Source organism: Marmota monax, unplaced genomic scaffold (assembly GCF_021218885.2).
Source record: "Marmota monax isolate L192 unplaced genomic scaffold, Marmota_monax_Labrador192_F-V1.1 WCK01_AAM20220418_F8-fsc00076, whole genome shotgun sequence".
Classification (NCBI taxonomy): Eukaryota; Metazoa; Chordata; class Mammalia; order Rodentia; family Sciuridae; genus Marmota; species Marmota monax.
The window spans coordinates 5,302,966-5,360,243 of record NW_026692843.1 but is presented as its reverse complement, the minus strand read 5'-3'; the positions used below and the strand labels follow the sequence as shown (position 1 = coordinate 5,360,243).

General features: G+C 49.3%; 2 long non-coding RNA genes across 2 annotated transcripts; both read left to right on the top strand.

Annotated features, from left to right (window-relative positions):
• Positions 1–15,419: 15,419 nt before the first annotated feature.
• Positions 15,420–38,502, top strand: LOC124095648 (uncharacterized). The gene is made up of 4 exons (XR_006852551.2): positions 15,420–15,813; positions 33,056–33,154; positions 34,172–34,571; positions 37,213–38,502. It is a non-coding gene; the product is annotated as an uncharacterized LOC124095648 (long non-coding RNA).
• Positions 38,503–40,085: 1,583 nt separating this feature from the next.
• On the top strand, positions 40,086–42,618 carry LOC124095646 (uncharacterized). Its single transcript, XR_006852550.2, has 2 exons — positions 40,086–40,803; positions 41,712–42,618. It is a non-coding gene; the product is annotated as an uncharacterized LOC124095646 (long non-coding RNA).
• The last annotated feature ends 14,660 nt before the right edge of the window (positions 42,619–57,278 follow it).

The following is a 57,278-nucleotide window of genomic DNA, read 5'->3' as shown; positions in this document are numbered from 1 at the left end:
GGGCAAGGGCTACTCCTCCAGAGCCTGGGGACCATGTGGGCCACCCGCAACACAGTCATCACAGGACAGGTGGCTTCTTGGGACAGCAAGTGGACAGGATCTCAGAATTTCCAAGAGGCCCAGAAATACCATCTCTCCCTGTCTCAGAAAATGGCCAAGCTGCCAAGGCCAGAGCAGGAGGCTCTGTGCTCGGAGATCCTTGGCCAAGCTGGAGCCTGAGAGGAGGAGGGGCTTCCACACCGACACCCATCCTCAGCTCAGGGTGGGTGCTGTCCCCCTACAGGCCATTCTGCCCCTCTGGCCTTTCTCAGGGTGGGGCTGTTGCAAATCAGGCCTGGGTGACCTGCAGCAGTGACTGCAAAATATCACTTAGAGGGTCCGGGTTTGCTCAGAAACGTCTTAATGAAGTACTAAGCATTTATCGAACTTCACTTACTTTAACTGCAGCCGGTAAAAGTCTCCAAGGACAAGGAGGAAACCAAAATTTCCAGGGAATGTAAATTCCAGCTTGGGCTAATTTTGAGGACGATGATTTCTCTCCTTTACGAGGTGCATAATGAGGCAGCCCACGCCTCAGGAGCGGACAGGGGAGGGCTGCTCCATCCCCAGGGCGGGGAGCAAGCCGGGAAGAGGCAGCTTCACACTAGACAAATGGCTCTTTTGTTTTACTTCATTTTTAATTAGCCTCCTTTTTAATGACCTGAGTTAATAAGTGTCAAAAGGTGCAAAACACAGCTTGGCTTTATTTTTAAAGTAGGAATTTGCCTTTAATCTTGGAGGCAAAGCCGGGCCCTGGGCAAGTCTCGCCTTCAAGGGCGCGCGGCAGTTCTCACTGCTCTGGCGTTTCTGGCCAGCAGTGCCCGGACACCCCCGCACAGAGCCCCAAGGGGTCGCTCTGATGGACTGGGGTCCCCAGGGCCTCCAGCAGCTGCCCAGCTTCACTGTGCAATTCCACACAAGACCCTCTGGGCCGCGCTTCCGGCCAGCTCTCTCCATTTTTCCGTGGCCCCATCCTGGAAGCAGCCCATACAGTCCTGGAAGATGGGGAGAGGGATTGAGGAGGTGGCAGGGGCTGATGCCCCACCAGGCGGCCGGGTGATAGGCACAGTCTCTCCATGCCCTGGGCAGCTCAGGTGATTTTCCTCCCCTTTGCTGCATGGCTCAGGTGACGTTCCTCCTTGTCCTTCCATCTATCCAGCCTCAGCATGCAGGAGGGACCCAGAACCACGTGAATGGCAGGAGGTGAGGTAAGGGCACACTCGGGCTCCAAGGCACTTCTAGGACGAGCCTGCTGCCGCACGCGCTCCCAGCCCGGCTTCTGCGGGGCCAGAAGACAGGCTCTACTTTGCTTGCAGCCGAGCCCCACTCCATCAGGCTTCGGTAACATGCAGCTACCGCAAGAGTGGACAACATCTCCCCCCAGAGCCAGGTGCCACCGGTGTGGGGGAGACCAGGGCTGTTCCAGGCTGCCCAGAGCATCTCGGACTGGATGCCACTCCAGGAGAGCAATAGTATTAATTTTGTGGCATTTTATAGCCTGGATAAATATCCCCCAAGGCCAGGCTGCAACCACAGCACTCACATTTGTTTATGATCAAATAGACTAAATAAGCAGGATCGGTCAGAGGTGAGGCTGGCACAGAGATCTAAACCACTGGGCTGCTGGGCCCAAGAGCTCCATCCATCCGTGAGTCCACGCTCAATGCCGCTGTCCTCAGCACAACCAGAATGCTCGTGGGTGCGACTCCGTGCTACACGGCCACCCCATCTGCCAAAGAGGTTCCTGTGAAGACCTTAAGTCCACGGAGGCCAGAGTGACGGGTCTGCTCTGGCAAACTCTGGAATTATTTAGAAGCACTCAAATCCATACTGCTTTATGCTTAAAAAATCAAGATGGTGCACAAGGCCCTGGGTTCAATCCCCACCACCAACAACAAAAAGAAAAAAAAAAATCAAAATCAAGATGTGCAGAAGTTGTGAATGGCCTGTGTGGTCACCCTGAGTGTTCCTAGGTAGGTTTATTAAAATTCATTTCAAAATACATACATACGTAATAAACAGCAGACTTGTGGCTTAGGTCTGTTGGTGCAGGTAATTTCCATAAAAATTAATATTCCTGACTTTACTGGAACTAAATAATTAAGGAAGAAAGTATATTACAATAATAAAATTATCAACAGACTTTTGACAAGCAGTCATGTGCTTGTAAATGAAATTTATTTAGGTGCCACTCAAAACATTGTAATTAAGAGGTACAGAATGCATTACCAGATGGTTCTTGCTCACTGTCTACTTCCTTTAGAGAACAAGGAGATCAGAGTGAGCGCTAACTAGCACCGAGTACCCAATCACCCCACGACCCCAACAGCACTCCATCATGGTCCTGTGCCCAAAGTGTCCATGCTGTGCAGACTGGGGCAGACCCACTTGATGTCAGCCTAGGCCATCACCAGCTGGAAATGAAAGAATGGGCAGCGATACCTGGAGTGGGAGCACCAGGGTTTTAGAACTAGATGTGGACGGACGTGTGTTAATGAGAGCTCACGGCTGTGCCGCCTTGCTGCACTCTTCCACTGCTGGGAGTCACCCTGCAACTCAGCTTAGGGACGCATGCGGCACAGTCACGGGCTCTGGGTGCCTTTGGTCTGAGGTCAGCCACTCTCTCATTTCCCTGGGATCATTATTAGAAAGGGGCTTCAGGCCTGGGGTGTGCTCTGGGTAGAGCCCTGCTGTAGCGTGTGCACAGCCTGGGTTGGAAAGGATGTCATGTGCCGTGTGGGATGGCCCTGCAGAGACCTAAGGTGGGATAGTCAGAAGGACCTGGATGCCTTGCTGAATAGACAAAGCTTCTGGGCTCGGAGGTGTGGAGTGGGGGGTCAGGTTCACACCATGGTGGGAAGGTGTGTGAGCTAGCTCAGGCGGCCATGGCCAAGTACCTCAGGAGGCGACTTGAGCGACCTATGTCCTTCCTGGGGTTTGAGAGGCTTGGTTCCCAAGGTCAGGCTGTGCGCTTGGCTGAGTTCCCCTGAGGCCTCCCTGTGTGCATGCAGCTGGCCACGTCCTGGGTCCTCACACTGTCTCCCTGGGCGTGTGTCACTGTCCTCCTCTCCTTTTCCTCTAAGGACACCAGTCACATTGGCCAGGACCACCTAATGACCTCCTGGAACCACAGTGAGCTCTCCGAGGCCTCTCCAAATACAGTCACCTCCTGAGGGCCCACAACCAGGCCCTGGGGACACTCACCCTGTGTTTTGTTGCCTGTTCTTCACAGATGCCCAGAAGGACCCCAACTCACAAGCCTTCTCTGTCCAAAATAGTGGCTCTAATCTGGAGGAAGCTGGTAAGCTCAGGTGACTTCAGGATCGAGCCCCAGGTGACACTTGCCCTATGTTGTGATGGGTGGGGACAGGAGGGAGTGACTGGAGACTGTGGTCACACAGGGATTTAGTGCTGCTGGTGAGAGGGCACAGGCACCAGGAAGCCCATCTGAACTGCTCTTCATGGGGCGCTCCAAAGCCCTTGTGCAGACTCAGCCCTGTTCTGCCTTTGACCAAGAGTGAGATGGCACAACCCTTGTACTGTCAGCAAAGCTCATCATGGACAAGAAATATTTATTGAGTGTGCTCTGTGATTAACTGATTTAGTGAGTCAACCACTGAGTGAGGGAAATAGTATCATTGTTCCCATTTCACAAATGAAGAAATGGTAGCACAGAGAAGTGAAGTGACTTGCCCAGAGTCACACAGCTGTAAGCAGCAGGGCTTTGAAGCTAGAGGACTGGGCTCCAAGGCAAGCTCTTCATTCCTTGACACTCTTCCCTATCACTAAAGTTAAGGAATTAGGATAATTTTAGCCACATGCACTTAAAGACTTATTCGTCTTGGTATTTAGTGTCTAAGATGCTGCTAATGATGTATTTGCAAGTGAACCCATGAAGACACAAAAGCAGGCCCAGAGCACGGTGACCTAGAACCTGAGCCAACAGCAGTAACACGGCACCTGTGGGCACATTCCTGCAGTCCACCTTCTCCCTAACCCCCTTCCTCTGCTCTCCTCCTTTCTCCCTCCCTCCCTTCCAGCTGTCCTTTCCTCCTGGGGTGAAGTGGCAGGTCAGCTGGGCCCGTCCAGGAGGGCGTCCCATGGTGCAGCAGCACAGCCAGGCCAGAGCATTGCTGCCATGGAGAGAGGACACGCCACAGGACGGGAGCCGGGCTTCCCCTGTAAACAGGGAGGGATGAGGGACCGGTGGAAGCTGGAGTGACCTGGAGGCAGGTTGCAAAGGGGTAGGGGGAGCACTGACCTCACAGATGGTTCACAGACACCCCCACAGGCTGGTGTCCCGCGGGTCCCCCTCTGGCTGCCCACCTGGTCTGCGGAGACCCAGCTGCAGCAGCACCCAGGTGGACCGCACAGCCACAGCAGGAGCTTGGTTTCCAACACCATTCGCTCCTGAGCGGAACCGCTCTCCTTGGAGAGCTGTCTGGTCGGGAAGAGAGCGAAGTGGTCCTGGGGTCTGTTAGTGCTGGAGAGCAAGGGAGGACTCGGGAGCGAGGAGGACTGTCCAGAGGTCACAGGCCAGCTCAGGCACAATCTGAGCAGCAAAAGGAACAACAAAAGTAATGGATTATAATCTATGAGGGAACATAGGGACTCAGGATTAGGAGTCAAGGAATGAAATAGGGACACTGACATGAACAAGTAGGGAGCATAGAAAACTGATATATCACCAGAGATGATGGGTGTGGGCGTTCGCCATTTGGCAAACTTGATGCTAGTAATTACACATGCCAGAAAGTCAGTGAGTGCTGGAACCAGTGGGTGGAAAGTGGCCCAGGACAGGTGTCTCACACAGCCCCAGAGTATGGCCTGCCACCATGCTTATCCAGGATAAGGAAGAGACCTGGCAGCAAGAGAGACCTGGCCCCGGCCCAAGGGAACCCACCGGAGATGGTCCACTCACATTGTGCCCCAGGGACACCCCACCACCTCCGGGATGTTCAGAAATACAGAACACGGGTCTCTAAGCAAATGCTGAAGGACACGGAGTCCCTGCCACCTGGACTGTCGGTGACATCGAAGACCAAGAACTTGCTTAAGGCCGATGGAGCCTCCACAGGCCTGACCCCAGGTCCTGGTGTCGCGAAGGGCCCACAGAAGGAGCAGCTGGACTGGGGTGTCTGGGGGAAGGTAGGGGAGTTCTGAGAGCTCTTCTTACATGTTTTCTACGTTTGAAGTTGTTTTAAAATAAAAACCAAAAAAAAAAAAATTGTGAAATGTTTGGCATCTAGGTGATGAAAGTAGACTGTTAGCTAACCCCTCAAAAATAGGCAAAACACACTGCCCTCCCAGACACAGAGGGCCAGGGCACGGCTCAGGCAGGAGAGACCAGGGCAGAGGCTTTCTTCCAGCACCCGTGGGACTGGGGCTGTGACGGCACCCTTTCTCAGAAGCCCTTTGGCAGGATACATCTTGAGACTTAGAATAGTTTTTTTTCCCCCTTTTGACCCTATAATTCCATTTCTGGGAAACTGTCCTATGGAAATAAGCTGAAATCCAGAAAAAGGACCATGTCCAAATATATTCCTAGCAGAGTTATTAATAAAAGCGAAAGTTCGGAATCAGCCTAACTGGTCGAATATGGGAAATGAACTCATAAATTCAGTGTATCTACTCAGTGGAATGATAGGAAGCCACCAAAGACCAACGTTTACAAAGAGTTTATGATGTGAGAAAATTCTAATGCTTGTTTAAAAAGAAAATTACAACCTTAGATTTTAAAACTTACTAAATTCATACTGTATATAAAATTTTATCTGGGTTTCTTTAATTTAGCCTTTAAAGAATAAGGAAAACATGTTCTCATCTGTCAGTCAAAATCGTAGTGATTTTTCTATATTTCCTGAAAACATATTTTACCCCTGCAATGAGAAAATAAGACAAAATCCCTTTTCATAAAGGAATTAAGCTACTGGATTTTTTTTTTTAATGTCAGGAAGCACAAAAAGCAAAAGGGGCACAGGGAGGCAGAGGTGGCAAGGCCTCTGCCCACTGCATGAGCAGCCGCACTGTGCCAGGGCCTCCGGGAGGCTCCCGCGGAACGGTGGCTGGACAGCTCTGTGTGAGCAGCTCTGAGGGGCCGGGGCGCACTCGGAAAGACTCGGAATCACCCAGCACAGGAGGAGGCTCTGACATTCGGGGTCAAGCCTGAGGAGGTTCATGGATGAGGGGAGCACATGAGAGATAGAGGGAAGGACAGTGCCCTTCAAGGGACAGTGGGGACTTTAGATGGAGGGCCATGCCCATGCAGCAAAGATGAGAAGCCAGACAGGGAGAAGAGAGAAGAACGCTTCCCTGTTGCCCAGGTCTCCAGCAGCCTGACCCTTCCTTCCTCAAACCCTGCAGAGGCCCCCTGCCTGGCAAGTAAAGCAGGGATGCAGATCTAGAGAGCCTTCACCCAAAAGGTCACCCTTCGCACAGGTGGCAGGAGAAGCAGGTGTGACAGGACAGGGGTGCAGGCCTGGGTGTAGACAGAGAGGGATGCCCGAGGAGGCAGAGCGGGAGGAGCTCAGGGCCGCAGGAGACGGCCGCAGGAACGGGTGCCCTTGGCACCAAGAGGAGCCAACAGGAAGGAGAACAAGACTCCCAGAGAGGAGGAGGGAGGACAGTGCCCACAAGTGAGGACAGGGCGCTCTCCAACGTCACAGCGGCAAACGTCACATCAAGCGGAGGGAGTCCGAGGGGCCGTGAACCCGGCAGTTTTCTGAGGTTTTTGGTCTTTCAGGAGTTGGGGTGCATGGTTTTTGTAGCACCAGGTTTGCAAATTGTAAGACGGAACCTGCACCTCGCCCACTGCAATGAGGGGCCGAGTACAGCTTCGTCTGTTGATCTTTCTCTTATTTCAAAAAGAGGGTCCCAGTTGAGTCCACCAAATTTCCAGTGGAAAGAGGTAACTGGAAACTACTGCAATCCCAGAGTCGAGGCCACTGCTGCTAAATGTGCCCCTAATGTCCCATGATCCGCAAGCTCACGGCACTGGATGCTTCCTTGAAAGCAGCCACCACTTTCTCTAGAGGAGGGCGCCAGAGCAGGGGGTCCACTCTTACCTAGAGGATGGGGCCAGAGCAGAGGGTCTGTTTACCCACACCTGCTGATCAAGGGCAGGACCAGGGAAGGGGGCTATGGGGGACACTGAGAGCCTGAGAAGCCTGCAGGCAGTCCTGTTCCGACTGGGTCACCGGGCGTTGGGAGATGCCAGGGACAGGACACAGCACTGCTGCACGTCCAGGTAGCTTTTGAGAAGCTCCCAGGCTCCTGTCAGGTGAAATTGTTAGTAAGTTGTCTCTCTGCTCTTCAGCTTTAACTGCAAGAAATTTGCACCTTTTCAGATTTGCAAACAGCTCTTAGATGTGCGGCTCACACACCCTGAAGGTTTTATGTGACATGGGTCCTTCTGTGCACTCACTCTGCCCAGACCCTCACAGAGCACGGCCTTCGATGGCACTTTGGAACATGCGTGGATTCTCTGCCTTCCTTAGGTAACTGGCTCAGGGAATGCCCTCTGCGGGGCACCTCGGGGTCTCCCACTGCTGGGAGCTGGGCAGCTGTGATCCTTAGGCAAGCCCAGGACACCCAGGTGTGGCCCCCAGGCCCACCCAGCCCAGCAGCTTCCCGTCCTTGCCACCCCTACCCCCCACCCGTGCATGTCTAAAGCTTGGAATGTTTTTGGAAACACTTTGTTGTCACTGCTAAAGTGCCAGCAAATTCCAATTTGTTGTCCTCATTCCATCAGCTGCTATGGAGCCCCAGTCTGTGGGCTGGGTCGGAGCTTCCTCCTCCGTGCGCTTAACCTAATTTTCTCACAGCTTCATTGAGACCAATTACTCACATATTAATTTTTCACCACGAAGAACATAGCAATCCCGGGCAGCCCCGAGGCCTCCCGTGGAAGTCTTTGCAAAGGTGTCCTGGAGCACAAACCCGCAGTGACCAGAGCTGCCGCACAACCCCTCACACCACTCTTAGATTGGCCTTCCCTGGGTTTTGAGGGTGGAGGGAGCACCCACAGTGTGCCTGTGGGAAGCCGTAGCCTCCAGGGAGGCCGAGAGGCCCTGGGAGCCAACATGCACGGAGAGATCTAATCTGGGGTTCTCTGGGGAGGGCACCTGACACCAGCCCACCTAGCACCTCAGCAAGGTGGCTCCTACTCCAGGCAACTCCCCACAGGTTTCAGGGACCCCGACTCTGTAGTGGCCAGTCCACATCCTATAAGTCCTGGCCATCCCCACAGACACCCCTGCTCCTGGTAACTGAGCAGCCCAGCCCGTGATGCCTCATTTTGGTAAACAAATGAGGAGAGATTTTTCCAGAAGCTGCCGGAGAACTCCTTTCTGGAGATGGACTGTGAGCTTCAGGCCTCTGGATTCGCCTGCCTCTCGCTTTGAAGCCGCCGCGCACTGGGATGAGGGAGGTCAGAGAGCACCAGTTGTGCATGAAAGATGTGAAAATTTACTGCAAATGAGACAAGAGCAGTAAATTCATTTTTATTCAAATTACTGTCATCATACATTACCACGTCTCCTGTAAACACTGGGCTTCAGACGGGGTGACAGCATATTATTATTTGTGAGATTATATTATTATTAAGCTATTAACATGTCACCCCTGCCTGAAACTATGACTCAGCTTGGTTCTGCATAATAGGACGAGTGAGGGGGACAGGCAGAGGTGACAGGAAGGTTGGTTTTAAGACTCAGGCCGGGCAGAGAATGACAGCTGGCACTTCAGGCCCACGTAATGAGGCGCCTTTGCAATTTTATTTGGGGACTTTGTCACCACGTCATTGCACCTAGGACTGTGTGTTTCCTTCAGGAGCACATCACCCAGACTGCACTGATTAGTCTCAGCACTGCAGGAGGAAGCTGGCATAGCTGCCCAGTCCTGGTGCTGTGTCCTTCTGCTGCAAGATCTGTGATGGTCAGAAATGGAGGGGTGTACAGACCTCTGAGCTCTGGCCACCTAACTGCACAAAATGAAGGACAGGCCCCTCCCTGCATCCCACTGCTGCAGGAGATGGTTCCACTTGCTCAGAGCTCTTGAGGGACTGAAAGGTGAGCCTCCACTGGCTTCAAAGGTCTCTGCTGGTGTGTCACTGTCCCCCATTCCTGGGAGGCACTGAGCATGTCCCACCTATGGGGCTTTCTCTGTGTCCACTGCAGCTGAGCAGCCCACCCTGATCCCCTGCAGCCTGATGCCTGTGCTTGATGTCTAGGAGTCACCACCATCCAGCTGACAGGACAGCACTCTGGGAGGAGGAGGACAGGAGAGTTGCCCATAGGGCACCAGAGCAACTGCTCCTGGCTTGGGCAGCTGCCCCTGGTGATGCCTGGTCCGGGCTCAGCCCCTCTCCACCAGGAGCCCCCACTTAGTGATGCTCTCAGGGGTGCCTGAATCAGCCAGAAAGGCAGGCATGGAAGCTGGATTGGCTTCGCTCTCCCATTCAGTGTTTGAAAGCCTTTTGGACAAAAGTGAGATCTTAAGAAATCAAGTAAAGAAAAATCTTTGGGGCAGTTTTTCCTGAGGAGTTGGGAAGGAGTCCTGTGAGGGAGAGCAAGTTCAGAGCACCTCAGTGCACTATGGAGCACCAGATCTCAGGCTTGACGGGGAAGTTAAAGATCAAGTTGCAGGTGAAGGGCCTTTTTGGAGTAGGGAATCTGAGGTGGCAGGAGCATAACTTCGACATCTTAACCCTGAGCTGCATTACTATTTTGTCAAATTGTCCGTACCAGCTCAGGAGTTGTGCAATTGGTGGATGTGAACCCTCAGTGGGTTTGGGCTCCATCTTCACCCACTTGTGAAGCTGGTCTTATTCTCCGTGCTTCCCATGGACCCGAGAGCAAAGGCACCCCTGTGGCTGGGGTGGCTCTCTGCCTTGCTGACCTCTTCCCACCCATCTTTCTTTCCTCGAAGAGGAAAGGTAACCACGGCTGAGGTCACCTCAGTTTGGGGCCCACTCTTCCTAATGGTCTCCTCTGGTTAACATGGTTCTGAAGGAACCTCTGGCCAGGCAGTCCAGGCCCCTCCAGCATCCTCCAGCAGGGCACAGGAGCCCCTGCCACCTGCCAAGCTCGCGACCACACCTTCTCTTTCATGACCAGTAACTGCTCCCCTTCTCTCCAGGGCACAAATCCTCAACAGTCCAGATTCTCCTCCTCAAGATTTGCTCTCAACTTACCCTGGCATCCGTGGGACCCTTTAAGAGAGAGACCAAATACACAGTTTTTCTTCCATGGGAATGATAACCATGATTTTAAGAGGAGAAAGTTGAATGAGTTCACTAGATTTGATTAAGGGAGGGTCTGGCAGGTATTGCACATGTAGAATCACAGCTAGAAAAGTGTCCCCAAACCTTTGGGGACAATCCCCTGCCTACCTCTAAACAGATGGCATTTTCTGTGTTTGGGGAGATATGACTGAGGCTCAGGGAGATGAGGTGTGGTCAGTTCATTTCTCTGTTGCTCAGGAGGCGCCAGGCCCACATTTGTCAGCTGATGATGGCAGAGTATGAAGTAAGCCAGGGGGAAGGGCCAGCTTCGTGCCCTTGGTCCTTTGCACCTTGGGGCAAAAGGCAGCACGGCTTCAAGGACAGCCTGGAAGAAACACCACTTTTATTATTTGAAGAAGATGAGCCAATTTCATTGTCCATCATTAATACAAAAAAATCATAATAACAGACGGGTAGAAAAGTCACAGATAGTAAATGACAGCATGACTGTTCCGCACAGTCTAGGTGTTTTCTAGGACCAGAGTGGAAACCATTTTAAAGTGCATGAGCCTGGCCTTCAGGGTAAAGCTCATTCACCAACCAGGCTCTGCTGCTGGGCGAAGGAGGAGTGCTGCTGCCCGGGCTCTGCTGAGCTCCACCAGCCTACCCATGAGCAAATCCCTGGTGATTAAGAAGGGGAGGGCTATCGTGAGACAGCACTCCAGACCATCCCTCACAGCGTCACCAGGATCCTTACCTGTCACTTGTCCTTATTGCCTGCACACCCTGTCACCCTGCATTGAAGAGCCCCATCCACCCACCTCAGCAGTTCTGTCCTGGGTGGACAGTCAGAGTGGATGCCTCTTCCCAGCTGACCCACCCCTGAGTCAGGGAAGTCTGGCCACAGTTCCAAGACATGCCACACCCAATCTAAGCAGAAGGTCTAGGAGAAGTCAGGTCTTCCCAGAACCAGAGGTGGTACTGCGGACTGGATAGCAATGTTCTGTGATGACTCAGCAGAGCACGTGTTGAGGTGGTCTCAGGTGAGCTCTGAAGTCACAACACTAGTTTTGAGCCTGAGCTCAGCCACATGTGACCTGAGTCAGGAAATGTGACTCTGCCTCCGTGTCTACTTCTGACTCTAGGTTTACTCCAGCGTCTGCTGCATGAAATCAGGCCTGGATGACCATATCTAGTGCAACCCAGCAGAGACAGGTCTCCAGATCCCCACTCTATGCCCATTTCTGGGTGTGAGTGGATCTCCTGAGCTGTTCAGAGCAAGGAGCCAGCTCTGAGGACACACCTTCCATCTTGGGCCAAGTAGCTGGTTCTCAGTCTCCACAGGAAGAAGAGAGCCAGTGGGTGCTGCCTGGGGCGTGGCAGTGCTCAGCCCTCATTAGCTGGCGAGGGTGGCTCCAAGATGCAGAGGCTTGGCGGAGTGGGGGGCAGACTCCAGAGTCATCTGAAAAACTGGATCCAGGGCTTCATGCCCTCAGTTTGGGGTAATTTCAACCCTTCTGACTGTGTTTCCTCCACCAAGAGAATTGGGAGAAACCAGACCAGGGCCTTAGGGAGCTGGGCTGTGGTGGGGGAGAGGCTGAGGGGATGTGGAGGAGTAAGCCATGCTGGGTTTGCCGAAGGACCCTCCAGGGTTCTAGAGCAAACGGAGAAGCCCTGGAGCCCATGTGGTGGGCGAGCAGGGGCGGCCGTCTGCCAAAGCCACAGGGACAGGAGCCCAGGCCCCGGCACAGTGATGGCTGGAGGTTCAGGGAGAGCTGTGAAACCCACTGATCACGATGAAGATTGACCCAGTGTGCCAGGTAAGAAGCTGGGCGAGCAGGTATCAGACTTGGACTTCTGCAGCTGGTTTCCCAGTACCTACAGGCACCTGGTGGTGGGTGTGCAGTGAAGATGTGCTGTTGAATGAACAAGCAGACATGCATCTCCCCTCCTCTACAGGCTCTGAGCCCCTCGTGACCGGGCATTGTCCAATTCCATGTCCTCAAAGACTAGCACCCACTCAGTGCACGACACTGATGCAGCGGGCAACTCTTGCAAGAATGGACTCGTGCAGGCTGCCTGGGGCTGAGAGGGAAATGGGCAGGTTCTGGCCACCTTCGTGCCAGTGCTATTGCCTGAGCCGCCCTCTCAGACCTGCCCTTGAGCCAGCCCTGAGTTGCCGTCAGTTTTCCTGCCCCGCAGTCCTCCACTCCCCATCTGGAGGACCACTGCCTCCAGTGTGAAGCCAGATCCTTTGGTGGTCTCCCATCTCAGCATTTCTCTTCCTCTGAGGCCCCTCGCTTTGCATTCTCCACAGGGATCAGTTTATGAACACACCAAAGAACCAAATTCCCCTGGCTTTGCATAAGCCATTCCTTCAACCCCGACCTCCTTACCACCTCCTTCCTCCTAGAAGGACTCACATGCTTATCACAGCTCCTTACCCAGACTGTGGCTGTGTACAGGTGTTAAAAGTGTTATACAGGGTGGGGTGCCCCCCTTGTCCCGGTAACCTTCAGCACACCCCACACCATAGCCACTGCCAAAACCAGGTGTGGTCCCTGGAAGTCATACTTGCCACCATACTGTCCACCCAGAGTCCCCAGCTTCTGTCAAATCAAACTGCTGCTTCTGAGCCCTCTCTGGGACTCTGGGCTGCCCCCTGTGGCAGCCCTGTCTCATGGCAGGCTCTCCCCTGAGGATAGGACAGCATGTTGTCATCTGTTACCCTCAGTGTAGGCTTCCCTGAACATTGACCTTCTCTCGTTGTGTTTGCTTAAAAATAAAGCAACCACAACCAGTTCACTGAAACCTCTGGGCTGGAGATGTGTGCAATGACTCTTCAGGACGTAGCAAGCTTCCCTTGGTGCCTGCCCGTCCACCCTGAAGGCACAGGGCTTGCTCTATTAAGGACATTTTCAAAGAACAAACAAAATATGTGATAGCTGTTAGGCAGATTATACTCTGAGAATGACCTGAAAATTATCAGCTATATCAATTCCTTCTTTAAACACGGCTTTTTCCTTCATTGTATGCATGACAAGCAGGGTCAAAAAGGACTTAAATGAGATCCTGCAAAGAGCTTGGCTTAGCTCCTTGAATGGCAGTGACATTATTGTATCACTAGTAATATCATCAGTAGTAACAAGACTCTCTGCTTTCACAATGGTGCTTATGAGAGTGGATTGAGGAAGATAAAAAGTGAAAATGTTTAAGATCAATGGGACCCTGGTCTCTGGGGACAATTAAAATCCCCCGGCAGCAGGATTTATGCTGGCCAGAACTAGGAGAGGATCACTGGCAAAAGAGCTTGCAGATTTCTGTCGAGGGGTGGGGATAATAGCAGCGAGAGCTTACTGAACCAGGGCCCAGCAAACAGCAGCCTACTGGCCAACTCCAACCCACTGCCTGCTTTTGTAAATAAAGTTTTATTGAAACACAGCTATAAACCTTCATTTGCCTATTGTCTGTGGCTACCGTGGCAGAGGTGAGTAGTTGCAGCAGAGACAAATGGAGCGCAAAGATGAAAACACTCACCACCAGCCCTCTAAGGAGAGACTGCTGACACTGGCGAGGAGTGACAAACCAGGAGCAGCATTCACACGGCCACCAGCCACGATCTGAGTGAGTCCTCTGCACATCTTGGCTCAGTCCATCTTTCTAGTAACCCTTCAGGGTCCTTGTCCACATCCTACACGGGATACTGAGGTTCTGAGAAAAGGCATGACTTGCCCAGGTTCCACTGGGGAGTGGGCAACAGAGCAGGAGAGGGACCAGGCCGAGTGCTTCCCCAGTCCTGCCTGTGCAGCTGGAGGCAGCTTCAGCTGGCCATGCTGAGGATAGGAGCCCTCCTCCTGCAGGGCCCCTCAGCTTAGCCGCTCCTGCAGCGGGAAGCTCCCATGCTCCTCCAGCTGGCCTCCACCAAGCCACCCTCCAGGATCAAGTATGATGGCTGGACCTCGCAGTCCCATACTCCATAGAGGAACTACACTGGAGGCTCGAGGAGACAACAGCAAGACAGAAAGCGTCACTCCTGACACCCAGAAAATCCATGCTGTGTGTAGGCAGTACATTGTGGGCCTCTGCTGATTCGCACACCATTTGCTGAACACAGGTTGGCTGGCGAGGTGCTGTGACCCCTGCCTTGAAGGAGCTCCCAGTGAAGTGGGGGAGGAACTTACTGCAGTTAACAGAAGTGGGGGTGGGGGGTGCTGTCCCTGAAAGGCCTCTCACATGGCAAGGGTGGAGGGCCAGAGCAGACTGGGCTGGCCTTGCTCCTTGAAGGGTGGTATTTCAGAAGTGCAGTCTGTGAAACATTGCAGAAGTCCCCCACACTCAGGGACCCTCACTAGCGAGGGCCATGATGGGAGGCGAGGGGAGGTACCCAGGGCCCATCATCTAATTACAACCCTCTCTGCTCTGCCGGCAGATGGACAAGCAGCTCGCAGGGCGTTTCTGCCTGAAGAAGTAGGTTGAGTTCAAATAAAGCATTTCCTGCCTTTCCTACTAAAAGAAAATATGAAACTTTTAAAAATTAACCATAAGACTGTATTGAAAATTCTCATAAAAAATAATAGTCTGAGACAGGGCTGTGGCTTCAGAACAAACAAATCCAAACTACTTGGAAAAAAAAAAAAAAAAAACTTTGATAAAGAGCTAAATTCCTCTTCCCTCCTTTTGTTCGGCCCTCCCTCCTGCTCTCCTGCCCTCTTGCCCTCCTGCCCTCCTGCCCTCCTGCCCTCCTGCCCTCCTGCCCAGGTTAAGAAGTTGGCAGTAAGACAGATCATATGCTGTACAGAGTGGAGACCCCTCTTTGCCTGGGAGAAGTACTGGCCTCAGGTGATCCAGCAATAAGGAGGGTAATAAAATGGAGAGTGTAGGGGACCTGGACACTCAGCCCGTGACTCTGCCAGGCTCAGACTGCTTCTCAAATTAGTGCTTTTTCCTCTGGCACAGAGGCCGGGTGGCTGCCCGAGGGCTGACTATTAGAAGGGGTCAGATGGGGAATTAATAGTGTCTTCACTTATCATTTACCAAGTGTCTGGTCTGCTCATAGACAGTCCCCTTTGTTGACACAGAGATGACGCACAGTATGGCCTCAGGCCAGGGGTCAATGTCCATTTCAAAACCCAAGCCTGCAACCTGGGTTGTCCTCTTGCAGCAAGGACATTGAGGCCCCATTGAGGTGGCGCCAGGCACACGCTCCTTCTTGGCCACCTGCTTACCCCTGGGGGACATGAATGGCCCTCAGAGAACTCGCCTCCCTCCTGGACCTCTTCTCAGACTTGCTCCCTGGCTGGTGTGAGGTGCTGGGAAAGGCCTCTTGTGCCTGGAACCTGCTGGTTGGGGGTGGCCTATCAGCCAGTTCTGGAAAGGCCTGTGCACTGGAGCTGCCTGTTGTGAGCCAGTCCTTGTAAAGCTGCCTGTCACACATCGTTTCTCCTTCAGTGAAAGGAACACTTTCCTTCATTGCAGACACTGCCCTCATTGAGCTGGAGTGCGAGGCTCCTGAGATCTTGGTTCCCTAGGTGTCAACTTGAGATAAGACCCAGGTACGTGGAGTTTTGGTACAGTGCATGGGTGGGCCAGGTGACCTGCAGCGACTGACAGAAGTGGCTGGGAACCAAGGGACGACACCCACTTCTTGGTAGCGAGTGCACCTCAATGTGGGAGTCCTGGGCATCCATCCTGCAGGGCCTGTGCGTAGGGTGTGTGGCCCATGTCAGGCAGCGTCCACTCACGGGTTAGAGAGTGGGGATAGGGCTCTGCAGGCCGCAGGACAGGCAGAGTGAGGAGGAAGACGGGAGCTCGTGCTGGAGCTGCCCTTGAAATGCACACAGGAGAGCAGGCTGCTTCCAGGGCTGACCGCCCTGAACACCAGCGGCTCCCTCCCAGAGCATGGGCAGTACCATCCAGCTGGTGACCTAGGGAACACCTCCAACTCCACACAGAGCCAACACAAAGCCACCACTTGAGCCCACAAGGACGCCCCACCAGGCACCCGGCTATGCTCAGACTTGCTCAGGAAACCAGCTTCCCACAGTTTCCCCACAGTGAAGAAACCACCTCCCCTGATTGCCCTAGAGGGCTTCCGGGCGAGTCGGGGCCTCCTGTGTCACAGACGTGTGGCCTCAGCTTTTGCCTCTTGCCACCATCCTGCCCCCGGGGTTCCTAGGGCCCCTGGTACTTGTTAAAGCTTCAAATTCACCAAATTTACTCCAGCCCGAGTGGATGTGGGATCTCAAGTGTTCGCCACTGATTAGGCAACATTATTTCTATTATCCTACTGGGCTTCACACTAGGAGTGGAGGCACTTGCCTTGATTTGAAACTAGCAGACACCAGGAGAATTTGCTGATTGCTAATGAGAACGCTAAGGTTCTGTTGATACCATCTGGGACCCTCTTGCTGTGGGCTGAGATTAGGACAAGGAGCTTGACATAATACACCATATTGAGCAAGCAGTGACTTGGTTACAGGCTCGGTATAACTTTTCATGTCTGCTGCACGCAAACGCTTAGCCCAAAACACCTTTTTCCAGAATATGAAACATAATATCTCCATGCTCATTGCATTATTTAAAAAGGGGCAATGTGGTTCATAACTTTACATTTATTGCATACTTTTAAGCCACTTGACCCATATAAATATTGCTATAGAGTTGCCCTCAGTTATTAAATTCTTATTGCTTATAAAAGGGGCAACAGGAAGTATATAAGCTACAGTCCAAGGTGTGGGAAGGCTGTGGAGGACCTGGGACCCCGGGAAGGGGTGTGTCGGGGGTGTGGGGAGCAAATCCGTTTCAATCATGCTCTCTGCTTTCAAGCTGGGATTTTATTATTTTTTCCTTGTTGTAGGAAGCAGACTGTTTTACTTTAGCTCAAAGAATTATGTATTGACATGGCAAGTGACATTTTTGCCTTTCTACTAATTAAAATGGAACCCCACTCTTAAAAGAAATTGGTTGAAAGAATTTTTTATTGCAGCAGCACAGCTGAGACCAGATAAAAACAGGCATCAACATTTATCAGGGTTCAAAGTCACATCTCCTCACTGTGAACGGGAAGCACACTGCGTCCTCGTCGTCTGCTCATATCCTTATTAATGCTGCCTCCCTTGTTCTCCATGTCCTCCTAGGACATGTGAGGTTCTCGAGGCGACAAGCACACCTGCCCCATCCGGAGGCGTGTGCCACTCGCGTGTGCCTAGGAGTTTGTGTCCTGGTGTGCATATTTTGGAAACGACAAAATGACCACGAGCACTTCAGGACACCTCAAAGCCATTCTACAGAGAAGGTTTCCTGAAAGCAAGTTCCCTTGAATGTCAGCATATGACCCTTTTGGGCTTACTCCCCCCACGGGGACGACACAGCATAGAGAGGGCATTACCACCCCAGCACCAAGTACAGGTGGAGATACACGGGGACCCAGGCTGTTATGAAGCATGTTTTTTCTCAATCATAATAAGACTCCCTCCTGTCCTGGTTCACAGTGGAACCCCAGGGTTGGGTGGGCATGCTTGGCACCCCCGTCCCTTGCATATTGGAGACAACCCGGCAATGTATTAACATGGACGATTTTCCTTGCTGGTGCTTAGGGCAGAGCCTTTAAACTTAGAGGTTACTGCTGTCAACACAGGACCTTTTTCCTCCTGTCACTTTTTTCAGAGATGAAGGGAAAGATTTCCCTTAGCCTACAGCATTTAGCGTGCAAACCCTCCTCCACTGCACTGTGCAGCCACAGAAATCATGAAGCCAGACTGCGACCTTCCAGTTCAGTGACAGGACAGGGATCCCAGGAGCAGTGGACGCCTCCTCTGATATTTGGAAAAGTGTCATGTTTTCTTTACAGAGAAAACTGTCAGGTTGTTGTTGGCATAAAATACACCACTTCCTGGATTGCGATTTCCTTGTTTGCTACAAAATGTCACCTGGGCACATGACATGTTTTCATTTTGCTCACAGCCCCTCTCTACTTAAGATATTCAAATGCTGCTCAGAGTCCAGCTGCCCCCGTGCCCTGCTCTTTCCCTTCACAAGTACAGATCTTGAACATTCTGGGGAAGGAGAAGTGTTTGCAGACCAAGAGGGCTTCTCCGGTTGTGTGACTTACCTGTGTAGACTGGAAGAAAAACACTCAGCAAATTCATGCTCACCCTGTTGATGTGCTCTTTAGAAAACCTTTGGAACAAAGACATGCAATCACTGACCACAGCTGTCGGTGCTGTTTTAAAAGAAATAGAGGATGCACTGTGAATAACATTTAAAAGGCCACCACCTGTCACCCATAGCATTGGCAGAGCTGGCAGTGGTTCCTGGACCTGGACAGGTTGCTCAAGTGGCTGGTTAACTAGGGATGTCACCCACAACACATCAGCATAATCCAGCTTGCACAGCAGTCAGCCCTGACCTCCCATCCTGGACACTGGACAACACTTACCTGTAACCCCACCACCACTCACCCATTTCTGGGTGCTACGCTTGGAAGCACCACTACAGGATTCATACCTAATAAATGTGAGTGATTTAGGTGACATGAGATAAAAAGCTTCAGGACATATATTATCCATGTTATCCCCCCCCCTTTTTTTTAACTCCTTTGAAGACCTAAAATAGGAAAACTGTGTCCCTCTTTAGGTCTTTTGTCTTGTCAGACAGAAGTGTAGTCATTTAAATGATGTCTTTTTTTTTTTCTGTTGCAAATTTAGCATATAAAATAAAGGCAAAATCTGACCAATCTAAAGATGGGATTCTGCAAAATCCAATTGAGTGTCTAAGAGGGGCATGTGCTGTAGATCAGCAGACTCCCCTCCAAAGAAAGACTCTCCAGCCCTGCTGCAGCCCTAAAGGGTCTGGTTAAAGGAGTGAGCTGAGCTGGAGTTCCAACCCCAGGATGACAAATGCAAGGAAAATCAAACCCCAGTGACTCTCGGTTGCCCTGGCACTTTTGCACAAGAGGTTGGAGTCAAGTGCAAAATAGAAATAAAACAGCAGCACAACCACAGGAGGATTTATCCCTCACCGATATCATCAGGGTATATTTTCTGGTCACAGTGAAATACACAACCTCATCTGGAGCCGACAACCCCAGTTCTTTAGCTCCTGGAATGCAGATGAAGGGAGGAGGCAAACACAGCACAACAATAAAACAGCAAAGGTGTTTTGCTTCTTTTCGAAGAATTTGCATGATTTGAAAAATGCACCATGCAGTCTAAAGAGCAGATTCCTGAACCGTCCTGGTGGAGGACAGCCCATGGGCTGCGCGTACAGCTGGAAGGTTCTGTGGCTCCATGGTTAGGGTAGAATTTGAGACTGTCTCCTTTTCTTCAGCACTTTATGCCAAATTACTCTGAGAGTAGGGGAAAAAAAAAACAGCACCTGTTATCATGCCTTTCCCAGGAATAGGAAATTAATATTTTGCATTTACGTATGTACGTATTGCAGCTCTAGACATCTGCCCTTCAAGACTCTGCCTCTGGATTTTGAAAACTTCTGCCAGATTTCCATTAAATACGAACTAGGGAGCACACGGACATGTGGCTTTCATTTATTAAGCCTTGCATTTAGTTTTTGTTGGTTGTATTTTGTTCATTTGTTTGTTTCAGCTTGTGTTGCCATGTCTCTATTGGTGTGCAAATAAACTGCTTTACCCTCAAACCACACAGGCAGTTTGGCCAGAAGCTGACAGACTCTTTGGAAGGCAAAACTCCTGAAATGGCACAGAGAATGGTACCTCTGACCTGCAGAGTGACAGCAGCCACAAGGCATATTTCCAGGACATGACAACAGTGACAATACAGCAGAGAGCACTTCTCAGCCCAGGCCCACTCAGAAGTAATTTGGGCATTTGCAAAGGGCCTGGGCAGGGCTTTAAGGGGCACTCTTTATTGTGATTGCTGGAAGGTAAGGAGGATTACAAACACCTGACACAGAGCAAGACATCTGCTGCTGGGCACAGACACTATTTCCAGAATGGATTCCATATTTAATCTATTTTCTAAAGTCAGAGGTGAGTTTAATAGGAAAACTAAAAAAGGAACTGTATGAATGGATGGCTCTCAACATGGAGGAATTTTTCTGGAAAAAGTTGTCCCTGTTGCATTGCATTTGGAATTGAACTTGGGACAGCCCTTGGCAGCCTTGCATAAAAAGATTCATGCTCAGTCCTGGTGGACTTTACCAATGGTCAATAGAGCTCAGCACAAATATACCTGGCTCAAAATCATGCCCAGAAAATACTCTTCTGAAGGATAAAGCTACACATTAAGCAAATTATGCATTTTCACTTAAAAATATGAACAACGGTCCTTCCCTATTACACTGTGGCAATTTGAAAATTTCTAACAGAGCAGGATAGATGCTTCACAGCCTTGTTTATGTTTTGTTTAGCTGGCTGTTCTGCCTCTGCATTACTCCAAGAAAAAACTCCAAGAAAGAAAAAAAAATAACATTTTTTTTCCTCAAACATTTTAAGGCAAGGACCTACCTTCTAATGGCAGAACTTTATTTTCTTCCTCATAGTAATATATAGTACTGAAATTCCAAAGGTTTCTGGTGCATTTCAGCTGTCACCTCAAGTCAAAACCATAGAGTTCAACTATAAAAGAATATAATAAATTTAACCTGACCTAAGGGGGGATTTTTAGGCAGTCGTTTTTTTTTAAATTGTGTATCTGTGAGCTCCCTATTCTCACATATAAATGTTTTTTTTCTTGCTGGGTTCTTTCTTAGTTCAAACTTGTGTACATATGTGAAATTATCTGCCCTCATATGAAAGTGCTTCAAAGGCACTGAAATAAGAAGGAGCTTTAGAAGAAAATACAGCTCAAAGGGAAACTTTAAAGAGCACATTTTAACCTAGGCTCGGATCTCCTGATTTTTTGGTGTGCTCCTGTCCTGATGGATTATTGTAGGGCAAGCCAAGGGTAATCTTCTTCTTCAAGAAGTACCCCCTGCCTATCTCTTGGCTTCGGGTGGCCCTGGCCCCCAGCTACTGGCTATTTAGAGCCTATATGTATTTCATACACCCAAGCAAACTTCCGCACTCCGGTTCAAATGTAATCAATGTTTTTGTTTTGCAGCCTTTGTAGATTGAGTCTTTGTTAGGCGAGAGCACATCTTGTTTCCCCAACACCCGAGGAGGAAATCCCCGGCATCAGAGTGCCCCCAAAAGGCAGCCCGGGAAATGAGCAGGGGCGCGCTGACCTTTAGCGAGACAGCTAAGGTTATGCACATAACATTTGCTTGTTTACTTTGCAAAATAAGCAACGAGTTGGAAACTCCGAGCTTCGCAGGCGCCTCTGTGCACTTAAAAAACAACCACAGGAACCCGAGGCCGCTGTCTTTCCAGCTCCTGTGCGCGGTGCCTGTTATCTGCTTTGCTCCGTATCTATCCTGATGCAACTTTAATAACGTTAGCCAAGACTGCTCGGAAAATCACAGCTGTAGCTGGAGGCGGAAAAAAAAAAAGGAAAAAATCCGAGAAAACGAGGTGCTTCCCCCCAGCCTCACCTAGGAGCTGGGTTGCTCTGGCCTGCACGGGGCAGGAGCCTCCAGATCGATGGCCGCAGTGGGCTGATGGCCACTGGTCGTTTTGATGGATATGACTGTAAAAAAAAAAAAAAAAAAAGTCCAGATTGGTTCACAGTGGACCTCAAACCATGTCAGCTAAAACCAAAGAGACAAAAAAGTGACAGCTGTGGAGAGCACACTGCAGGCAGTCAACGGCGCCTGTGATTTATCGTTCCATCTGCCTCGCCGCGGTGAGGACAAGTTCCCCCTGATTTGGTTAAAATGAAAAGGACCTCAGAGAGAGCAACGTGGGTTTTGAAAATGTGCAGAAACTATTTTTTTTTTAATTTCCTGATTTATGTCCCTTTCCCCTTTCAGAAGGTCTGCCCCCCTGGGGAGCTCGGCGGGGGTGGGAGCGGGAGTGGGGGCGCGCGCGCCCCAGGCCCGCGCGATTCTGGGGTGCGGATGACTCGCCCCGATCCCGGCCTTGCGCACTGCCGGCCTCGCGGGCGCGAGCCAGGGCGCAGAGTCCAGCCAGAAGGGGTAGCTGCGCGGCTGAGAGGAGCGCCCCGCCCCGGACCTGGCTACCCCTTGCAGCCGGCCAGGCCCGGCTTTCCCTGGAAGTTCAGCCTGGTGCTCTGGGATTCTAATAAAAGTTTTATGCCGGTCAGCACATTTTCAGCCCATTTCCCATGAAGAGGCCTGTTGGTTTCGGTGGTGCATGGAAACTTCGGCGCTCTCCTGCCTAGTGCGGGCCCTGGAGCCCTGACCCCCGGCAATCACTTCCTGGCTGGAGGGTTTCGGCCTCTCAGGTCCAACCTGGTGTCAAAAGCTGGCCTGTCTTCTGTCTCAGGATGTTGGTTTTACCTCTCAAGTGTTTCCTGAATTTGTGAAAATTCTTTTTCTAGCCGCTTGTCCATAGTGGTTTAATGCTCAAAAAAATATTTACCTTTTTATTTTTTTTTAAGAAAAAGAAAAGAGGGGAAAGGGGGCTACTGAGAAGGAGGGGAAGAGAGCAAGGCTTGGCGGCTACCGTGGAGTGGGGGCTGCCCCCAGGGGGCCAGTTCTACTTTTGGAACATGTTCCTGTCAGGCAGGGGTCAACATCTTTTACCTCTTTTTTCCATTATTCAAAATAAGTATTGATGTTATGTTTTAGCTATTTAAAAGCCAGCTGCCTTGCTCATTTCACATACTTTTCCTGGTACGATTGTATGTGGTAATAGCTGGTCTGTGTATCGTCTTTCACAAAATCTAGCCTTTCAGAGCCTCAGTCTTCAAATGATATCAATCAAAATTTATGCAATTCAAAATCCATATGTATAGAGTCCCAGTTCACCTCATTTAATGATAATAGTAAACCACATGTTGTGTACATGTCTAAAACACTTTTCTCCTTCTTGGCTGTGGTAACCCTAGGGGCACTCTGCTCCATACAGCTTCCCAACCGAGCAGCATAATACATTGATTAATACTTGGCAACAATGGAAATCTTGAATAATAAAATGGTGAACAAGGTAAATGCAAACTAATAAGACAAGGAGTGTGTCAATAATGTTTGAAGATGTATGTTAATATAAACAACCTAGGAAGACCTGAGAGGCTGGGAAAGCCAGTTACTCCAGATGCACGCATGGTCTCTTATTAACCATGTTGAAGTTGATCTTCACTCTTCAGAGGCGCCGTGACGTGGGGAAAATGAGGCTTGGTCTGGCTGGGTCCTTCCCACAGGTCAGTGGGGAGACCTCTGCCCCTCAACCCAGCCAGGCCAGCTGCTGCAAGGCAGGGCCTGTTGCTCCTGCACTTCAGCTAGGAGCAGAGAGTGGCGGGGTGGGGAGGAGAAAGAGAATCACTCGTGAAATTAGTCCATCGTTAAAATACCTTAATCCTAGGTGGGGAATATTAAAGTGGGAATTTAGAGCATTCAATTGCATTAGCTCTGAGATCTGGTCAGAGAATGCTTAAGGTTTTCCCAAGAAGCAGTGGATCAGTAGATGTTTGACTAAGACCTGAGTTCACAGTACTTGGGTATTGAGTGCTGATAGGCACCAGGAGGTCATGCGCAGACTGCATAAGCACCAGAGGTATGTGCTCCTTAAATGATGAAATCCTTCATCTGATCTATTTTTATCAAAAGCAAAATTGGTAACTGTTCATAGTTGCACAATAGCATTTGCCTCTGACAGGCTGCATTATTTACTTCAGGTTTAATACACATTACAAATAAGATTTGCTTTCATGGAACAGCATTAAACATTTGGCCAGGGGAGAGTGGAACATTTTCCTTAATTTGTTTTGGCAAATCTGAGAAATAGAGGTCATTACACATACTTCTGCATTCCAGAAACGTAACAAGGAGCAAATATTTTAAGAAAACCGAGATTATAATTAAAAATACACCAGCGTTTTAGGGCCTGAGAAGGCGTGAGACCGTGTGTGTGACTCTCAGACTGCAGCGCTCTGGGGCCCGGGGTGGGTTTTAAAAAGAACAGAAAATTGGAGGCGCAGACTTGGAAAGCTTTTCTTTTGGAAATCCTTAAAAACGCAACATAACATCAATTATTCAGCATTAGACTCAACCAGTTTCTTCTTTTCCCCAAAAAACAAGCCTTTTTGAAGCACCTACGTAGATATTCACATTTCTGTCAGGTGATATTAAAGGTTTATGTGAACATTCATACTGAAAAATTAAGCACACTTTTGTTTTGATTGACTGCAATCTGTTCCTAAAACCACAAGGTGAAAAGGCGGCGAGGGCAGCCACATCTGTGTCTTCCTTCTCTGCAGCCAAATGAGCCACACCGAGGCGGGAAAGCTGTTGACAAATTAATACTTTAAGAAAATAAACTATGGTCGTGTTCAACATAGAGCAACTTTATCCTGATTAATTTGTGTTGGAGGCTGTCCAGCGCCCATCGACAAAGCCCCGCAGTTTGTACAAATGTAATTTCCTAATATTTACATGAGGAAAGCCTCACAGTTAAGCTTCGCCGCCAGTGTGAGTTTTGTGGTTTGTAAAAAGACAATAAAAATACAGAGAGGTAATTGTAAGCACATTTGGAAAAGAAAGGATTTTTTTTCTCTCCTGTCCTTGCACGGTCCTATAAAAATGGGCTGTGTGTGTGCAGACTCAAGAAGGGGAACTGCATTCAGCCCGCGAAGTTTTAAGTAATGTAACACCTAATACTTAATAATGTATCCCTGCAACCGAGTAGAGCCGAGGAGCCGGCAGAACACCCACGGTTGTTCTTAACATGGATCTTTTGCATCCTGGCATAATTCATCTTTGTCCATCTGTATGGGCTTGTCATTTTACGCTTTTATTTATATCGAATGTTAGGCACTTGTATGACTGTCTGATTTAATAAATATGAAAAAAGAAAAATGCAGTTGTAATGCGTTGCTTTGTTCTGAGAATATTAAAAAAATAACCTTTAGTTTTAATGAGATTTTTCCCCCATCAGTTTATACAATTTTCCAGATGCAAAATGAGCTTTTGGCTGTAAAATATTTTATCACATTGTCTTACACAATAAAGATTAGATGTTTTCTCTCTCTCAACTGCACTGCAATTATTTTTTAGTGTTTGCAAATCATAATATCATTTAAAAACCATATTTTATACCTCATCTAAAATACTTTTATAGCTGTATGATGAAAAAAATAACATCTATTTAACTACTCTTTTTAAGTGGCTGTTATGTGCTTTAGTACAATTTCCTAGGAAAAGACACAGCTAAAAACTTAGCTTTCCTTGAAAACAAATCTCCCAAGCAACAGCTTTGCAAAAATTCCCAGAATTTAATTCCCCCGACTGGAAAGCCCAGAGTGCCGGAAAGTAAAAATAGTAGCCCTGTCATTTCACATTCATTAAGTGTGAAACTCAGAAATTAATAATGTAAAAATATGCTTTTTAATTAGTCTTACATTCTGCCCAATGTACTTAAATGGGATCAGCGGCTCCCTAATGATTTTTTTCTTAATAAAGTATTAGCCTGTGATGCACGGAGGTTGACAGGTATGATAAACTGGAAAGTACTTTTGGAGGCGTATGAATGATACCAAAATAGTACTCACCCATTTAGATGTAATTAACATCAGGGAGCAATATTACAAGAGAAGCCTGCAAGATTTTTATTTCGGGTTTTTTTTTTTTTCATTTCTTATTTTATGAGTAGTTTGACGATTGCAGCAGTGATTTTATAATTTAATTACCTTTGCTGAAAGCTAAGCTTCCACTAATAGCAGGTCAACAGGATCATAAAGCAGCCTTCAAAAATATTAAAAAGAAAGTAAATCCATTTAGATGGGCTCCTCAAGCACCGTGTGTGTGTGTGTGTGTGTGTGTGTGTGTGTGAGATCTGTATCGATAGAGGAATATAGAGACCTAAATAGACAATGATACATAGATGTATAGATACAAGGTGTGATGTACCTCCAGGTGTCAGCTTAGCAAGATTCTGAGTCTTGTGGAGTCTTATGGAACAAGGGACCACTGGAGAAACTCTGGTCCTTAGCCTCTGGAGAGGCTTAGTGGCCAGTTTGGGAAAAGGTTAAAGAAGTTCCCAAAGTAGAGTTGTTTAACCTATAAACATCAGAAATCATTGCTGAATAAGAGACGCCAGTTGACTGTCACCTGATTTTCCTCCAAAGTGCAGTCTTCGGAAGCCTGAGGCAATGTTGACTGGAGCTCCTACCTTGAGTCACCAGTAACAAAGAAAGTCAATTGCTAACACATCCACCTGCTGACCACATTTGCTCGAGGACTTTCCCCCAGATCTCTGAGCAGCTGGGTCCCAGATGATGGTCCATTTCAACTCAGTCAATGTGGAAAGAGTGACAGGACATGTAATAGATGACAAAACCCAAGGAAGTCTTGAGTGTCTCCCCTTCCAAAGACACTGGGCTGCAGAGGCAGTTTCCTCAGCTTTTCAAGGAGAACTCCCGGAAGCTTGCTTGCGTGACATGTGTCTGATGGAAACTCCTGGGTAACCAGAAGCCAGACATAGCAGCTGGAGGACCAGCCAGCGAGCGCCTGGACCAGCCCACATCCCAATTCTAAGTTGACGGCCTGCGGTGCTGATGGAGCCTCAGGAATGTCTTTGCTAATTTGCCCAAGAACAAGGAAGGCACATAGCCCTGACCTGGTACTTAAGAGAAATGCTAACTGTCTTTATGGAGCAGGGACTGAGGGTTCCTGTGCTTCCATGTGGTCAATTGCAGCCCAGAGTACCATGAACCTGAGCTCAGGCAGTAGGCCACGCCTGTGGGATTCAACTCTCTGATGCAAGACCTGTGCCCGTCTGGTAACAAGGTACACATAGCCGGGTTGACTCCAAATGTGCACGAAGCCATTTGCACTTTATCCATTCCTTCCTGGACACTGATATTCATGCCAGTTTTCAGTATTAATTGCAGTCCCCTACAGTGGAGATGCTGATGCTATGTTAGGCAGATTATTTGATCATGGGATGTGCTTTCTGGACTTTATACAAGTTTACCTATCATCAGTCACTTTATTATCAACCCTTTCACTATTAGAAGGAAAACAAGGAGATTATATAAAGACTATAATTTTAATTATATAAAATTATATAAAATTAACAAATTTTTATATTTAAAATTCAAGTCAACAAAATTCCAACCAATAGCTCCATGAAAGTGGGGTAGCTGTCTTCGTGTTCACTGTGGGGTTCCCAGCTCCTGAATGCCTCCCAGGGCACCAGGGGAAGTAGTGTCAGGTGTCCCTTTCCTCTGTGTGGGAGGCACTGTAGCAGGCCTGAGAGGAGTTATGGTCTTGGCTGTTTTCTGACATGAAATGGAAACTCACGACTCAGCTTTTCAGTGTGTCTCATAAAGAGCCTAAAAAGCCATGGCCAAAATGAAGTGGCCAAAGCCAAGTGTAGAGAGGTCCTGGGATGGGAGCCATGAGCTGCAGTCCTTCCCCCTACAAGATACCTGGGCTGGAGCCAGTGGTGGACCCTGGGCCCTCTCACCCGGGATGTACACCTAAAGGCATGAATCATAGCTACTGCCGTGGATTCTCTCACTGTACAACAGATGAGCTCTTCTGTTACCATGTTAGAGAGTTTGTCTTTGCTGGTGATTCATACTATTTTTGTTGGAAGGATAGAGCAAAATGTTAACCCAGTTATGACCGGTGATCATTTTGATTGCATTGTTTGTTTCATGAAGAATCAGAAGTAAATAAACGCATGTCTTTATTTATGTATTCTTAAATAAAACAGCAATTTTCTATGCTAACTGCAATTTTCTACAATCTTGGACTTGCATCAAATTTCACTGAACCTGATTTTAGGAGATTATTAGATTATTATTGAAATAGACTCCTTAATTGTATCCCACATAAAAATAATGCCAGTGAAAGCTAATTGAAAACCACCTGTGAGTAACTCAGGGTAAGACTGAAGAGCAGATTTTCATATGATAATGGGCGTTCAAAGAGAAATTATTTCTTCGGCACTTTATATGCTATCATTTGCAGATGAGGAAACTGAGATTCAAAATCCCAGGGACTTACCAAGACTGTACCTTACCTAAAGTATAGTCACAAGAGGCCACATTTACAACAACCCATAGGTTCCCAGAGGCCTGTGTATCCTACACAGCCTCCCCGGGGATACTGGTGGTGGTCTGGGTGCTCAGGGACCGCCCCCTGGAAGATTGTCCATGGCATGTACCTGGCATATTGACTCTCTGGGGCCCGAGGCACAGAGACCTTCTGATGTTATGGTTTGGAAGCCGTCATGGTCACTCCCATCTCCTCAAATCTGTGTGGATGTCACTGCCTACAACATGAGGGCCATATAGGATCATTCAGACAGCAGAAGCTATTTCATGACTTAAACTATTTCATGCAAACTTTATTAAGGCAGAATTTCAAAGCCAGGAAATAATAACTATTATTTTTTTAAGTGGTATGCAGAGAAAAAATAAAATTCAAAATTCTTAATTTAGTTCCCTAAGTTTGTTTATCCTTCTTCCTTCCCTCCTCCTCCTCTCTGAGCTCTCTTCCTTCCTACTTTGTTTTTATTTCTTTATTCTTTCCTTCTCTCCTTTCTTCCTTCTTTCCTCTCTTTTTAATTCTCAAATCCAGATCTGGAGTTGTCTTCTTTAAGTTTAATCGTACCTCATCCTTCTTCTTAGAAGGTGTGACTTGGCCGGCTTCCTTGGGGGAATCTGATTCTTTTTGCATGAAGGACTCTCACAAGGAGTTTCAGCCATGTAGAGAGAACCAGAGTCTGTCCTTTTGCCCAGGGGGATCCTGGTAGCCATACAACTCTTTCCAGAAACTTAGTATCCAATTGTGGTCCTGCAGGGTCCCAGCTGGGCTGGGCAGTACACATGTCACAGAGGGCTACCGAGTCCTGTGTTCTCAGAGCTACCCAGAGCAGCTCTGGGCAGCCAGGAGTGCTCAGGACCACCCTGCCTCACCTCCAAGGCCACCCCAGTTACCAAGGCTTGACAGTCCCACCGTGCACCCTCTTCGTTCTGTGGGTCCACTAATGAGTCCAGTCTGCTTAAGTGTGAAATGAAATCAGAGACACTAATGGACATTTCAAGACAAGTCACTGAACACAAACGGATGCAGCCCATAGCACAGGCTAGAGAAGTCAAAAGGCCTTGTCTCAGGTATGCGTTAGCCCAGCCCTGGATGGGGAGCAGAGGACATCATACTGGAGATGTCTTCCTTCCCGGAAGACAGGCAGCAGCTCCCCTAACAGGCTTCCTTAATGGCCAATCCATGCACTGGCATTTGTGCAGGAGCCGGAGGGACTGCGTGTTTACCCACTGGATGAAAGAACACGCTGCAGGGTTAGGAACACAGGCCTGAGAGCAACCTGGGAAATCCACGGGACAGGAGTAACATTCAAACCATGGCGAATGGGCCACGTGCAGGATTCCAAGGATCAGGTTACCCTGAACTTTTTCTGCAGTCTCCAAAAAACTGTAGAGGCCTGCGATCAAGAGGAACCAAGCCACCTAATAAGCTACCCTGGGCTCCAGCCAAAGCGGGCACCCAGCCGCCCAGAGCTCCACCTGCTCCTGCACCCGCCTGTGCAGTCCACCCAGGCAAGGTCAGGGACACACCTTCCTTTGCAGTTACCTGTGGGGAAAGACCAGATTTTTCAAAGGAAAATTCAGTCTGGATACTCAAGAGGACATTCAATGGAGAAAAGAAAACAAATTTATTACTAGGTTTCCTAACTGGCTGAACAGCTTGGGGATAGGTGCAAGTTTTGCCTTAGTTTCATATAGGGCACATCTAGCAAGGCTTAGTATTGATTAAGATATATAAAAATGTAGGTTGTAGGTGTGTGTGAAGACAAAATTCACTATCCTTCTTTAGTGATCAATTGATACTGAATGAAAACACGAAGAAGAACCCCTACCCTGTGCTCTAGCACTCCCAGCTCTGACTGCCAACCCCAATACAATGACCCAAGTTATTTCCACTTTGAGCATGAAGAGTATGGCTCAAATAATCCCACCTAAGACACAGTCAGAGGCAGAGTCTGAGCTAGGGCGGCTCTGGTCTGGCATTAAGACTTTGATGGTGTCCACCTGAGAGGGACAAGCACACTGGGCACAGTGTTCTTCTTCTGGGAGACCAAAAGACCTCTTGGCTGTGGTGGAGAGTGGCTCAGGAATCACTGTCGTGCCGCTGGAGAATTTTACACTCGGGATCACAGCTTTGCAGAAAGCAAAGTCTTCAAGGTCTATCGTGTGCTGGGAACATTATCAACCTGGACTGCAACTCTATTCTGCGAACAGGATGAGAGTGGCTGGGAGCAGGACGCCCAGGCAGAAGCTGTCCAAGGGATGCCAATCTAAACCCAAGTCCATTTAAATATTGCCAGAGGAAGCAACGCTTGGCACTTCAGGCTGAATAATCCTGACTCCTTTGCTGGCCAAATGGGGTGCCATATTCTTTGATCAGAGGCCTGACAGGCTGGCAGTTCTTCACAATGAGGAAGAAACGGTGGGTGACAGCAGCAGGCGGTGGTGAATGGTGCCAAAGCATGGGGGGTCCAAGAGGCCTTGGGGGGCTCATGTTTGGAGTGTCCTCACCCTGGGGAGTGGTCTACAACCCCATCAAAGTGGGCCCCCAAACCTGCCTTTGCAGGGGGAAGGCAAGCACTAACTGCTATCCAAATGACCTCTACGATGACCTAGAACAAGGACATCTTCCTGGGCTCAGAAATTCATTCTGCTGCTGCATTGCAGAATGGAGAATCCTCTGCTCCAGGATCCGAAGCTTTCACCAGCAAGGGTTCAAATTCTTGTTGAGCAGCGCAACCCACTGGGCAGGCTAGTGGCTCCCGGTTATCCTACTCAGCAGCCATTTCTCTATGTTTGCCCATAGCTGAGGCACCTGGAAACATGGTGACTCATTTCTGTAGGTGTGACAATTTGTATTAAAAAATCTAAAATGCTACTGGGCCAGTAAGGGAAAAAACACAGACCTTTGCAAACACTTTACAAGATACTTCCATGAATGAACAGCAGGTGGGGCTGCAAAAGCCACCAGATTAGGACCAAGGGAAGAGAGGAATCTTGCAACCCAAGCACCAATTCGTCCAGAACATTTTCCAAACATGAATAGGGCTCTTCTTGTGGCTTATGATGTCAGTCAATCTGTTTTATGCTTGAGCTATGTTCAGGAGTTAAAACTAACTTATTTTTTAACATAGAAGATTTTCAAATACTTCACATCCTGTTTTCCTCCAGCACAATTTTCTAGAAGATAAAATAATTGTTATTAATTTAATCACAGCAGTTCCACCCACCAATATGTCAGAACAGAGACAAAGCATGCTCTTTCCCTATGGCTATATCAGGCACACATACGTTCATGCACACAAATGCTTTAATAGCAGATAGGCTATTAGATCTGAAACATGCACCAATGCAGTCTGAAGAAAGTCGTGGTCAAGATTCAGCCCATGCCCAAGCTCATGGGAAGCAAGGCACATAGAGAAGGGGTAGAGTGGAATCAGAAGCAAATGTCGTGCTGAACTTGCACAAACCAAACCAGGAGATCAGTGTCTCCCACCGGTCTTACAAGTTGGGGAGGCAGTGCATGGGGATTTCCTCCCTGAACAAGAACTAGCTAGTTCAGAGAGGCCATGGGCATGGGCAGCACCTTTTGAGTCTTACCTGGTTCCGGTGCATTTTCTCAGCCACCCATGGGGGCCATCTGAGGAGAGAGATGAGCAAGGAGCAGATGGACGGATGCCGCTTCTGCATGAATTCTGTCTACAATGTGTCAATGACTCATAGGCTGCCAGGTCTGGCTGTGCATTTGGGTCCAGTGTTGACCCAGATAAAGAAGGGGGACGCTCCTGCCTCTGGCTCAGGGACAGGGCTGCCAAATGAGAGCTGCGATTTCATGCTTGTGATATAGATTGGAGCAATTAACAAGTATAAGTTTTTTCAAAATAAGCTTAAATCTGCATTTTATGTGTGCAAGTTTCCAGCTGTAATGGGATTATGATGTCATCGAGGGAAGAGAGGTCCGCAGCTGCAGTGGATGAGGGAGGCAGTCAGCAGCTGTTAAAATAAAAAACTAATGGTGATTAATTCTTATTATGTGTTTGAAGATTTCACAACAAGTTCAAGACCCAACCCTTCCCACAGGGGTGTGGAGTGGAGGGGTTGGTGGCTGGACAGTCACATTCCCCAAACCAGTCATTTTGTTGTTTAGTTTTTAACTCGGTTCAGCTCTCTTACCAGCCCAGATTCTCTGAACGTCTTCCAGGTCACACGTAAGTAAGTAGTGTAGAATACAGGCATTGCTGGCACTATTTTCCAGCAGGGCTACAACTGAGTGCCCACCAAGGCCCCCACTCATTCAGGAAGTGTCGCTGAGGTTCAGAGAGCCTGGTGTGTGCTTGCAACAGCCTGAATGGATCCCAGCAGCTCTCTATGTCCCATCATTTCAAGACTTCCAAAATATTCAAGAACATTCCTTTTATCTAATGTCTCTAACCACATGTGTGTCTGGAGTCAGGTGCCACATATGCTAAGACACTGAACATTTCTGAGGTTTATGTAACTTGGATTTCTGCTTAAGGTGGTCTGTTTCCTTGTAGCTTTGCATACAAAATTGGATGATATATGCTTGAAAGGTGGGGAAATCCACGATGCTGTAAAGTAAGAAACTTACATCAAATGTAGCTAAAAGAATGCTTAACATAACAGGATAATTTTATAATAAAAACAATCAAATAAGAGAGGAAAAACATGTTTTTTTTTTTCAAAGTAAATCTCTGGTAAAAGCATGGCAAGAAATAAATTGAGAAGTAGACAGCCTCAAGCCAAGGACTCCTTGAAAGGCACTGGAAAATCCACTTCTTCATTGGTAAGACCTCTCCATCAACTCTGTTGCTGAGGGCACTTCCAGCTTCAAGTGCTGTGACCTCAGGGGAAGAGAAAGGGCCTGGCACCTGGTGTCACTCGCTGCTGGACTGAAAGTCACCAGACCAGCAAACAGCTCTCTGCCCTCGACGGCAGGACTCCACACTCTTATCGGCACTGCTGAGGCCCATGTCCTGCCCCTGGTGGAAGTTTGTGTTTTCTGGATGTGTAGGTTGACCTACTAATTTGGGAAGAGAAAGAAGCACCACGGAGGCAGTGACTCAGGTTACCGGAGACAGTGAGCAGAGGCTGGGAATTTGCTGGAACGTAGCTGGACCTCCCGAGCGTCCCACTGGGGAAGTCCTAGAGTAGCATGCATGATTCCGCTTTCTAATGGGTCTGCATTTCTGTTTCTCTGTGTGCGTCTTCTGCATCCTTGCGCATTCCTCTACACAGGTCAGAGGCAGGCAGGCTCAGATGTAAATGAGGCAGAATATGCCTGTGTCGCTTTCAGCCTGGCCTGCTGGCTTTGACAGAGGTCCCAGGGCTTCAGGGATGGAAACAAAGAACCCTTGTCTCCCAGCTTCCTATCTCTGGGAAGATCATATTGCTCAGTCCTCACTCCCCCTTTGCTTTATTAAAAAAAAAAAATTGAAGGAGAAGAATTACAAAGTTCAGGCCAGAAAAAAAGTTTGAAGCCCCCTAAGACCATCTCGCTCTGCAGGGGAGGGAGCGGGCAAAGTGGAGGATTTAATTTCAGGGCTGGGGAGGTGGTGGGTCTCTAATTCGTCAAAGGCTTCCCAGAACTCGCAGGGTCCTGTGACCCGGGGTCCACTTCTGCCCAGTTTCCCTGTGAGGATGTTTGCAGCTCACTGAGTTTCCCGGCGGCCTTAGCTGGACGGCTGGATCATTACATCAGCAGACAGCTGTTTTCTTTAGGTTCTTTTACCTTAAAGTGAAACTGGAACAATAGAGCCCTGATGGCTTTTCCATCTCTTCCCTTTTTCCCTGCCTCGGTCAGGGTTCAGAGATGAGCTAACCCGGACCTCAACAGCGCCTGTCCGGAGCAGTGAGTCTTCTGCACGTCCTTTGCTTCAAGGTTACAACTTGGTGAAAGTTAACCGGAAGGAAGAGTGACAAGCAGAGACACACTTGACCTTCCTAACTGCGAGGAACCCTGTTCCGGGGGCAGTTGAGATCTGTGGAGCGTCTTTGGTGCAGCCTTCCAGGGTGTCCTGTTTAAGGACAGCCTCCCAGGGGTTCCCCACACTGGCTCCCAGGCGCACACGGTCAGCACGGTCAGCACGTGGGGCTTCCTGTGCACTGAGAGCCAGGGTGTATGAGTTTCCATGAAGCTCGGTGTCAGGGCCCAGCTGAGAAGCGGCCCCAGCTGCTGTGCACCGAAACTCTAACAGCCAAAGGTAGGGGGTCTTGGAGGGGCGCCAGGAACTGCCTGAGAGGTCAGAGGAAGGGGGAGGCTGTGGAGCTAGGAGGGGGAGAGCGGAAGGAGGCTGTAATAGGATGGCAGGATGCCCGGGATTCATGGGGCATAAAGACAGGGAGGCGGGGTGGGGGCAGGGAAGGATCGTGGGGAGGCAGCAGAAACACAGAGAAAACTGGGAGCCGTTACAGACAGCAGCCAAGAAAGGCAGGTCAGATGGAATGGATTCGCCACCAAAATGTACTTTTCAATCTGGCTGCAGAGTGTCGAGAAATATCTTGCAACACGTCTTAAAAAATCAATTTCAAAATGTTGATCAAGTCCCAAGGAAATGTACCTTTCTTTGCACACAGGAAAGTGTTTCCATAATTTTCACACTTAGTCTGTGAAAGTCTGCAAACTAAGGCACAACCATTTTGACCAAGATGATATCTCACGTATCTTGACACCAACTGTTTAAATTTCTGACTTGCACATCCATTTCTGGAACCCACTGTTTCTGATTTTTCCAAAGGTTTCATTCCAACATCCACTCTTCTGCTGCATTGAAAATGAACTTTTCTCACGAGGGTAGAAAGCAGGGCAGGGCTGAAGGCTTCCTCCAGAAGATGCCTGAAACTCAACTTGTTGGACAAAAGAGAGACTGAAACCCGAGAGGCCACCCAGGCAGAGAGTAGTGACAGAAAGGACCTCAGTGGGTATCCCGAGACAGACAACCAAAGGGAACAGTGCTGTGCAGTTAGGGGCAAGAGAAAGGTTCAGGGAAGAGAGAAGCTGGGAGGGGGTGCAGGTGGGAACAGTCAGGAGTCAGCAGTCAGGACGGGGTGAGCAGAAGGGGCAACGGGTGCTTTTGGCTGAGCCTAAGTGAGACCCTGGTCCACTTGCAATCCCACCCCAGAGCCTGGCAAGGCTCCCTCCAGCAGCTATCACTCTGCTCTTTCCATGCTTGTCTCCACCCACACCACCTTCTACAAGTTCTCAATCATATAAGCATCTGGAAGGAAGCTGGGAAGGGTTGTCTGTCTTGTCCATTGATGGAGCCCAATGCCTAGGACAGAGCCTGATAAATGGAGAGCACTGTGCAAATACGAACAATTAGAGCCCAAGTCATAAAAGAAAGTACTCAAACACAGGGTCTCCTTAACTCTCTAAAATACCACACTGTTTTACACGTACACACACACACACACACACACACACACACACATGCCCGTGTAAATTTGAGAGAACTCAGAAATGGTTCAAATCACCCAGAAACATCAGGTGACCATTCAAGATAACTCAGGAAATCTGAGCTGGTTAAGTTTATTGCACGTCACCAACAAGTACCTTTTGGGACTGAGGGAATTAGCAAACACATTCCACAAATCCCCGGCAGTTATTTTGAGCGAGGTAGTGGGAAATGAGGACCTAAAAGAGAAATGGCAAGAATGGAAGTGAGAGTGATATTTTACTCCACAGAAGGTCGATCCTGAGTTTTACCATCTGGGAGCTAACCTAAATCCCCAGGAAAACAAGGTCCCCTCAAACCAAGGCAAAGTCAAGGAGACATAGCAATCCATACTTATTAATAGTCTCATAAAGCATCGGGAAGGCTTGCCCCCACCCTGCTTTGCTGGATGGTCGTGGGCGCTTGTCTTGTGAAGGAATACAGCAAATACATTTACATTGTTTATGAACATGTCTTGATTTCAGTTAAACACTTGATGGAAGTTAATCCCATTTGGTTTATATAAAAAATAGCTGTTCGGAGCCTGAAAACGTATCTGAGTGATGACGAGTGGGATTTACGGGTTTGGGGGGGACAGCCTGTAGGGATGGGAACAGATGAAAAATACACAGGCGGCTGGGATATTGAAGCAGGTAAATGATTTAAAACAGCTTTGGAAGTAGTTTGTTAAAAATGAGTTGCCCGGAGGATTTTCTGCCCCAACTTGTCAGGAGTGTCCCTTCCTGATGGTCTGTGCTTAGAGCAGACGGCTGCATGGCCTCCCACCTCCCCCTGCATGTCCACGTCCTTCTGCCTCTACTCCCAACAGTCATTGCACACTGGAGACCTTAAGGCCCTGCACTACTCTTACCCACGTGGCTGGGTCTTTGGCTTTGTCACTGGGTGTCGAAGGACCATGGCGGCCTTCAGGCTGGACCAAGCAGGCTCCCCCTCATGGCTGCACTCTGTGGTCTTTAGAGTGCTCTTAGCATTCAGACCATGGCCCAACTCCTAGGACTTCAGGGGGCAGTGAAGTCCCAGAAAGAGTGCACACTATTACACTGCATGGCGTGCCTCATGACAGACAGACAACTGCAAGGGCTCACCTGACTCTGGCGGCCACTCTTTGTGCTCAGCAGACTTCTTTCCTTCAAAGAGATGGGCAGGTTTTGACCCAAACCAGTTCTCTCACCAGACGTATGGGAAGAACAACTTCTCCTCCGTCACTTGTTTTTGGCCCAGCTCTGAAAGCTTCCAGTTATCGGAGGCACAGGGGTGAACTCTTGTTTGGTTGGGCTGTTGCAGAATGTGCAGAGATGATGTAGACTCCAAGAACAGTGCACCTTTCCACGCATCTTGATTATTTAATGGTGTGTTCACATATAAAACCTCCGACTTTGTATCACGACAGGGATGAACTGAATGTGCAAAATCCAAGCTGTGCTTCTGTGTGTTGGTGACAATCCTGGTGGACCCATTGGACCCTAGGATGGCATGGTGCAATAAGGAGTTAGGATCCAGGACTTTCCATCCTTGGCAAGTACTCCACCTACCTGAGCATCTTTCCCTTCTTATAAAGCAAGGTGTGTGACAAGTTTAATGGTGTTGAATATAGGCGATAATAATGAGGCTAAGGTTAGCCAAGATCACAATGACAGCAAGGAAGGCCATTTTGGTATTTCCTGGGTCTTCATGGTATTCTTCTCAGCTTACAAAGACTCCCTAGTGGACTTCCTCACATCATTCCTAGAAGAGGAGCTGGGGCCAGAGACCCCACACTGGCTGGTTTTCTATCATTCAGTGGGGAGCAGGTTCGGGGCTGGTCCTGAGAGGCACCCTCAAGAAGCGCATGAATAGCTGCCATGTTCACCAACAGCTTTGAGTTTCATTAGGAAGCTGGGCAACACCTTGGCCAAGACTGCAGTACCATTAAGTGCCACCTCCAGCTCTTCCCGGCCCCGTGGTGGCTCCCACTTCTACTTGACCTTCATAGGTCAACGCTTCCATGATAAGTACCAAGGCTCTCCAGTTCCCCCCTGCCTCCATGTGCCACACTCTTTTCTGACATTCTTTCACTTTGTGCAGCTTTTATCTCTGTCTTTGACTTGACTTATGAGAAAACAGAAATAGGTTCAGGACCTTGCAATGCCCCACTGCAAATACCCGTGAGGACTGGAGGGGAACTGACCTCTGTTCACGTCTGAGCCCACAGGCGTGACCCACACTGCGAGGGCGAGCCTAAGAGGAGAGTGGGTGTGGCAGGACGTGGCAACTGCTGTGTCCAAAGTGGGTGAGAGAGGGGTAAGTCCCAGGCCTCCAGGCTGGCTTATCACTGCAGATGAAACAGGAGGTTGGGAAGCAGAGTGGCTCTCCATGCCTTGGCTTATAAACCCTGCAAATGTCTCGGCCTCTAGCTTTTTACCCTCCCCTTCCTGAGCTGTGAATGCCTTGCTTTGTCTCTCCTCGATTTTCAAAACTAGTTGTTTTGTTGAGTGCAAACCACTTTTCAATAAACCACCCTGCTTCTTGGGAAATGGACTCAGGAAAGTTCTGGAATCCTGAGAAGGTATCTAGGGACAGGCTGCTGTAAGATTCTGGCTCTGTGGACACTGGGGGATATGTGCTTGTCCTGGGAAGGTCCACTTACCATGCACGCCCTCTCTGGTTCCCCAAATACTGGAAAGCCATGTTCACCTGGGCTAGGCCAGGCTGCAGCTGAGCAGGGGACTGTCTGGCTCACCCTTCTGGTTACAGGAAAAAGCTTGTGCCCAGCCATAGCCAAAGGCCTAGGGGAGTCAAGAAGGCCCCATTTCCTTGAAGATGCTGCTGGGATCAGAACCTGGGACACTGACATCTCTGCTCAGTGTCCCTAAAGACTCCTGGGATGCATGGAAGGGGTCACCTCTTTTCATATTCTGACATTCATCCCTTGATTTCTGCCACCCAAGAAGCACCCTTTGTGGCTGCAGGCCCAACAGGCCTTCAGAGCAAACAGTGGTGATCGGGGGCAGGTCACCAGACAGAAAAATACTCAACACAGAGGAAAGCTGCCTGAGCTCTCTGCCTCACCCACCCCTGCCATGGGGCCCCAGGCAGGTACCCCCAGGATGCTTTGACCAGACTCTTTATAAACCCCTGGTCCCTAAATAACCAAGCCAGACACAAAACTCAAATAGGTCACCAAAGTTGGAAACTTCTGCATTTTTTACTTCAAATAAAAAGAGAAAATTCAGTGGCCATGCTGAGGGTTTTGAGATAAATCTCACTCTGGGCCTGAAGTGGGGAGGAAACTGTCTCAGGCTGGTGTGAAAACCTCGAGGTTGCAGGTGACCTGGCCTGGGCAGGAGGGCTCGGGCAGACAGGCGTGCCTGAGAGCTGGGATCAGGAAAGAAAAACAGACAGATCAGTGAGCCCAAAGAAAGCAAAACTACAGAAAAAAAATAGACCTGAAGAGCAGGGAAATCATTTAAAATATATTTAAAATGCAAGCCTCATTGCTTTTCTGCAGAAATAAAAAGGAAGCTGAGTTGGAGAACCGACTAGGGTTTGTTTTCTTTGGACAATAGGAATTCTTTCCAGAAACATGTCACTGACTTTAATTAGCAAGACGCAGCTCCCACATCCCCAGATCTCAGGTGGACAAGAAGTCAGATCCTACACCAGCTGCGGGCGGAAGGAGAGGAGGGTAGCTCAGCCTCTGGCCCTTTCCTCATTTCACCCTGTGTCCTCCCGAGATCCTGTGTCTGTCCATTGGTCCTTGGTTGGAGTGTGCTCTCTTGTTCTCCTTCATCTTTCCCTATCTTAGTCTGAGCTCCAACACCCTCCCTGGAAGCCCCCAGTGGCCTCTTCCTCGCTGCCCCTATATTTCCCTGCATTTCATCACAGAATGATAGACAGGGTTCCTCATCACTTCCCTTGGGACAGTGACTTGTCTCAGGAGTGTGTGCAGTCCCCCAGGAGGCCCAGCTGATGCATGGGGTCAGGTGTGGGGAGGCTTAGCACTGCTTCTTGAAGCTCAAGGACAGTGTCCAGTGGAAAGAGGGGTGCCAACCCATGGTTGTGACAACCGTGACAACTGTCCATTACTATGAACATCATGGCTTAAGGGTGCCCTTTGTAAGAACCACACAGGGTACACATGAAGCATAGGGCTCATGGACGACAGGGTGAGGATTTCTGTCTTGAGTAATCAGGAAAGGTCCCCTGGGGAAGGTCTCCACCCGTCACCTCTTCATGGACGTGTGTGTGTAGCTCCAGCAGCCTGTGAGGTACCAGTGAGGAGCAAGCTGCACCTCAGCAGATGCTGTCCACACCCAGGAAGGTCGCAGTTGGCCTGGAGGTGACATTCTCCAGATTCACAGTAAACAGGAAGTGACGCCACAGTCTTAGTGGACTGCCTGGGGCCTGGGTGGGAGAAGCCAGACCTGGAGCCTGGGACTTACCCCTCCCTTCCAGCAGGAAGAACATGCCAGAGAAGACCAAGGCTGGGGGAGAGGAAGCCATTCTGAAGGTTAAAACCTACAAATCTGCGACTATACGGAAGGTTCTGCAGGTCGGGATGGGCTCTGAGTACCACGACTACAGCAGCAGGGAGGGGACATGTGCTCCCCGGGAGCCGTGTCAGGGCCAGCGTGGGCCAAACTTGGGTTCTTCAGCTGGGGCTTCAGGAGCCACCGGAAGTTCCAGCAGGTGAGCTACAAATTCAGCCTGAGCAAACCTGACAGGTGAACCAGAGGCACTAGGAAAAGACCAGATTCTTACACCAGAGTCGTTGAAAGACAGAATCCCCCAGGTGGGATGATGCTGAAAACTAGAGAGATCTTCTGAGAGGGGGGTCACCCTGTGAGTGACCTCAAGGACAGGCATCAGGTCCTAAGCACTGACCGTGGCCAATCCTGGCTCTGTCACTTTAGGAAATTCCACTGCTCTGAGGTCATTTCTTCGTCTTCTACCTGAGCAGCTGAGATGCTCTTGAAGGCCCTTCTCAGCCCACAGGCTGTGGGTGAGTATTTCTGTGGGAAACAGAGCAAGCTGCACACTGGAGAAAAAGGAGAGGCCCGGCACCTGCAGAGGGTTAACCAAGTATGCACCACAGGAGCCCCGGGCCCTTCCAGGAGGAGGGCCAGCTCCTCAGCAGTGTCCGTTAGGGAGCCACGGCCAACTCCTGCAGTAGAAGAGCAGAAGCACCCTTGGGTCACCATCCTAATGATACTGAGAGCTCACAATGCAAAACAATTAGTTTACCGAGAAAACGCCTCTCCAGGGAAGGTCTAGAGTGGTCCCTGAGACCTTGATTTGCTGGCAGACACCAAGGGAGACCTCAGGGGATTAGGTCACCCGCCCTTAGGCAATGGGGGATAAAGGATGCCGCACACACAGCTTGTCTTTTTGTTGTGACTTAAAAGCATCACCCTATGAGGGATGTCATTTATGTCCACTTTGATGTGGCTTGAGTTTCTTGGAGTGGTCAGGATGTGCAGATTTCTTGGGCTCCTGAGTGACTATACCAGGCTATGTGCAGGCTGAAGGTACAGCCACAGTGCTGGGAGTGACACGGGTTCAAGAGGGGCAGGGAGGCAGGGCTAGCCTGCACTGTTGGCACTCTGTTGGCTAACGGACACAAACCAAGAAAAGGGAGACGAAGAACAGAGGAGAATGCATTCAAGCCAGAAAAACCGTGCAGCGTTGCCTCTGGGTGTTAGCAGAACTCACCCACAGAGGCTGTGCAGCCCTTGGTCTTCTGCACATGTGTCCAGGGCAGTCTCAGGTACACTTAGGGGAGCTCAGTCTCCATGGCAAGCTGTCCATCCCACTATGTAGCAGGGTCCCCAGGGAGCACAGTGGGAGGGGAATTCTTTTCCTTGGAGCAGGGAAATTGACAGGTGCTTATTTCTTTCATTTGTCCTCAAGGTGGGTGTTTTGGATGCCAACACAGATTCCAAATGCCAGGCAAAAGCCCACCCTTCATCTCAGCATCACTTGGCTAGCCCCTACTGTCCTTGAATTAAATCTAAACCTTGAACTTTCTTGGGGCCGGACAGCGGGCCGCTCAGGCACCAGTTAATGTCCACGGGTCTCCCTGACGGATGCAACCTGAGCATGGATGCTGGGCGCAGGAGAACACTGCAAAGGTCTGAGAAGGAGACTGGAAACAGAAGCTTGAGGGCTGAAACAGAGTCCAGGCAACCTCCCAGACGGGGCAGGTCCTGCCAGGGCACCGGGTGCTCTCTGCCCTCTGGTTCACATCACTTTCAAATATCAAAAGCAGCCCTCAGCGGCCCCGGGAGAGGAGGGAGAGCGCATTCCACCTCCGTTCTCGACACTTCCCAGATGGCTCCAGCCGTGGCAGCTCTCTCTCTTGTGACTTTTCCCCAAAAAGAAATCATCTCGTCTGTGGCCTCGGCCTGTGTTTTGTTGTTGCTCACATTTTCCTTGAAGAAGTGTGAGACAGCTAAAAGCATTCCTTTGGAGATGCTATCTAACCAGCCAGGGACTTCCAGAGACCCAGGCTGAGGAGCAGGTGTGTGTGTGTGTGTGTGTGTGTGTGTTTGCGGGCGCGCGCGCGCACGGGTGTGGGGAGGCTGGGCCTGGCCCCCCTGGAGCAGGGCTGTCAGTGCAGGGTAACAGTGGGCTTTTTATGGCCTCCGTCCTGAACGCGTGGCAGGGCTGCATTTTTAATTATGATGATGTTAAATGGATTTAATGGGTGACATTCTCCTGATTCACAGAGCATTTTTATAACATTTATTAAAAAAGGCCAAAGTTTATTTTACAATCAGTAATAAAGAGGAACACAAAAACGCAGCCATTGGCACAATGGCCCTCACACGTTTATTTTGTCCACAAACTGCATATTATTCTTGCTCGATAAGTGACGGGAAAAGCAAAATTGAAGTCCTGTTCAACATTTGATCATCTTACTTAATAACAACAGATGCTCTGAGCGGTGGCATTTTGAAAAGAGCTCTGTCTGCCGCTGGTTATGAAATGGCAGGACATTTGGCACCCTCCCGCATCGCACCATTTGAAAACCGTAGAGTCACATAAACGGCCAATGAGAGGTAGGAAAATTCAGCTCCTATCTGCAAAGCACAATTCATTTCATTTCAGTGATGCAAAACAGCAGAGCTGCCTTTCAAAAGAAGAGTCTGTGAAACTTGCTAGGCCATGTTCCCTCAGCAGTAGGAGGAAAACACACATGCACGCGCACACAGCGCACACACACACACACACACACCACGTGAATTGGTGAAAAACAGGCTTAATAAAGCTGTTTTAATAAAGAAATGCTATTTTCTCATCTAGCAATATGTCATGACTTGAGCATTATTAAATGTGAGTAGACATACCTCCCCAAGCAGAGCAAGGAGGAGCTGGCCCTGAAGAAGTCCTTCTCCCCAGCACAACCCAGACAAAGGGTCTTGCTGGGGAAGTGGGACACACAGGAAGAGGTGGCACAGACTCACCAGGCCCACTCTGTATCAAAAGCCACTGAATGATTGACATCCCACAGCCCAAGGGTTGCTCATCTCCTCCCCATCCTTAGGGAGGGACTTAGCCTAGTTGCTGATCCATGTGTTGATTTTCTTCTTCAAGACTCAGGTCTTGGGCTGAGGCTGGGGCTCAGTGGTAGAGCACTCTCCTAGCACACATGAAGCACTGGGTTTGATCCTCAGCACCACATAAAAATGAAATAAAGATACAGTGTGTCCACCCACATCTAAAAAATAGATATTAAAAAAATAAAGACTTAGGTCTTTCCCCAAGGTCAACCCTAGAACGGAGATGTCCGGCTGTCTCTCAGACGTCCTCTCTCACCTTACCCATGGAGGATATTACACATGAGTCTGTGGTCATGTCTGACCCATTCTGTCTCCTTGTGTGGCCCCTCAGCTAGGTGAGCCCTCTCATTCAATCGTGTGTTGTGGTGGGTGTTGCCAGAGCTGAGATAATTAATCCCATTTATTTAAAATTTTTAATAAAATAAAGGAGGGGAGAGGAGACAGGATTATGTAGGTCATCCAAGCTCAAAACTGCATGGGCTCCGGGTGCCTGTGCCTGGGCAGCAACCCATGAGAACAGGACTCCCCGGCCCCCCGGGATCTGCTCCGGCTGTTTTAGGCCGGCCCAGCCCTTCTCTGCCTGCCCTTCTTGCATCTGTAAAGGGCCAGAGAAAACCAGCCACAAGCACAGCTTCCAGGCGGTGAGCAGCCAGTGTTTCCACGGGCACCAGGATGCTCTGAGCACAACCAAGTCCCAAAGGAATGAACCTGAGCACTAGGGAAAGGCAGTGAGTGCTCCAGGCAACATTACAGAGAAAGGCCACCTGAGCGGCAGGTCGACGGGCGTTTGTCCAGTGTGGTGTTGGCGGTGGAGTGAACCTGAGACACCATGGCAAGGCCCAGGCGGCTGTGCAGATCTTGCCACCGACGCAACTGTGGCTCTCAACCCTCTCACTGTTTGTGCCTCAGAATGATCGAAAACTACAAATACTGACAGGCCCCTCATTGTGGTTTTGTTCTCAGAGACATGTCAGAGAGCAAGGTTCTTACGCTATGAACATTCTCCTCAAATGGAACCAGGGTCCACCTCTCCTAGGTGAGCCCAATCAGTAGAAACCACACCCATCCCCAGGGTTTGTGGACCATCACCTCCTCCAATTGACATTAACACTCTGTATTTGTCAGTTTTTCATAACTGTAACAAAATACCTGAGGCTGAACAACTTTGTAAACAAAAGTAACTTTACTTAGCTCACAGTTCTGGAAGATCAAGGGCAGTGGGTTGGTATCAGTTTGATGACAGCCTCACAGTGGAGAGCATCATAGTGGCAGGAGCGAACAAGAGAGGGAGGAATCGCTTTGCCAGATAGGAAGTCAAACAGGCTGGAGTCTCAGTCTCCTCCAAGAACAGAGGTCCAATTTACCTGAGGCCCTCCCACTAGGCCCTGCCTTTTAGGAGTCCTGCACCTCTTCTACACCACCAAACCAAGGGCCAGCCCTCTAATGCACGAACCCTTGGGAGACAGCCAACCCACAGCACCCAGTGTCAACTCAGAGTCAAAAAGTGAATAAAACCTGCAAGACGGATGAGTCTCGTCCTAGGAAACATCTCTTTCTCTTCCTGTGTTGAAATTTTTCTCTGTCACTCAACATAAAATTGCACCTGGTGTTTGATTCAGTGAATCCAAGGAAAGAGAATGCCCAGCCAAAACTTGGGGTAATTGCCACATGTTTTTTCCGAGTGTCATTGAACATAAACCTTGCTGGCTAACAGCGGATTGGTTGGTTTTTATTTCAGCCCAGAGTGATTTTTTAAATGACTAATTTATAAAATCTTTGAAAATAAGAGTTTCTAATGGAAGTGCTTACACAACCATAACTCTGGTGTTGCAAATGGCACCACTGCCGTTAAGGGTGTGTTGTTGTTTGTTTTATGCTAATCTGCCTTCAGTGTGACAGACTGTCACCTGCACGGGGGGTACCGTTCTGCTCAATATTAGCCCATATGGCACGAGCTAAATTGTATCGAAGCTATGGGCTAATTATGGATGAGTTAATAAAGCCAGGCAGAGCGAGCCTGGCCATCTCCTCCCGTCCTTGGAGGACCCCCCTCCCCAAAGTGAGTCAGCCTGGTTCAAGCTTTTGGATTCCTCACAGTGGTCTTGGAGAACAAATCTGCAGCTCCATTTGAAACATACCTTTCATCCTTCCATAGTCGCATAACTTTGGTGTTAGATTTGAAAACCACTTTGGAGACCCTTGACACTTTCTCCAGTGACCGACTTTCTTAGGAATGATTTCAGAGCACAAGGATTATCCGCAGCTGGGGAACAAACACATGAGTTACTTAAGGTTCTCAGGGTTTGTTTTGAGAAGAAAAAAATAAATATGTTTTTACACATTAAGGCTCTAGATAAGTCCTCTAAGCTCGGGCACTTTGGAGACATTAATTATAGTGGAGAGTGGAAGAAGGAAGGAATTGTGGACATGGGTCCTCCAGGTTTCTAATCAGAAGCCACACGCATTTCATTATGATGCATTAATTATCGAGTTGGAAAACATTTCTTTTAAAATGCACCTGGGTTTTCTGGACGGCTCCTCCTTAGCTCTCTGCCTACCCCAGCCATGCCCCTTTTGTGGTGAGGATGGTCCTGGGTCGGCTGCCACTTCCCAGCTCCTCTCTGTCACCAGCAAGGGGCCTGCATCTCAGCGCAGCCAGGAGGGTGCCCTGTGGGCCGGTCCTTGGAGGCTGCATTGATGCTGCTCTGTTAATCAACTGGCGCTAGGAACATGGGATGCATTTGGCTTCTCCTCCCGGATCCAGCCAGCCCGCCTGTGATATGCCAGCCTGGGGAGCCCGATTTCTTGGGTGACACCCTCCGCTTCTCCCTACGTGGTCTTTAGATGTCTCAATTAACTGGGACAGTGACTCGAAAAACATGACAATCTGCCACTTTCCTGATATTCGCAAATAATTGCGCTTTACATCGCCTGGAAAAGTTCAAATGATGAGACGCTCAGCCACCGAGCTTCCCTCCACATCTTGACACTGGAATCTTTAAGCCACGGGTAAATCCCTCTTTCTCCAACATTTTTAAAGAAGTGTATACCTTTACTTTCGTTCTCTAATGATATTAGTTTATTTCATAGCCTAACTTAGGTTATTCCTGATATAACTATATTCCCAGTTCATTGCCACCTAAATTTTTAAAAAGCCATAAAAGCGAAATAAGAAAGAGCGAAGGCCACAGGACGGCCATTTGGTTTGCACAGGTGACAGGAGGCAGGTCCAGCCCCTCCCCTCCCCAGCCGGATGATGCCACGCAGCGGAGCTGAGTCATCTGGCCTCTGCCTCTTTGTCCCCATTTCTGCAAAGAGGATACCAAGAGTGCCCACTCTGTGACTTTGATAAGGCTTAGGCGATGGTAGCATGTGATGCCAAGAGCTCTGTAAGAGTGGAAAACGTATAAGCACACAGACGATCCATCCCAGACCCAGAGTGTCAAACTACAACGCCAACAGGACCCCTCTGGGCCTAAGGTAAGGACTGGGAAAGAAATGGCAGCGTGAGCCCAGGCTCTGGGCAGCTGGGAGAAGGGGAGTCCTTCGTTCCACTGAGTCTCAGTCTTTCTGGTCTAAAGACGACACCTGGCACATGCGCCCTCCTGTGTGAGTTGGGACTTGGTCTGTTTTCGGTTGCTGAACCTGAGGCTGAGAAATGGATTTTAAAAGAGGCTTATTCAGCTCCTAGTTCTGAAGACTGGAAGTCCAAGATGGGATTGCTGGGACTAAAAGACCTGACAAGAACAAATTAGAGGAGGAAAAGCTTGTTTTGGCCCCAGTTCAGAGGTTCAGTCCACAGTTGGCCGGCTCCATAGCTGCAGCCCGAGATGAGGTACAGCATCATGGCAGCAGGGTGTGGAGGAGGAGAGCAGCTCAGGACACCACAACCAGGAAGCAGAGACCCCAAAGGCACATCCCCAGTGACCCTTGTCCTCCAGCCACACCCCACCTGCCTTAGTTACTGCCCAGTTAGCCTGCATCAGGGGATTGATCCACCTACTAGGTTACAAATCCATAATCTGATCACTTCCCTTGGAGCACTCTTGCCCCCGTGCCACACAGGCTTTCAGGGGACCTGTCCTCTACACCATAACAGTGGCCCATCTACCAGGTTCTGGGGAGAGAACCTCAGAGCCTTGGGCTGCTCCATGCATAATAAAGAAGCCGAAGGGCAGGTGGGCATGGCCAGAGAGAGGGAAGGGGTAATGGAGCTGGCCACTCGTAGGGCACCGCTCTCCTGAGAAGCCATTCCTTCCTGCAGGAATAGCCCAGTCTCTTGGAAAATGCACTATTCCCACTTAAAAGGCCCACTTCCCAATAGCTGCATTGACACCTGAACCGGATGCTTGGCGGGACAAAGCACACCCAGACTACAGCAGTCTGGGGTTGACACTGGGGCTCTCAGAGGAGCCACCTGTCCTTACCCAGCCACGGGGCCCCCCACTGCATCCAACTGTGGCTCCTGTTTCTATACCCGTGCTGGGGCTGGCAGCCGGTGTGCCAGAGCCCTTGCCACCTTTCAGCCCCCAGCTGGGATTCCAGGACTTCCCGCTGGAGAACGGGTTAGTGCCTTCATCCTGCCCTAATCAGGACACATCCAGGGGTCAGGAAGCCAACAGACATGACACAGGGCCAAGAGGAACTCTGGGCCCCAGCTGCTGAGAAGCAAGCCCTGCTCGAACTTCAGGGGCACCTGGTATCCTTGACCCACCGCACGCTCCTCACTGGCACCTTCTGAGACCTCAGGAAGTCTCTGGACTGTCACTCACTCTGGGTCACCAAGTTGCTGCTCCTGGACCTGGCCAGTGGCTCCTGCACCCTCTTGGTTCCAAATTTACACGTGATTCTTGCCCACCCACAAACAAGGCAATTCCTTCTCCTTATTGGGAATAATGAACCACTGTGGGGTGAAAGACTGTGCGGTCCTTCTCCCTGCCCTTGGCCCATTCCGACACCTGCACCTGCCCACGGCCCTTTCCCTCCGCTCCCTGAAGCCACGCCATGTGGGCCAGCTGGGTTTGCCAGGATAACGGGTAGCTCCCTCCCACTCAGCACGTATGGGGAGGCATCTGGCCTCACTCTCCAGGCAGCAGAAATACATCTTTATCTAGAAGCCACCTCGGATGGTGCTTCTGGCTTCTAGTGTGTCTGGGTGATAGGTGCTACTGACACCCTCCCCAATGTCCAGGACACATGGCCACAAAAAGCTTCCGGCCCTGAAATATCAGAAGAGCTGAGGCTGAGGAGCCCTGGTTCACGGGGATCCATCTGTACCTTCACCTGGTCCCAAGTCCTCGATTTCCTAACCAAGGCTCTGTCGACTGGTCTTGAAAAGGCTTGACCTCCTTGAGGTGGATGAGATGCTGGTTTTACATCTTGTTGAGAAAAGAGCATGGAGCCACCTCCCCGGGTAGGTAAAAAATGAACCCATAAAATGAACAGCTGACCACTCAGCTTCTCCTGAACAGCCAGAGGAGTTGAGCAGAACTCATCCTCCGCCTGACCCTATGCCAAGGTTGGGCTGATGCACCAGAGGGCCAGTGTTTCCGTCCCAGCACCTTCCGCACATTAGTGTCAAGCTCTGAGGAAGCCCTGCAGATGCAGAGGGGCTGAGTTTGGGGAAGCAGTGCTGGGCTGAGCACTGGAAAGCACGCACACCCTCAGCTGCCAGGGCGTGATGGAAAACAGGCCAGCGCAAGCCAGGCGGGGGGAGGAGGAGCAGATCTATGACCCAGCCAGACTCACAGAGACCCAGGCTGCCACGGAGTCTCTGAAAACACCCTGTGGCTCCCAGAAAATGGGGGCCACGTGGTGGGCATCCAGTTGCAGAGGACCTCCATAAAGATGGTTCTGGTACCTTCACATGGTGACCCCACAGTCTGGCTCTAAGGTGAATCCCAGGCAGGCCAGAGCAGAACCGTGAATCCTGGGCTGGTGTTCTGATGCTCTGGCCGCAGCAGACCTTCTAGCAGACAGTCACTACTGTTATGTGGCGCTGCCTCTCAGGCGCTTTGGGAAGCATTCACATGCATTCTTTGAACGTGGAGGTGGGGACTATCCCCATCCCTGCTGTAGATATGAGAGGTACAGAGGGACAGAGAGGTTGGATGACTCCTCCAGGGCCACAGAGTTGGAACCTGGCAAGTCTAGAGTCAAACTCAGGTCAACAGTCTTCTGAGTTCACACCCTTATCTGTGATACCACCCCAGAGGCAGCCAGGCCGGGATTTCTCAGGCCCCTATTGAGCCCATGACTGTGCCACCCTTCCAAGGCAATGTCAACCCTCAGTCTCTGTCAGGCTGGGGCCCAGGTCTTCACTGGGTTGGGGGGGGGTGGGGCAAAGGATAATTTAATCAGGTGCCCCCTCCTCCTCTCAGCTCACACCTGACATCATGATCCTGTATCTTTCTGGTGGTCTGGAGATCCGTTCTATCTAAAGTGCTTAACTGGAGCTGACCCATCTTGTTTTAGATGAGAGATGCCCATGCGTTTATCTCGGCAGGGCCTCTGCTGGGCAGCAGACGCTCTGTAACCTCCCCCAGAGCTCGCTCATGTAGATGAGTTGCTTCCACTGGTCACTTCTGGCTGGTTGCTGCTCTTCCTCCCCAACTCTTCAAAGCCATCCGGAGCCTGCACCATTTAACAGCACACTGTGTCTGCTATACAAATCATTGATTGTCTCTTTGGAGACCGTTTTCTCACACAGTCTCCTGCCGTGAGTTGAAAATGGAGTTCTACTCCTAACCCGGACCTCTTCTCAAGTTCAACCACCCAAACACTTCTGGGTTACGAGACTCATAGGATGGTCTGATCTTAACTGTATTTCTTCCTAGCGATGCTGCTGGCCAGGGGCCGAGGCGTCCACATCTGTTGGCTCACATTTTGCTGGGGCGTAGCCACTGCACAAGCTGCGTTAAGGATTCAGAGCTTCTCACAAACCAGGTAGATTCTAACCTACTGCACAACAGGGGTCGAGGAGGATGGGGAAGCACCCTTGCTATCACCTATCAAAATATCAAAATCAGCACCTGCAGCCCCACGGCTAGCGGTGGATACAGGATAAATGTGTGGTTCCGTTTGGAAACTTCTCACGCACATCTTCTAATGTCCTGAGCTGAGATGAGAATTTCCCAGGGGGCTCATCAGTGACAACAGATTGATTTATATTTACAATTGCAAAGGTAAAAAGGAGGGTAAACGTTCGCAGGGCCGGCACCAGGAGCGTGTGCTTGATGGTGTGTTGAGGAGGGACACGGGCAGCAATCAGGCTGGGAGATGGAGGCCGTCGCCGGCCTTTGCCAAGCATTTGGGAGTTCACACATAGCCAGACATTTTGAGTCATAGAGTTGGCTGGGCGCCCCAGAGCCAGACTGAAGTTGACCATTGTCTGCAGAAGTCAGAGGTGCTGTAGCCCCCACCAGATCTCTAGGTGCCTGAGACGGAGGTGACGGTGTGGGATTCCTAGGTAATGTTGGCTAATTTAATTTTACCATGAATTGTTATCATATCAAAAACATTACAGCTGGTGTTTTGCAAAGAAAAATAATATTTTAAAATATATTGGCTTTCCTAAGGTGGCACGTCCATCAAATCCCTTCAACTGTTTCACAACCTACTAATTAGATTAAGCCAATTTAATGACTCAGGCATATAAAATGCCTAACCTCTCCCTCCTTCACTAATGCATACATAGACCGAGAATTAGGTGGGATAATTTTAAGGCCAGACCCATATAAGTTGGGAGATTCAAATTAAGGTTTAATTAACCTGCTTAGAACAAGAATCTCTGAACAGCAGGAGAGTTTACACACTGTTACATGTGATCTGTAATAACCCGGCACAACGGGCCGCCCCATGGCAGACTCCAAGCCGGGATACCTGTGTCGGCCTGTGTCCTTGACCAAGTGTGAGGAGCACGTCAGTAACAGGAGGGAAATATTTGTAGTTTTCTTCATGCACCATCCTTAGACCATATGAACATACATATAAGAATCTGGAAAGGAGGGCTGCCTTCAGCCAAGGCCTCCATGGTGATGTAAGCATGCAGTGGGGTTCATCAAGTCATTGGTGGATGAACACAGAAGCGATTGATGGCCTCGTGGACCATTTCTCACTCAGTGTCCTCCAGGGAGGTAATGTAGAGTTGACCTGTGACTTGCACCCTCAATTCCAGCATAACCAGCTGAACACTCATGGGCAATTCAGATCACATGGCTTTGTCCTTGAGTGAGAAGAAGAGCCTGGCTGGACTTGTCCTTGTCTGTGTGGATGAAGTCCTCTCAGCTTTTAGGAGCAAAGCAGTGCATTGGGGTAACTTGTAGGACGCTGGGCTGCTCTATCTTCATCTGAGCTGAATTCCATGTAAATTTCACTTCCAAGAGTTTGGGACCAACTGATAGTCAAAATATTTTCTTCCTTTGCAGCCAACATCTCCTTTTGTCTGCTAAATGGTTTTATAAGGAAAACACAGGGAGGTTGACGTGCCATCTCCAGGGCTTTGTGTGCCAGTGACTGGGATGAGCAGTCCTGTTCCTATGAACAGGGGATGAATGAAAAGGGGAGGAAAGAAGAATCTGGGAATCTCTTGTCTGAGGCAAGTCCCTTCCCCAGCCATGTCCCACCAACTTCCTCTATCCACAGCACTGTCCAAGGCAAACGTAGCAGACACACTCACCTGGCTATTCCTCACCACTAGAGACGAGTCCTGCAAGGGGTTGGTGGACACAAACAGTTGCCAAGACTGGGTTTAAGTGTGCCAAAGTTTCCTGGGTCTGTCTGGGAAAAGTTACATGTGTGAGTGGGGCCTGTGGCACTTTCACCTCATGGAAGAGCAGGCAGCTCTATTTGCCTTAGGTCAGCCAGCTAGTCCCTTGCTCTTCCATTTAGACCTAATCCGACACGTGGTTTTCACACTGCTTGAGATGACTCGTCCCAAGTTTCCGTCATGAGTATCTATACAATAAGAATATCAATACTCCTCTCTGCTCACCTAATAGGAAAATTCCAAATAATAGAAATTACATGATGTATAATTTTTCCTAATGAATTGTGTTTTTAGAAAACCAAGTAAACCTAATCAATGAGGTAATTTCTCTTTATTGATAAATTCCAGCTGATGAAATGAACGCATAATAGAATGAATGATCAGTATTTTGTAAATACCCAGCGAAATGGAGGATTCAGGAAAAGATCATCAGTAGATGGAACCGTGGGGTGACAGGTTGATGGAGAACCTTGAAATGGAGGGATTAGGCTGCCAGATGAAACCACTGATTGTTTTTACATCGTGCAAATTTGAATTACCAGACACTGTGGGCCTCCTCATGAAGAACTGTACAATGTGCACACATAAAAGATCTCTGCCCAAAACACCAAGCCTGAATCTAACAGCGTTCAGAATCAGCTCCTGGTTTACAGGAGATAAGGGGATGGACTAACATGTGAAATTACACCATGGGGCAGCAACGAACACATTCCCCCAAGGTCACTGAGCCCACTTTCTCAATAAGTCCACCAAGTTGGAACCTGAATCTATATAAACCAGCTTTTAGACATGGGACGACGGAAGACATTTGACTAGGGATTGAGAATATGATGATTCCAAATGTTATTTCTCTGTTGTAAGATAATGGAATTGTGTTTATGTTAGAAAAATGCATTTCTTAGAGATTTATAAGGATGTACATTGAAGTAAAAATGAACAGTATCTGCAATTTGCTTCTAAATACCACAGCATAAAAACCGGGTAAGACAAAGTCCTGGTAATTAATAAATCCAACAGACAAATATTTGAAACATTATCATATGATTTTCTCCATTGTGGGTATACTCGGAGTTTTTCTTAATGCTCTTGTGGGTGGGTGGGTGGCTGGCTGGGGAAGGGTTGGGTTCTGCCTTGTGCACACTTGTCCATCACGGGTTATTGCCTGCATTTGCCTTAATAGGGCATCGGTCAGGATCTTGCACATGGAGTCCTGCTGCCAAGGAAGGCACTGCTCAGCCACGGCACTGGGGAGCATTCCAAGCTTTCCAGAGAGTTCAAACAGAGCTGAGGAAGGCCAATGCCAGCGTGCTGGGGGCCCAGCAAGGCATCATGTGCCCATGCTTCCTCTGGGTGCTCAACCTTTGTTAACTTGGAGAAAGAGAAAAGCTGTGAAAGAGCTCCCTGTAATTATTGCCATCTACCTGAGAAACATCCACACCAATAACACCTGAAAGCATCTAACCATGAGTCTAGTTTTAAAAATAGCATATGGCCACTTTCCTTCCTTCGGCACCCCATCTCTGTTCTTAGCCCTTAGAACTGTTTGAAAGAGGGGAAAATTAATCAAAATGGTCCGTTGCTCTGGATCAAATGTTTTTCAGTATATAAACTGTTAGTGGGCTACGAAATCAATTTAGCAGGTCATGGCCAACATTTTACAAAACAGCAAGAGTATAGTAGATAAGAATCAAAAAACATATCATGTTCTTATTGTCTTTTCAAATATTTATTTCTTACTACACAAACATAGTGTTCTGTAATGTAATGTAAAATGTCTTTCTTACCCTGATCGCCCTTAAAGAAATTTGATAAACATGGTTGTAGAAATAAGCATGATTCCGTGGATGGTCCTTGCTCACAACTGACTCTTCACCTTCATGTGGACACCCCATACCTATTCATTATGAAGTCATTTCCAAAGACTGTGGACAGTTTGAATAAGGTGAGAAGCCTATACAACACATCATTGGAGTTCCTTGAGATTACAGTCACCTGTTCTGATTTGGACATCTGGAATGAATTACTATCCCTGTCAGACATAATTGAGAGGAACAAGAAAATGTAGTGCCATGCAGAGCAGGAAAGTGGAGTTTAAAATACTTGGCATTTCTTCCACTAACACAAGGCGAGCCATCCCCTCACCACAGTGCAAGAATAGATGCCCAAAATGAGCTCAAATGCTATGCCTGAGCCCTGTGTCCAGGACAGAAGGAAACACTTTGAGTAGATGAGAGGGCATTTCCTTGATGAGCTCTTGGCAGGGATGTCACGGTACATTTTCCTGGCCTCTGTGACCTTCCTGCCCTACCACAAGGCTCCCTGTGGCCTCTCACCTTACCAACCCTAGCCTACGAAGGCTGGCTCTGACTGGCATCTGACTGGCTCTGCTGCTTGGCTCTCCACGGCCTCTCCTGGATATCCTGGGGAGCCACTTCTAGACCATGGCTGGGGTTTTGTAGTCTGAACCTCCTCACTTTGCTGCACATCTACTGGATAAGATAGGACCTAATAACTGGCTAGTGTCCCAACGAAGAGGGAAGATCTGGACACAGAGTTACACATAGTCACAGCACCATGTGAAGATACACACCGAGATATACATAGTCACAATGTCATGTGAAGATTTGGACACAGAGATACAGTCACAACGCCATGTGAAGATACACATAGAGATACACACAGTCACAATGCCATGTATACACACAGTCACAATGCAATGTATACACACAGTCACAATGCCATGTGACAATCTGGACACAGAGATACACACAGTCACAACGCCATGTGAAGATACACACAATCACAACGCCATGTGACAAGGGAGGAGGCCGGAACAAGGCACCGCCAAGTCAAGGAGTGACAAGGGATGCCAGCCACACAGGAAGCAGGAGCAGGCTTGGAAGGACCCTCCTCCAGATTTACAGAGCATGGTCCTCTGACCCCCTATAGAATCCTGGACTCCAGGACTAAGAACAAATTCTGTTGTTTAGACAATTCAGTTTGTGGCTCTTTATTTCAGCAACTTTAGGAAACTGACATCATCTGTGGACTAATTTTAGATTTAGGAAGACAGGGTCAATAAACACAGACACGAGCACAAACTTAACCTTCCCACAAAAGCAGCACGGCTGTGTGTGTTCTGCGAATTGTGGCATATCACACTCAGGCACAAATACCTCTCTATACTCCTTTAGGCAGGTGAGTCCGCTCCTGTTGAAAAGTGACCAAACATGGGAAGGTCACCAACTGCTTTTATCAACCCACCTGCAATTTTTATAGATATGAATTTTATAGGTATGAATATCTCCTAGATAATGATCTCATTGGCTGCTGGTCTTAGGTCAAAGCATTGCATTTGCTCTCTGTGTGTGTGTGTGTGTGTGTGTGTGTCTTTGCCTTCTTAGGTATCTGTTGGCTTTTTGGAGAAACAAGCTTTATGAGATAAATTAGTAAACAAGGGAGACTAAAGGTGGACACCATATTTAGGCCAGACCCAGAGTGTGCTGTGATTTGAGAGTCCAGGGGTACTCACAGGGCTCCTCCACCTCATCCTCCCTCTCCACCATGTTCTTAACAGGGTCCTTCTGAAGACCAACATATGCTGGGAACTAGGAGGAAGTCAGAATAGCGAGATGATGAGCAAGTTGCTTCCAAGAGGCCCAAACTGCCTCCAGTCCTGCTGACCAGGCAGACAGGGAGGAGGCTCTTAGCTGAGCCCAAGAGTCTTGGCATCAGGGAGAAGGTGGAGCTCACACAAGCTAGCTCAAACAGAGTGCCTGTGCTGGAGAAAGCTACAGGGAATTGCATGGAATCCAAGAACTGGCAAGAGGCTTCTGGCAGCTGAAGTCCAATAGGGAATCTGGATTCCCAGGAATTTTGCAGACCTCACAGCAGCTATGGCATCTCATTTTGGTCTCCACCACCATCACAGCACAGACACTGAGAGAACACACCAGCAGCTAAGAAAGTGCCCTCCTGTGGGAATATCCAAGTCATGGTCTCCAGGACAGCTCATCTCTTTGAAATGGGGTCATAGATCAGCATAGAAACTGGGGATCTTTCAGTCAAGGGTTTATCCTAAGCCATCACTTAGAGGAGCAAGGGCCACTGGTAGGATCTGCTCTAGAAGGGCAGAGATCCACAGCTAATGCAGATGTGGAATTAGCAGGAGCTCATGCCTCAGCCTGCTGTGCAGACAGTAAGCCTGTCACATTTCTTCAAGCTAGCTGATGCATATAAACATGCATACTCACCAGCATAGAAATATCACCACACACAGCCATGTATGCGCACTGAAGGTACTCGGGTTCCAGGCACATACACGAAGCTGCAGCCACCAACACGTAGATCAGCCTTACAACATGCACTTCTACACGTTTTTGTAAACCCCAGTCTTATGTATGCATATCCACTCATCCCCACACACAACTCACAACATGCACACAAATCCACACCTACCGATGCATGTGTATCAACCCACTCCTAATGCATACGCTCGTATGCACACAACACACAAACATGCATCTGTGCTCATACAACAGGCACACACACAAACGAAGAATTTAACATGAGCAGACGCTCAAGAGGGTGGCCCACGCTGACCCACACAGGCGCACACCAGGCAGGGGAAGCTGCGGGAGGTTTCATTAGTCGGTGTATCTTTCACCTCTCCCCACAGGTGGCTCTGCCTGGAAGACAGTCGGCTGAGGAGGCAGCTTCGGGCCTTGTGGGCACAGGGAGCCCCAAGTCCACTATTGATTTTTGCCTTTCACTCGGCATCAGGACCAGCTCATCAGAGAGTATGCTGTGCCGTCCTGCGCGCAGGAAGTCTGTAGGCGGTCCTGCACGCAGGAAGTCCAGCGCCGTCGGATTGCAGAGAGCAGAGGTCACTCAAGACAAGGGCTCGCTAAGAGGGGCAGACCTCCCTCCAACCTGCCATTCCAGGATGAGGGGGCAAGGGCACAGCACACTGCCAGGGAAAGAAGCCTCTAGAAGGACCCTGAGTCTGGCGCCTCGTGTCAGGCCCGCTGTGCATGGGGCCGTCAGAGGCAGCGTCCTGCAGAGGCCACGAGCTGACTCTGGACCCCCACTGCCAGGCCTGAACCTGGATCCACTTTCCCACTCCTGTCAGCTGCCTGTCCCTCCTCA